Below are 72089 nucleotides of genomic sequence, written 5' to 3' on the forward strand. Positions count from 1 at the left end.
ATATTAAACCCTACAGATTAAGAATGGGATGTCATTAACCTTCATGTGCATGTGAAGACAGGTGACCCAAAACTGTTATAATATAGTGTATATCATGGAATGGCTGAAAAATATGGAGATATTATTTATAAGCCATTTTGCACAGCACTAACATTCACCAATAACAGGTTTTTTTTCATTATTTCATAGTACTTTTCATCACAATGTCTTTGTCAGTCAAAACAAACCCATGTGATTATCTGTTGGCTCAATCAGACTGAAGCAACAAGTTGTGTCTCAGTACTGAAGATCCTGCCAATGTAAAGCTGATTTGGGAGTTAAACAATTGCCCTTTTCAATTTGAGTCTACTGTGATAATCAACAGCTTTCCTTTAAATACTGTTAACATTTCTGAAATGTTTAAATTGAATCTCAACATTTATTTTTATTGAGCTGTTAATCTGTGTGAGATTAATGGTGCTGTTACTCAGAGTAAGCCATTCTGCTGCCCGAGGGTGGAGCCTTACCAACTTGCTTGGCCTCCACAGCAGCAGTGTACTGGCTGCTGAAGCTCAGCTCAGTGATGGACACATCATCAAGAATAATGTTGAAGTCTTTTGCTCTCTCAAACAGCTCCCTGCGCACCAGCAATGACACCTAGACAATCAAACAGACCAACAATATTCAACACGTGACAATATCACACAGATATGGACTGGAAAGTTTTGAGGCAGTGGTGTATAGTTTTCTATATTGGATTGCATTATATTCTGAGGTCTTTGGACACCTGACACAGTAAATAGTCTAAAAAGTGTTAAAAAAATATTAGTAACATTTGATTATTGCTAGACCTGTTCAAGTGAAAATGTATATATAAATACAGACTGGGATAAAACAAATATCACAGGCATACATTCCAGCAGAGTGTACAGAGATGTTAGACAGTAGTGACGACAGTACCTGTGCTCTCTGTGTGATGAGCTGCGAGGCGTTAAACTTTGCCACCACAGACTTGAGGACCTCGTTGACGATGGAGGGCAGGACTCTCTCATCGTAGTCCTTCCCCAAGTGTTGGTACATGACCGGCAGGTTTGAAGCTAGGGGCCTGGACAACACCCGCACTGCTATGTTCACCATCTGCAGATCTACACACACACACACACACACACACACACACACACACACACACACACACATGATACCTTGGTAAAATGAATACTGACCAGCCTCTGACTGCGGTTGGGATATCCTTCTGCTCTTTCTGAGTAGGAGTTTGTTTCTTTTACTGCACATCACAGAGTCATCTGTATCACATTAGTTTACATTCTACCAACTACCAGTTTGTCCATCTGAAGTCTGTTTCATCTTTACATATTAGTGCCCTTTTCTGGTGCAAATCATCTTTATATCCAAAACCTTCTCAACACTGAGAGAACACAGACACTCAAATAAAAGCCAAAATTTGTCAGTTAATACAAGAAGCTATTGAGAACAAAAACAGAAAGATGACAATGATAAAACTTACACACAGCCTACAAAGCCATGCTCACACTAACATTACAGCAGGGCTATTCAATTGCAAACTCAATTGGGCCAGATTTCAAAGATGAGCCAGACATTTTCTCACGAGCTGGGATGGTATCATTAGAATTTTATTGATATGCTCTTATTGATACTCCTTTTTCGTTCAGTTCTTTATCGATACTCTTATTCTTTTTCATTGCATAAAAAATGCCTTTTCAAAAATATATTATTTTCAAAAATAATTCAATATATTATTGTAACTAGATATTGTTTGTAGAGCAGCAACAGGATTTCCAACAGTCACTAATACATTGCTGGAAACAAATCTAACGTCAGTAAAATAAATCATATTCCTGACATCAAAATACTGAGTGAAGTTTTGAAAAAAAATTATGAACTCATCCCTATCAGTCCTTCCTCCTGTCCCCCCCCCCCCCCCGGTTTGTCTCAGACAGTACCTGAGTTTATATGTGCCATATTTTAAGCTATGTTGCAAACTAAACAGTTACTAAAGACAGACAGCTTTCACTTTAGCTTGTTTGTAACAATAACTTATTAGCCGAGCTAGTGCTGTGCTAAAACCAAAACACAGCTGTGGTGGATGAGAGACTGAGCAGATTAAAATATTATGTTATACTGTACATGTTTATGCTAAACAGGTGTATTGATAAAGTTGTCTTTTTCCTCGCAAAGATTTATTGCACTACATGTTGTGTTCACATACAACACCAAGCGAGCGTTTTGCGTGGCTTGATTACATAAAAAGTCAATACAAATTAATGTGAATTCCCGGGCAGTGCAGAAGATGCATTTGTTGTGACAGTTGGCTTGTTCGCTCGAGTTCCAATTTTTTTTTTACTTTAACTTGAGCGAGAAATTCACATGATGCTATGTTGCGAAAGCCTGTCAGCGGTGAGACTGTCCGGACGTCACCGACGGAGGAAAATAGAAAATAGAAGGCCAATTGTAACTGTGTGCAGACTTAATGTGGTATATTCTTCAATGGAATCCCGGAGTCTAATAGGAAATGGTCAAGAATTTAAAAGGTTTGTTGATGAATTTAAAGAAGCACCAGAATTGATATGTATCCAAGAGACTTGGTGAAAGCTCTAGATTTTGTAATCCCAGTAATTTGTAATCGGTTTATTGTACTAACAGACCTTCCAAGAAGCATGTGCCCCAGTTGGTAAGTGAAATCCTAGTACTTTTTTAATGCGTTGTTAGCAATAAGTAGCAGGTATCGGTACATTACATTCATGTCATTAGCTTAGCCATTTAACTAGCTAATTAGCCAGCTTCAAGCAAGACAAGCTATGCTAACGATGCTCAAAAAAAAAAAACAGTAGTGTAACATAATTGCCTCTTTGCTAAGCCCCGCCCCCTTAGCTACTATTACTGCACTCCCCGGAGAAATATTGTCAAATTTGTTGGAAAATCTCAGAAGCGATCTCAGAAAGAAGACAGTTTTGCAGTTGCATTGTGCATTTAAATGTTTTATTGAGGCTGTCAAACTGATGTGAAAAAAATGAAAGAAGAAGCTTAAATCTACCAATCACACAGTAAAAGTGAACCACCATATTACCTGACGATTGAGAAAGAGGACAACGATATTAAGGATCAACACTGTTCCTGTAAAGCTGGGTAGGCATCTATTCATTATTACAATCATTACAAAACAGTAGGGTTTTATTACGTTACATTCAGAAGGAAGTTAGCGAGCGTTAGCTAACCACTACAACTCCTCCTAGGGATTTAGTCTGATCAACTTCAAATTTTTGCTGTGCAGTCCAAACCCATTGGTTTGGTCGATTAAAAGTTATTCAAACAGTTCCTACAAGTCGACCAGTTTTCCCATGGTGTGTAATCAAAAATTGGTGATTTGCCATGAAACAGGAAGTTGTTATAACTTCAGTACACATGCTCACATCTGCACCAAATTTGAATAGTGTAACAATAGTCCAACCCTGAACAAATCCATATGCCAATATTCACTCAAGTCACAGCGCCACCTGCTGGCAACAGGAAATGACATGTTTTACACTGTAATTTACTACTCCTAGCAGGTTGAATACATAAACTTCAAAACTATCCCAGAAAACCCTTAACAAATCGATGAGGTCATGACGTAAAACCTGTGAGTTTTCGGTTTGGTGGCGTGGCTTCGAAGTCCCACACTTCGCCATGACACAGGAAGTTGTTGTAACCTGACTGTACAAGCTCAGATCTGTACCAGATTTTACACATTTAATAAGAGTCTTGCCCTGAACACATGTTCAAGACAACATTCACCCATAGTCATAGCGACCACCTACTGGCAACAGGAAGTGACTTTCAACGCAGCAGTGAGTTTTCGTGAATCGGTGTGCCCATGGCATGGCGTCCAAAGTCGATGATTCGTCATGAAAGAGGAAGTTGTTGTAACTTCAGTGTACATGCTCACATCTGCACCAAACTTTACGTGCTTGATAACAGTCCCATCATCTGCATGTTCAGTTATAGATGTAGTGCGAAGTGCTAAGTAGCGCCACAAAGGGGACACCGGAAGTTATGATTAACATCTTTGTGCAGCGTCCGAAGCCCTTGGCAAATTCACAGCCACACCGGCAGAGCTCCAGAATCTGCAACGCGGGTGCCTCACACCTCGATGCACTACATGTGCGAGGGCCCAACCAACACTGCTTGCAGCTTTAATTTAAAGTGATCTTATCAATACATTCACAGAGATTTAAAAAGGAAAATAATTATATTAAACATAAATAGCTAAATTACACAGAATCAACCAACAAAGCAAACTGCATTCCCTAGAAATAACCTGCTGCACAACAGCTGTTTCTAACCTGATTAACAGCAGATTAATTATATTTTTAAATATATACACTTTTACTTGAGTATGTTTGTCATTTTTCCTTTTACTTATTATGGGAGTAATTGTACTTTTCCTTGAGTAAAGATTTTGAGTAGCTACTCTACCCACTACTGGCCAGCGGTACCAGTACTGATATGGTGAATGTGAGACAGACAGAGATGAGGGCAATGGCAGAACAGAGTCAAAGCCACAGTCCAAATCATCAGTTAATTTTAAGTTTGATGATGATATGGATATTTATTTATTGTATTCAAGGGCTCAGCTGAGTTGATTTCTGTACTTTAGGAGAGTTAAAGAGGTGTTTCTAGTTTTGAAAATGTATTTTAAAGGTTCATTTAGTGATGTACTCGCATAAAATTCTCAAGAATGCAGGAATAAAGGTCTCTAAAGACCCAGAGCACCTGACAAATGCTTTGTCTGGAAAGTGGGCTGACCAGGGATTAACTCTTAGGCCATTTTTCTGCCTCTGTCCGTGACCATCTTTGACCTTAAAAACCTGTGTCCTGAGGTGTGTATGTGTCTCTGCTACATGTCCATGAACAATTTGAATGTAGTCAAAATGTTCACACAGAGATGAGCATCCTACAGTATTTTAAGAGGAAGAGGACAGCGGTCACAGGAGTAGGAGTAGGAGTAGAAAAAACTGTATGGGTAAAAAAAACTGTACATCCAAAGTATGGGATTATTTCAAGCTAAAAGAAAACAACAACTCTGTAATGTCGCAAATTTAGCATTTTACTGAAATCATGATTGATTGTTGAGTTGAAGGCTAGCCAAAGTAAGCCACAATCCTCAGCTGAAAATGTACACACGTGCGTTTGCCGCCACCACGCAAAAGTACTTCTTAAACGACATATCGATGAATCTATAGAAGCTTCAAGTACTGAAATCATCGTTAGCTGCAGCCCTAATTTATTGCGACCTCTGGGGAGGTCTTGTGTGGCTTACACGGTGTTGATGAACCTATTTACCACAGGGGCATTCGATCAGCTCTGAGACCTCAGAATTGCAAAGTCTCAAATTATGATCTAGTTGGATTCATAACTACTCGGTATGCAGGTCATTCTTCGTTTCAGCACTTACACATAGGTTGGTTTGGATGTGTGCTCGTTCTTTTATGTTTAAACTAGACAGAGTAGCAGACAAGGCACTCCTTTAACTTCAGGCTCTGGTACTGGGTATAAGGGTCCTTATTTTGTCTTTAAGTATAAGGTAGAAAGTGGAAATACTACTATACAAAGAAATACACATGGACTGTATACACTACACTTACCATCAGGGTTGGGGAGTAACGGATTACATGTAACAGCGTTACGTAATCAGGATACAAAAATAAAGTCATTGTATTCCGTTACAGTACAGCAAATAAAGACATAATCAGATTACAGGTACATTTTGTAAAAATGGGGATTACTCACAGGGATTCCTTTAAGCATAAAGTTTCCATGAAACAGAAAACGGAGTGCTATTTGCCATTTACATGTTTGTTTCCTGTAAAAACACAAAGCTAGGGAGGGATTTGTTGCAGATACTGACTGGCGTGTAGCCAGTAGTTGAATGTGGTTACAGCCCCACCCAGTCATGCAGACTGTGCGGACTGATTCCAGCTCCCAGTGAGTGAAAACGGCAGCCAAACCCAGGACCACACACGGCCTCCGAGACGGACAGAGGCCAGCCTGACCACTAGGAATGCAGTACGAAGGTGGTTTTCTTGCCAGTTTGTCCCGGGGCTGAGTCAACTAATGAGGCTGTGTTCGGGTCCTGTTCATGCCGTGTTCACTTTGAGGCTGCTGATCGCTGTTTCATTGCTTACTTGCCCGGTGCTGCTCCCCGCATTCACTCCAGTGCTTGAGTAAAGGTCTAAACCTAAACACACACTCTTGTGTTCTGAGCTCCCAGTACGGGCACAGTAAGCTAATTTGACAAGTAGTTGCAGGCTAACTGAGCTAATTAGATAATGGCAGCTATTTAGCAGCAGTTAGCTGACTTGCTACAGCAACAAGCAAAGCTGTGTGTCCATCAGGAAAAGATGAGGCAGAGCAGCCGGGGAACATCGGAGAAAAAAACAAATATATTTTCCATCAAATATGATCCAGTTTCAGTAAAATCAGTGAATAAAGTTGTGCTTTTGTACAGTGGTGCTCATCACTATTTTTCAGCAGTGTCATAAAAATTAAGAAAGTTTTTTATTGGACACTAAATTAATCCAGGCCCCCCAGTGCAGGATGATTCATCAACATTTTAAAATCATTTTCCAGGTGACACACACTAAATTGTCATTAAGAATACCTACAAAACAACATTTTAAGTCATTGATGGGCCAGATCCTGCCATATGACGTATAGGCCCAGTGCAAGGCATATCATATAAAAACATTTAAATATCGATTTTCATTTCATTGGAATGGGATATTTTATAATTATGTTTCTCTAAAAGTACACTGAGCAGACAACGCATCTTTGATGCTCTCTTGTCTTTATTTGCGTATTTGGTATTGAAGTAATACAAAAGTAACTAAAAGTAATCAGGTTACATTACTTTTATTTTCAGGTACTTGGATTATGTTACTGATTACATTTTTTAACAAGTAATTAGTAATTGTACCAGATTACATTTATAAAATCACCCTCCCAACCCTGCTTACCATGAGGCAGAAATGAGTGCAACAGACATGCTGTAAGTTACCATGTCAGCAGAACTGAAGGTTACTGATTTCTTTTGTACTTCCTCCTCCCTTCCCTTTCTATGTACTCACTAACCAAAGTATCTGTAGCTACTTTGCGGACTGTTCTGTATCCATGTTTCAGAGAAATATGGATATAATTTATCAGATAATTAAACATTTTCAGGTGCAGATTCAGTTTGAGATCATTTCATATTATTTATATTGTGATCTGTCAACACTATAATAAAGTTTGTGATATAAGAAAATTTCTTGTCTTGTTTACAGACAGCAGCACCAACCGGAGTGCCAGCGTTTGTATTTAAACTCAAACTTGGTATTTCTTGTTTGCTTGCTGGAATTCAGAAGATGTTTTAGTTAAGAAATGGACTCTGGAGATTTGAGATAATTACTTAATTATTGGTGGTTGAACTGTGGGTTTTGTAATGAGCACTGACTGTGATTTGAATTTCCATGAAAATGGAAATTGGATGATTGCATTTTCATTGTCATCTAAATAACACATACATATGTGGAAAATAATGTTATTGTTATGGGACTGTGTGGGATTACATTTTCATTTTCAAGTTTGCATGATATTTTGAAATTAGTCCACTATATGCTTCCATGTAGGAGAGTTGATATTATTTCTAATCTTGAGTGTTTGGCTGTGGAGGTTTGGATCAGTCAAAATTCTATAACTGTGCTAAATTATTATAACCCTTGTAAACCTTTGGTATTGTCAGATTTTGATGAGATAATGGAGACGGTAAATTGTCCTGTTATATGGATTGGAGATTTTAATACACATAATCCTTTATGGGGTATTGATCTTAAGGATAAAATGGTGTTATAGTAGAAAAATTTCTAGATAAGTATGAGTTGGTAGTGTTAAATGATGGAAGGCCAACTAGGTATCATATTGTCATAAATACCTGCAGTCATATAGATTTATCAATTGCTTCGTCAAATTTAGCTAGAGTTGGTGAATGGGATGTTATAAATATATCCATTGTGTAGTGATCATTATTTTATTTAAGGGCTGGGGCGATTCGTTGGTGTAATCGATTACATAAATACGTCGACTTGCATTACGTCCGTCGAAGCTCCAGCTACAAACCGCGCCTTCGATCGGATAAAGTTTGGGAGTATTTTAGATAGACACTCAACAACGTGCTGCTCCGTGAGCTCTGTGAACTGGAAATAGCTTCACTGCAGCACAACTGCTGTCCACGAAAAAGTGAAGCAGCACAAACACGTGTAGCGAAAGTATCCTGGAGCACTGACGGCAGCACCGCAAATCCTGTTTACTTTCTGTCTCCACACAAGCACGGCACATTAACAGCACGAGGACATGTAGTATTTCTTCATTGCCTTCATGTTAAAAGTAATGAGCTCGTATGAGCGAGAAAACAGCTGAAACTAACATTACAGACAATCTGTGTGAGTAAAGAAAAGTAGCCTAATTACTGTCTGTTATTGCTATTATCACAACACATCAGTGATGTGGAAATTGGATTCATTTTAAGATATGCTAATATTGTCATTATTCTAATTATATTAGTTTCTAGACATATTTTTATATTTATTTTGGATAAATTGGTATGTTAATCGAGTAATAGGCAACTTCTTTTTCCCTTTAGAATACACAAAATTAGTCGTTAGATTAACTGACATGAAAAATAATTGTTATGTCCAGCCCTATCCTATTTTATGCAGGTTTGGTAGGGATTTGAAGAGAGAAGTGGAAAAGAAAGCCCCTAGATATAGCTTTTCTCAGGCCGAATGGGATAAATTCCAGGAGAGGGCTCAAAGCTTAGTAGGAGAGATTAATAGTGAGGGTTCTGTAAATTAGTTCCATTAGGATACATGAGGCTGCTTGCTGTACCATTTCCGTGAAGCAGGAACCTAGGTCTTGTATGCTGGTTCCTTGGTGGAATAAGGGATGTGAGAAAGCTGAGAAAGGAGTAGAAATACAGCAAAAAGAAGACTGAAAAAGTTTCCAATGTTGGTTAATGCAATGGAGTTCAAGCGGTTAGACAGAAAGCATTTTTTGCAGTGAGAGGTGCCTTTTTAAAATTGTATTGGCAGTGAGAGTTCTGTGTGCCATTTATGCACCCTGGGCGCCTCGCGTTTTGGACGCCTGCTACGACTTGCGTTTTCAATGGAGCACTCGAGTGCACAGAGTAGAATTTTTTTTCAACTTGTACGAAACTGTTGTGGTGGCTGTCGCGGGTTAACCAGAGTTGTATGACTTTACAAACCGTAACTACCATAATATCAACAAGAAACAGCAGGTCTGGAGGAAAGTTAGTGAGGTAGTAGAGACGTTAACGTTAACAGCAGTAGAAAACAGTTTGTGGTGTCAGTTCTGCTTTTGTGCAGATTAACGGTTACTGTTGGCTATTCATTTATTAGCTAACATTATTTTTACCCTGTGTATGTATGTATGTAGGTAGGTATGTAGGTAGATCCGTTATTAATCCTTTGCAGGAAATTACAGTGTCACGGCAGCTTCAAGACAGACATAATACCAAACATTCACTCAGAACATATCCACAAGTTCATTTAAAATACCACAATCTAAAAAAAATGAGTTATTTTTGTGCATTATAGAGTCGTATAGCAGCTAGTATGAATGAATTCCTATACCGCTCCGTCTTGCACATTGGTGTCATCAGTCTTTGACTGAAGATGCTACTGTTTATCACCTTCTGGTGGTGGATTGGGTATGCAGGGTTGATCAATATTGATCTTAGTTTATTCAATGTTCTGGCCTGTGCCACTTGCTGAACCGTCTCTAGTTCAGCCCCAACCACCGAGCCGGCCTTCTTGATGAGCTTGTCCACTCTGCTTCCGTCTGCTGTGCGGACGCCGTCTCCCCAACAAGCCACAGCAAAAAACAGAGCACTGGCCACCACTGTTTGATAGACACTGCAGAGCAAGGGTTGACAGATATCGAACGACCTTAGCCTCCTTAAAAACATAAAGCTGGCTTTGCCCCTCGTGGTACACCGCCTCCATATGGCTCTTCCAGTCCAGCTTACTGTCAAGCTGCACACCAAGGTACTTAGTCACCAGCTCCACCTCAGTGCCCCCGATGGTAATAGGTGTTTGGTTGGATCCCCCCCCCTCCTCCTGAAAACCACAACCATCGTTTTGGTGGTATTCAAATAGAGATGATTGTTCACACTCCATTGCACAAATTTGTTGAGTGTTCCTCTGTACTCCTCCTCATCACCTCCTCTTATAAGGTCGACAACTGTGGTGTCATCTGAGAATTTCTGCAAGAAGCATCTGTTGGTGTTGTATTGAAAATCCGCTGTGTAGATGGTAAACAGGAACGGAGCCAGCACAGTTCCTTGTGGCACCCCTGTGCTGCTAAGAACAGTGCTTGAGACACTGTTCTGCAGACGTACATACTGTGGTCTGAGGGATAGTCCAAACACCACAGGACCAGTGATGGAGCTGCAATCTGTAATCATCATGGTGGATTGGGTGATTTTTCTTTGGAACAGGGACCAGGCAAGATGTTTTCCACAGCCTTGGGACCTTCTGTAAACGCAGACTCAGGTTGAACAAGTGTGTTAAAATACCACATAGCTCTGCAGAGCAGATCTTCAATAGCCTTGGACTGATATCATCAGGTCCCACTGCTTTCCTTGGCTTAAGTCCGCCCAGCATCCTTTTGACCTGAGCTGGATAAAGAATAATAGGCAGGGCTGCTAATGGGGTAGGAGGTGGAGAAAAGGAACTACAAGCGGGTGGGTTCATAGGTGTGTTTAAGAGAAGGGTAGGAGATGGAGCGGAAACAGTGGTAGTCAGCAGACCAGGTGGAGGAGGCTAGAGTGATGTAGGGCCGTCAAATCTGTTGAAGAATCTGTTCATATCATCAGCCAGACTCTGTTCGCCATCAGGCAGCATATCGCCCTTCTGCTTCATGCCTTTGATCTTCTGCATCCCAGGAGGGAGAGAGGTGTAGCATGTCATGATCTGAGTGCCCAAGAGGGGGCAGTGCAGTACATTTGTATGCATTTTTCACACTGGCATACAAGAGATCCAGCATTTTATCACCCCTGGTTGTGCACTCAACAAACTGTTTGAAAGTGGGCAAAGTCTTAGAGAGACTAACAGGATTGAAATCTCCCGAAATAAAAATTAACATGTCGAAAATGGAAATATTTTTGTGACAAATATTATAAAAAAAGGAGGGCAGAGAAAGAAAAAAGAAGTGGTTGAGAAGGAGGCAGTAAGAAGAGATTTATGGCCGTTATATCATTTCTTGAGCCTCACGTAAAGGAGAGACCAACGACTTCCAACTGTAACTTTGATAGGCCAATAGACTGTAGACCTACTGTTAAATCTCTCCTACTCCCTATGGTGACGCAAGTTGAGTTTGGGAGTCTAGGGTTGTGTGGTCAGAATAAATAAAGTGACATGTATAAATTACCAAGGGGCAGTGGTGTTTTTGAAAAAATTACGATAAAATGTACCCTTAGAAAAACCTGTGTAAAATATTTATTTTTCATGGTATTGGTATAAAGAGGCATTTGTTAAATTTTTTCAAGGGGAAACGAAAAATGTATTACTTTTAGTGTGTTTAAACTAATTAATCGGTTCCAGTAGCACTTACTGGTTCAAGAAATGAGGACTGTTCAGCTTGTGTTCAGCACCACTTTATTCTACCTGAATGAGGAGAAAACATTTTTGAACATGTAAATTGTCAGCATTTACCTACACAAATAGCCTACAACAGGCTATACACCGCTACCGAGCCCACCCTCCACCAGCTGCTGGCATCAGCGGCACAGTTGCACTGTCTTCATGAGAGGTCAACAGTCCAATGAGCGGGTGTGTCACGGTTCTGTCTCTTGGATCCGCCACACCAGATCGTGGACTTTTGTGTCTCTATTGTGGTATCTGTTTCAAAACCATTACAGCCCTACTACTAAGTAGTCTGCCTACTATTTTCAGTGAGGAAAAAATGTATACAGACTTTTGAATAAATTGTCTAGTGTGTTATCATAATGTTTTTTTTAATGTGCAAACCAAAGTTTTTCTGACAACCTCAAAACAGATAAAGCTTTGGGCACCCTCTGTGATCTCTGGTGCCTCCAAAAATGAGCCATTTTGCCAGTATGAGTATGTTTAGGCCCCCAAAATTGAGGTTACTTTGCAGAAAAAAATAAATAAATAAAAATCCCTTCAGTTTCAACAGGGACCTCGCACGGTTCGTGCTCGGGCCCTAAATAATCCCTTCAGTTTCAACAGGGACCTCGCACAGTTCGTGCTCTGGCCCTAAAAATAATAATCCCTTCAGTTTCAATAGGGACCTTGCACGGTTCATGCTTGGTGCCCTAATAAGCCCTTCAGTTTCAATAAAGCCAAGAGGCTTTTTTGTGTGTTGGGATGATATATATACCACAAAAGCTTTATGCATCTTGTTGAAAGGACACTTCCTGATTCCAGCAGGTGGCTCTATGAGGTTGAGTGAATTTTGACTTGTAGATGTGTTCAGGGCGTGACCCTTATCAAATGTGTGAAATTTGGTAGAGATATGAGAATGTACAGCGAAGTTACAACAACTTCCTGTTTCATGGCGAAGCATCGAACTTTCATGCGATGCCAAGGACACGCCGTTATCTCAAATCTCACAAGCTTCACAACATAGCATCATCAATGTCTTTAAGGCCCTTCTGAGACTGTTTTGAAGCCGGTGAGGCAAATATGTTGAGAGTAGTACATAACAGCGTGAAACTTGACACTTTGTTGCCAGCAGCAGAACTCACTATGGCAGTGAATGTTTGTTGGCATATGGATGTGTTCAGGGCGGGACTCTCATCCTACTTGTAAAGTTTGGTGCAGATCTGAGCATGTACACTGAAGTTATGTTTGTTTGCTTGTTGTTTTGCTGACAGACCTGACAAAGCATGACTTAATATGTTTAACAAATTGGCAACAAAATTTCAGCAAAATGTTTATTTTGGGTTCATACAGCTGTAGTAATGGCAGGTTGCATTGAATGGGTACACACCGTCACATTCGTGATAAACATGTTGAATATGAAAGTGGCATTAGCCTGTATTATTCCCCTTCAGACTGTCTGAGAGACACAGAACCGTTTGGGACCAGATGAGACAAGTGTGCTGCTCTTCATCGGAGGTGGAAAACCGAAACTGAAAATACTTCTGATCAGGCAGAAATCTCACCACAAACTTTAGTTTAGCACCTCTGATCAAGAGCAGCTCACAGCAGCTTCAGAGGGAAGCTTCCTGGAGACAGAGACAGTCCCAAACCGAGCAAAGGTGTCTCTGAGTGAGGGGACAGACACAGTAGGTGTGTGCTCTCACACCTTTCTTTCATACACATTAAGTACAGACTATTCTGTCTAGCACAACATCTTAAAGGGTAAACTGTACAGCACATTTCATAAGTCAAAAATATACATAATTCTAAACAACCTTAACTGTCAGTGGCCTCTGCTCCCCTTCTCTGGGATTACCTTTGCACTCGCCCCCTCCATTGCTAAAGAGGTAAACTGGAACAGTTTTCATCCCTACCTTAGAGTAGTTACTAGGTTAATATGGATATTTTCAATTCATGGGGGCTACAAGTTCAGTACGTTTTCACCATGACACATTCAGATGACTCCACCCACATATCAGCAGCACATTACTATTTCAAACAATTACATTTAGCCAATTATAAAATGTAAAAGCAACCCGCCAAGTTTGTTTGTGTGTGTGTGTGTGTGTGTGTGTGTGTGTGTGTGTGTGTGTGTGTGTGTGTGTGTGTGTGTGTGTGTGTGTGTGTGTGTGTGGAGTTACCTTTGCTGCCTGTCAAAGAGGAGATCTTCCTGGGTTTGGCTCTGATATCATAGATGATAGGGTACTGGAACCATGGGATCCTACAACACAGACGTCACGGCACAGGAGGTAACTGGTAAAATTATCTACTTTAGGTTTACCACTGAGCCTTATGGCTAACCTAACTACTAACAGGTCACAACATCGACAGAATGAAAAGGTAGGCCTTACCTGAACCCCGGTGAGCTCTACCCACTGTCCGCAGTGGCATCAGTCAGATGACTGTGTGGTGTGGTCATCCTCAAGAAACCTGTTCTCAACCCCAACATCATGTCCTGGCTCCGATCTTATCTCACCATCAGACAACAGTTCATCATCAATAACTGCACTCCCTCCACTGCTCATTTGTCACAAGGCGTCCCCCAAGGTTTGGTTCTTGGTCCTCTCCTGTTCATCATCTACATCCTGCCATTCGGAAATATCATACGTAGATACGGTCTCCACTTTACTGCTACGCCGACAACGTCCAGATCTACATTTCCACCACATCCATCACCACAGTTACCTCAGCAAACCTGACCAACTGCCTCACTGATATACAAACCTGAATGCAAACCAACTTCCTCAACTCAATCACAATAAATCTGACATGATCATCATCGGCCACAAATCACTCAAAATTATATCACCAACAACTTCAGCCTCTCCATCAACAATTTTCTGCCAAAGCCCTAAATAAACTTCAAGACATCCAAAACTCTGCTGCCCGCCTCCTCACCCACGAAGAGAAGAGGAGCAGATTCAAGTAGTAAATAAACACTAAAATAAGGTGGAACTGTCGATACAATACGATATACACTGTTACCGACCCCACCAACAGCCGCCGTCACAGTTACACTGTCTTAATGAGAGCTGGTTCAAAACCAGCAACAAGACAGGGGGAATATGAGCTGTGTCTGAGCTGGAGCTGCTGACTGTACAAGCACAGCATCCAGCACCATCGGCTCAGCCCACATCTGCCACCACATCACAGAGCCCCGAGGTAGAACAAACATCTACAAAGAAAGTGAAGAAAACACTGGCCAGCTTTTTGAAAACCTCAGGTACTGTAACTGCAGTTGCAACGACCACATATGCTTTCCCATCTTTATAAGAGGCAATAGGTAGGTAGGAAGGCCTACCTGTCCACACCAGATGCAGACAATGAGATGGATCCTCTGGAATGTCCATGAGGGACCCTTTCCAAGGATTAGCCAACAAGCTAGAAAGTATTTGCGCGATTCCAGCAACAAGTGCTCCCTCAGAAAGAGTCTTCAGCACTTATGGGAATATTGTCACATGCCAAAGGGCAACTCTGATGCCAGTTAAAGTCATAAACTGGTTTTCCTGGCTAAAAATCTGTGACTGTGATCTGTCATACTTCTTTTGGAAGGAGATATAAGTTGTAAGAAGATGTAAAAGATTTGTTCTAAAGCGGTTTTCAATAGTCCAGAGTCTGACATTTTAATGCACCTTTGGTTGATTGTTTTGACTCACACTGCACAAGAAATTTACTACAAGATTACAAGTGTTAGTTTAACATTTTTATTTAACCTTTTTTCAGCAAGCTATTTATAGTGTTGTTTTAGCTTTTGATAATAATGTTTATTTTGGAAGTAATGCTAAAATGTCTGACTGTGCTGAATGTCTAGACCTTGTTTAAATTATTGTTTAATGATAATACTTTGCAGTTTTTCATTAGATTATAAGAGTTTACATTTTTTTTAAGCTTTTTGTTTGAAACTGGCTTTTCATCAGTGATGTCTTGTTCTGTTTATTTTTATTCTACTTTTTATATTTATTAGAATGTTAAATACTGCTACCTCAAAAAAAGAGAACGTGAATAGACTGGTTTTGCAAAAGTCTCTTATTGTACTTGAATACAAGTCTAAACCAAGTCAAAATTCTTGCTCAATGTTCATATTTTGCAGAATTGCACACTTGATTAAAATCTATTCGAAAAGGTGCTTTAGCCTAAACGGTGTGTTGTTTTTTATTTGAGGTTTTGTTACCTTGATGGACTGTATTTTTTTCAGGGGAAAGTTTGGTTATTATTCAGCTTTTCAATAACTTGCAAAATAGTCTTAAAAACCAACATGAAAATGAATCGTGATAAGATTGTGAATCGTGATTCTTCCTGAAATAAATCCTGATATTTTTGCGTGATACCTTTCCTGTCCCAGCCTGAACCCGCAGTGTCTTCGTCGTTCCTGGAGCTGCTGTAAATCACTTCAGTACTGTATTCCCTGTCGTCAAACTGGCCTGTCGGTTTACAGGCTGTGTTTAGTCCCGGTCCGGCCAAGATCACTGAGAGACTGATGAGCCCTGTTTCACTGCCCGCTCACCCAGCTCCTGTTCTGGTGGCCATTCCTGCCCCTGGGCCTGAGTACCTCTTCTTTCCTGGTGGTCCAAGGCTGCTGTGCTAGAGGTGTTGACAAACACCAACACTCTGCAGTATGCCAAGCTCCCAGTCAGGGGAGTTATTTTTCTACAACTAACTGACCAATGAAAACTTTTGTTGAATAACACTCTCCTCTTTGACATCAGTCGACATTGGTTTAGTATAGTCAGTTAATAAATGTGCTGATCCTACCTGAAATGCAGCCCCTCAGCCAGAATAGTGTCCATCTGCATCCCTCCAATTCTGTTGAAGATGATGGCTCTTTGACCGCCCTCCACTGCTCTCACACACATAAAGAATACCACACATATCACAAAGAGTACCGTCTAGACATGTTCTATATGAAAAGCACAATGAGATAACTGTTGTGAATTGGCGCAATAAAAATAAAATAAAATAATTGAATAATATAATCAAGACTCTGATGTAAACATGACATATCCAAGAGACTTAAGAATAAAACTCCACAACCTAATATGTATAACCTGAGAACCACTAATATGCCATGAAAATGTCTATGCCTGAGATACAACAGATACAGGAACATCAGACACTCTTAAAGGCAATCTACACAGAAAGTTAGAAAAAAAAGTTTAAAGCGACATCCATCAGTATCGCTTCCATATATTTAGATTTATAAATCCACACCAACTCAGTCACCTTCTCATCAGTGCTGTGCAAACTTTCAAACATTCTTCTAGTCATCCTAATCTCCTGGTAGTTTTTGTGGAGTATCAGTGCCATCTGGGTACATGTGACAGATGCAGACAGGACACCTGCCTGCATCTGTCACAGAGAGCTTGGTTCCAGTGTGTGTTTACCTGTGTAGGTAGCTTCTTTAATGCCATATGCCAAAGCACCAGCTCCAAGCAGCAGCTTCAGTCCTAATCCTGCCCCTTTGCCACCAGACGAAGACATCCGACCTGCCAGATCCCTCAGGTGCTGGACGAAGCGCTACAGTTTGTGTGGGGATGAGACAGCAACAGAGACAATGAAAATAAGATTGTAAATTAAAAACTGCAGTAAGTTTTTCGTTACTACCGGTGCTCCTCCTCTGCCTTATTTATGTCAGAATTCAATCTGGTCCGCCATCCTGAAGGGCATCTCAATACCCTTACTTCTGGTCAAAGCGAGGAGGCTTCCCAGAGGAGACCTGCGCAAGGATACAGGAGACCAAGCAGGGCTTCACACTAACTTTTGACAATGGTGGAACTGCTGTGCCTAACTTTTTCATTGAGAAGCCCCAGAGCATAATTTAGGTGCAGCCAATAATACATTTTAAAAGTTACCTTTTTCAGTCTTTTTGTTGTCAGTTCCCATACATTATCTCTGTACCGCCATCTAAAGTATAAGCGATCACCCTGATGAAGTGATGCTATATTAGCAGTGTTTAATTTTATTAGCATTTCTGACTCTTCACTGCTTAATAGGGGTGAAACGATTCACAGTTCAGACCTAGATTTTTGAGCCACAGTTAGGTTCATACCTCATTTTTTGACATCATTATTATCATTATTATTATTATTATTATTATAATTGTTATTATCATTATTATTGTCATTATTATATTCCATCTTGGGTTAATTAAAGTATTTTAACTTGCAGGCATGATCACTTAATCATGACTGGACCACAATAGTCACGTGACACACAGTTAAAATAGGTCTAATATGTAATATTTATTTTGTGTTGCGATTTTGGCCTCAGTTTCAGCCCTACTGCTTCATTTTGCCACTAGTAGGATAAGCACTAAACTAAATAAACTTCAAGAGCTTGATGGACTGGTGACTATAGGTGCAGCTGTTGGTGTACAGCAGGGGTCGGCAATCTTTTCTGTGATGAGTGTCAATATACAAAGATGAAGACATCCAGTGTGCCAGCAGCGTTTGTTAATGCACGTTATATATTTTTAATTTATGCACTGATAGTCAGATTTTAATTGAATTTTGACAATGTAATAATAATGATAATAGACATATAATAAATAGGGCTGTCAAGCAATTAAAATAATTATCTAATTAATTAAGTTTTGTAACTTGTTTGTAGTTTTGTAATGAATTAATTGAATGAATCAAAATGAATCATATATATCGATATTTGCCATGATAAGCGTTTAAAATATTCAAATTCAAAGAGATTTTGGTAGATGAGTGCATTAACGATAATAAACTAACTTATTTAGCTAAACATATTTATTTCCGATACATTCATAACGTTTTTTTTCACTGTTCATATGCAATAACAATGCCACAATTGTTTTTACTAAAAATAATATGTTTTTGTGTTATTGAAGACCTTCAAGAAACTTAAGGATGACACCTGTCTCCTACTACCAGCATGTCGTGTACAGTCAGTCAGAAGGCTAAAATAGTTACAAATGCTTCTTATGCAAACATTTTTTCTTCTAAATTCAAATTTTCTATCTCTACTGCACTTGTCAAACAAATCGGATGGAAAGTAAACTCCTTTGATCGGCACCGCTGAGCCAATCAGATTACAGTAAAAATGAGGATCAGTCCAACTTGTGTCGTCACAGGGATGAAAGGGAAGCAGCTGGACTACAAACGAGCTGTTTTCAAGCAGTTCAGAGCAGAGTTTTCTGTGGGAGATGGGAACTCCCTTTGGGCTGGATTTTGGGCTTTTTCCACTTTGCAAACCTGTTACATGCACAAAAAAGGGATATAACTCAATAAAAGAGAGGGGAAAAGCCAAAAAGCAGAATACGACCTCTTTAAGGTTGTGATTTTTCTCTGTAACACGCAACAACTGTGGGAGAATGCAGAGAACTAGAGCTGTGCAATACATACATACATCGTTTGACGATAGAAAAAAACCCATCATTTACAATTATGCTCTATCGTTCATTTAATTGTGTCACAAATTCCACACTTTACAGTAATATTTTGATGAGGGAAATGCACTTTGCACCACGCTGAAGTTTGCTTTGTGTTGGATATTCGACATCTAGCGAACGTCCAATGTAAAACACATCAAGGCATCAAAATGTGCAACACACACAACACAAAACACCATTCATAAACTGAAATGTGGACTCACACACACATAGCTTGACATACAAGCTCAGGGCAAGGTCTGCTATCCTACTGTATGTGTAAAGTATGTACATTGAGCATTGCTGTTCAGTTCAGAAATTAAACATTTCATCTCGATTACGATTATTGAACGATAATTTTGTTTTTGAATGTTGTTTTTTGTTGTTGTCGCTCTCATATTTCACTGACCAGGTTTATTTATTCACAGATTTCATAAATCCATTATGTAAATGTTAATTAATAAGGTAATGTTGACATACATTACAGAGAAATGGTTCCCCTATATTCGGCGCTGCTTAATTATGACCGCTGCAACTAAACTTTCACTCAATTATTTAATATCAATGCGGAACAAAGGTTTTTCACCCCCCCCATCCAAGCGAATTGTATAGCTACGGTGCCTGAGACAGGATAAAAGATGTCCTCTGTGAGATAGCAGAGAGTTGCTAGTCAAGAAATCAGGTTTCTTTACATTGACATTTTAAGATAGATAGAAGATTATATTTACTTGATTATTCAGTAAAACCATATGTTATTGTGAATACTATTGTTACTTGTTCATTAAACAACAGCCACATCAAGAAATGAAATGTTACATGATGTCTCATTCTTAATACATTATTTTACCGTACTGTACTTTTTTTTACATCTTGGGAGGGTTGGCTCATCTGGACTAACACACCAAAGTAAATGAAGAACATCTCAAAAACTATCACATCTAGTTCATCAAGTATGACCACTGACAGATACCAGGACAATGTGAGCCTCACTGTTTCTGCACCATCTGCAGTCCATTATAAACCACATAATACATGAAGTTTACAAAGGCATTGGCTGGTGAGGATCAAGGCTCCTCTCACTTTGCTTAATTAATTAGATAAGCAATCTGCAAATCTTACCAAAATATCTTTTTAAATTTTTTAAAATGTAACAGAAACACAAAGTAGTACTGACAGCCATAATTTCAGCTTGTGGTAAAACGGTCCAAAGTTTTAAATGGGCATTTAGGAAAGTACAAATTACACATTTGTGTGCACAGTGGGAAGCAATATCAAAAAAATTTTATTTTTAATGCAAATTCAGAAAGTATTCATTATTGGTCACTTGATAGGCACTCGGTCGTGTTATGTGTCACTATTACCAGTAAAATAAATACATGTTTTCCACCAGGGCAGTATTCAATGGAAGTTTAGCTGTTGATCTGAGCTTCCATGCTGTTACCGTTTTATTGCCAATAATATTCATCAGCAGTTTCTCGCAGGAAAGTAAGGGCAAATTTCTGTCCAAGTTGCAAAGCCATAACAGAGCGCTGTAGAATAACTACATCAAATCACAATACAAAATATTTAATTTACCAGGGCAGTAAAGGTTTAGCTAGCTGATCTGAGCTTTCATGCTGGAAGCTACGTTTTATTGCCAATTAGTGATCAGCTGATTATCTCACAAAGGTAACCCACAAAGCCAAAACAGAGCACTGGAGAGAGAGAGAGTCACTACATGAAAACAATCCAACTACATGTTTTTTCTACCAGAGCAGTAATAGTTTAGCTGGCTGATGCTTCCATGCTGTAAGCTAACCTTACCGTTATACTGACAATTACTGATCAGCTGATTGTCTCGCTAATGTAACTGGAAAAACCAAACCACAGCGCTGGAGAATAACAAGGCTACATGAAATTAATCCATCTACATATTTTACACCACTGACAGGAGAAACACGCCACGTCTCAGCTTTAATCACTAAAGTCCGACTAACTTAATTACTTGTCCAGCAGAAAACAGACAACTTCAGCTCCGCTTTCTGTCCCACATCAAAGCCTTCAATCTGGGAAAGTCCACACCCATTATGTCTGTGATTTCTGCCGTCAGCTGTCTGCATCTGTCCTGACTGTCTGGCTTCATGGTATAAAGATCCACAGGCTGTCGGCTCTCATGCTAAATAACACGTGTGTGCTCGTTCGTTTGTCCAAATGTCACTTCTCTTCTTTCTTCTGATAAACCAGAGGACTACTCAGATACTGTTTATTAGGGGTCCAAGCCCGAGTGGCCTGCGGAGCTGGGAACCCTATTGTTTGTCCTCGGATTTTATTTATTGATTTTCTTCACAAGGTAGGTTCACACCCCCCCAGAGTACCTCAGGTGCAAAAATCGGCACACTTCTACCTCTAGGGAGCTGAAGCAATCTGAAGGCTGAGCAGGACTGGACACGGAAGAGTCACGTGACTACACAGGATTAAATAACCGGAGTAACCGATTTACATTTACATTTATTTCATTTAGCTGACGCTTTTATCCAAAGCGACTTAGAATTGCTATACATGTCAGAGGTCGCACACCTCTGGAGCAACTAGGGGTTAAGTGTTTTGTTCAGGGACAAAATGTTGGATGTTTCACAGTGGGAATCGAACCCAGGTCTCCCACACCAAGCATCTTATCTATGCGCCACCACCACCTGATTTGGGGAAATTACATCGTTAGAGGCTCTGAATTTTGGTTTAGCTTACTTTATATTTTTAAAATATAAGTGTATAGTCTTATCAGATTTACCTATTGTTACAATTTCTATTTCTGCTGGTCAATTGACCCTTCGCTAAGCCACGCCCCCCTTAGTTACTGTTGCTAAGTCTGTCGGAGCTGACTTTTATCAAGGCGCTGCCACTGTCTATTACTGCACTCCCCAATGATATATTGAGAAATTTGTTGGAAAAAGCGATCTCAGAAAGAAGCAGACAGTTTTGCTGTTGCATCGTGAATTTGAAGGTTGTATTCAGGCTGTCAGACTGACTCAAACAGATGAGAAAAATGAAAGATCTGCCAAAGCCTACCAATCACACAGCACATGGACGATTGAGACAAAAGACAACGGTATTAAGTATCAACACTGTTCCTGTAAAGCTGGGTAGGCCTCTATTCATTATTACAATCCTTAAAAAGCAGAACAGTAACGTTAGGGATTTATAACGTTACATTCAGTAGGAAGTTAAAATTACATTAGGAACAATCCACAGCCTCCATTTTTCTGGATTTATTTTAGGTTTTGGAAAGAGAATAAATCCTACTTCTCCTTTCATCCTCGCTGAGTAGCAACTGTAACTATTACATTGCCCCAGGAACAGCGTTTGACCATATCTTGGAAAAATACGGCAGAAGCAAGCTAGAAAACGACTCCTTTTGCATTAGAGTGAATGGAGCGCAGCCCTGAAAGTGTGGGACCACAGTTAGCGCGAGTCCTATACTGCGCTGTGATTGGCCAGCTGTGTATTCTGGGCGTGGCTTAGCGAAGGGTCAATTACGAACAATAGGCAGTTAAATAAAAAAAATTCAACTTCTAGTAAAAAACTGTGAGAATTGGGTGGGCCGAGGGGCTGCAAATATTTGAGATGCTCTTCCCCTAACCCGTACGATGTGTGTGAAGTCCTTTATATACAGTCTATGGTGTAATCTAGTGATTTGACTTCAGATGTGTTGACAGTCCAGCAGAACTGTTCTTCACTCAACAAAAGCCAGCAACAAATACTCCAGTTCAACTAACGTTACATACAGTCTTAAGTATCAGCCTCACACAACACCGTTCATAAAGGTGTCTCTGTCCCATCCATCAAGCACATTTTGGAACCCAGACACCCTCCTACACACGTCACAGGTAACGTGGATTAAAGTCCTTCGGGATCAGGGTTCAATGTCGCATTACTTCCTTGCATAAAGCATGGATAACTTTGCTAAGAGGCAAGTGTGAGGGAGACGAGGAGACAAATCGGCATCCTATGTGTCTGGAACATTTAACGTTACCAGACAGATGACTGAGCAAACTTACTTATGAACGAATCAAGCCTACTGAGCAGCTCCATTCCATCTCTGATTATACCAATACAGATTATGAGTCTGCTAATAACCATAAACAGTCAAGTCAGGTCACACAATGCTACCCTACTAACAGGCTGTAAAGTTCAGCGATTGACGAGCTAGCAGAACAGTTACAGACAGACATGCTAACTGACCTGACCTGGCTAACGTTACTTCTGTTTACCGGCTGCTTCACAGAGTTAACGGTAACTCAGCCTGTTCTACATCAGTGGTAGATAGACATGTCACTCAACACCGTAAAAACGTGTTCATTAAAATGATTTTGCCCTTAAAACACTTACATTGGGCTCCTTGCTCGCCATGCTGCTGTACGTCACACTCCAAGGTCGCGACAGCCCCTCCCCGGACCGCAAAGTCTACTGGGACATGTAGTTCGACAGCATGGGCGCTTCTCTTTCTGTGGATTAAACACTAATCCCACGTATTTTATTATTAGGGGTCCAAGCCCGAATGGGGCTGGGAACCCGCGAATACAAGGCATCGAGCTGGGAACCCTATTGTTTTCGCTCGGATTTTAATTTTTTATTTATTTATTGTTCCATGCATTTTCGCCTAATTCCACTACTGCAGGCTAGACGGTAAGTGCTAGGGACGCGAAACTCACAGGGTAGGTTCAGGCCCATGAGACGACGACATGCGAAAAAATTCGCTCACTTCGACCACTAGGGGGCGCTACAAGCAAGGTCAAAATTTTGGCACAAATCGCTGTAACTCCCGCATACAGTGGCGGATATTAAAAACCTTATATCCACGCGTTCGGGGGATCGAGCTGAATCTCCTGGTATAGGCCACGCCCATTTCCGCCTAAACATTTTTTTCGCTACATCTCGAAAACTGAAAAACCTGTTTTAATGAACTCCTCCGAAACGACAAGTCCGATCGGCACGAAACTTGGCACGGACCATCTCTGGACCAAGCCAAAGAAAGTTTGTAGAGGGAATTTTGATCCGACAAAAAATGTCCCAATTTCACGCTAACAGATATTTGCCAAAACGCTAAAAACAGCAAGTATGATATCTCAGGCATGGAAAGGTCCATCAACACAAAACTTGAGGACCTTATGTGGCATGCCCCCCTGAGGGGCTCTGCAAAATTTGGTACAGTTAGTCCCTAGTTGGCGCTGTTCAAAAAAATCCCATTGACTTACATGCATTTTAAATCTCCTTAACCGCAAGTCTGATTGACACAAAATTTGGCTCAATTCTTCTCCACGGCCTCTGATGACACCTGAAAATTTGATTCAATTCCCATTCCAGGTGGCGCTATAATCGAAGCTGAAAGGCCGGGGAAAATCTCATTGAAATGAATAGGATTTCTAACCATGGCACATTTTACTTACGTTTGGAATGGCAGATCAACACCAAACTTGGGGTCCTTATGCGGCATGACAGCACAGCGCCCAGGCCAACTCTTGCGCCCTCCGCGGGGTCATGGGGGGCGGCTTGTGCCGGGAGGCTTGGACCCCAATTACAACTGCTTGCAGTTCTAGTTATTATTATTATTATTATTATTATTATTATATAATAAAGGCAGTGATGGACACATCTTGGTAGGAGTTTTATTGAAACAATGACTGACATGCATTTACAATACATGACCAATTGTGAGAGACAGCAGATGGGGACTGCAATAAAATTGTGTTTAAATAACACATCTGTGTGTTGTTTTATATTTCACAATCGGAATTCTTTAGTGATCCCCTGAGGAGAAATTCTTTGTTACAGATACTTGCAAGACATAAAAGGAATAGAAATAATAGTAGAAATTAGTGAGTAGAGAATATAATAAAGTATAAAATCTAAGAAAATAATAAATGTTTATAAATATGGATATTTACAGTATTATACAGTAGCTTTTAAAAGAGGTGTAATGATAAATAGTGGGAATGTCCTAGTGTAATAACAATGAATAATAATGAGTAATTGTGGTGATGGGGTGGAATGGATTAAAAATCCTTAACTGAGTAATGTTGAAGTGGTTTCAAGAATGATAAAAAATTAGTGGAAACAAAAGTGGAACAAAGTCTCACATTTGTTATAGGCCTATGTCAAGAATTTTATTCAGAAATATTCTGCTGTCTTGGGGCCGAGTTGTTTTTTTTTCCATATATGACAGCCTTGGAAAAAATGTGTTCACATGGAACACTTGTTGCTGGCACACATAAGATTTTTTTTTGCCATCATGTAGGCTACAGGTGCGGATACACAGCACGTTGCTCCTGACAATAAATCAAAGGATTGTGTGTCCTTGTAACAAAAGCATCCATCAAATATATTTAACCTCTACAGTGACATCAGCAGTTGCACTGTGAATGATATGCATTCCCACACCAGAGATCGGGATCTCGGAATTCTCCGTCTTAATCTACACTCTCTATTATCTATTTATATACACACCTAGTCTGCCTGGTTTGTATATGCTTACAGTTTCAATATCTCTTTGTGATAACAATTGAATCAACATTGGTATATGCTGTCGCTGATCGCTGGCCATTGGATTGAGCATTTTTGCATTTAATATTGGACATTTGGACGTTTGGGCATTTAGGCATTTAGAATTGGGTGATTGGGCATTTAAGATTGGGCATTTCTGAATTTAGGATTGGGCATTTGAGATTTAGGATTGAGGAGTGTATGCAAATAAGCGGACCAGGCCATATAGTGAAGGCTGGGTTTGAAACGGCTGATGAGGCACCTTGTGATCAGCAGGGGGAGCTCTGAGTGCTAAAGAGTACACTGCAATAAAACCAAACAGAGCGAGTGAGCAGGGCTGGTGCGAGGACTATACTTTATAATGTGATAACACCAATGTGATGGCTACTTGACAGTTGACAGCTGATATTACAATGTATGTCTTCAAAGGACAACACAAAAACAATTGTTATTGGCTGTCATCTATATTTTGAGGTGCTCCCTTGTTCCATTTTCTCTCACATATTTGACATATTACTACTGTTACTCAAGCTGAGGCATCGTTTATAGTTAACTTTATATTTTACATCACCTGCAACATTTATTACTCTTTATTTTCCTTCTATAGTCACAGTGGATGTGGATCAGATGTCCAACCTGGTGCCAGAGAGCTGCAGAGACATGGAAACCATCCTCATTGTGCTGGACATTTATCTGTTGGACTGTGGTGGAATAGCTCTTCTTTAGTTTTAATTTATGCACACTTAAAAAATATATAAATTATGGTTCACATTGCAAATAATTCTCAAATTTTGTCTTTACTACTGACTGAAAATGTTCGATTTCACATTCTCTGTCAATTCAATTGACAAGTTAATCATATAACACAGATAAAACATCAAACATTAAAACTGAACTCTTGCTAAGAGAGATGAGTCTAGTTGAAGTTTAAAAGTGAAAATGCTCCCAAAAATGTTTCAAGTTTCACATGAAATGTTGAAAAGTAATTATACAGTGTACATCTGTGTGTGTTGGAGTATTTTCACTTTCTACCTGAGTAGAGTAACTGAGTCTTACACTCAGTACCAGAGCCTGAATATTTTTTGAAGAGTGCCTTGTTTGCTGCTCTAATTTAAATGAACTTTAAACACAGAAGAATGTGGGCACATCCAAACCAACCAGTAATTATGAATCCAACTAGGTGGAATCATTAATTGTGATGGTGCAAACACTGAGGTCTCAGAGCTGATCAAATGCACCAGTTGTTGAACTATTCAGTGTGCAGATAATTCTTTGGTTTCCACAACTTCTTAGTTAATGTCACATTAATCTCTTAAAGAAAGGTCCAAATAAAACAAATATATAACATCAGCTTTTCATTTTTTACTTTTTACTCACATGCAAAATGTTGACCTATAATACTGTCTTAATATTTTCATTTACAGCTGTTAACGATCCTATTTTTTAAAGTTTAGATCACACTGAGTGAAGAGTGATTTTAAGTATATCTATTCTGATCCATTTTATATACCAAAAATTATTCCTACTACAAAAGCAACAGTTTAACAAATTAAAATCATATCTTGCATTTATGAAAACATCAGTATTAAAATGTTACCAATGTAAAAGTAGTTTTGTCTGATTTGAAATAATGTGTTGTAGCAGTAATTATAATAACAGAACCTGTGGATAGGAACCCAGTGTCATAATTTGAAATCAGTAGAGTTCAGGTGTTGTGGAGTAAAAGTAAAAACAAAAGGCTGAGCAAAGCAGTAGGGTGCAGGATCTGGCAGGGTCATGCTGGAAGCTGGGACATCTGTAGAACCAGACTCTGGTGCTTCACATCTGGAATGATGCTGCCATCAGCTCATCGGGCTCCTATCAACATAACAATGGTATAAAGTTACAGACAGCCTCTTCCCAACTGCTATAAACCTACTCAACTCTGAGATCTCCTCAACATGATAATCTCTCTGGTATTTAACATTAATTATGGCAATGTGCAATACACTGTTTAATTATATGTGCAATATTATTCTTACTACTGGACACCACTTGAACAGTCAAGTTAGCTCTTATTGTATATTTATCATTTTGCTCTTATATTTACTGTTACTGTCGTGGTTTTGGTATTATGTCCTGATTGTGTTCTCATTCTATGTTCCAGCTTATGTTTTGTTTGGTTATTCATTCTTTACATGTTTTCTGGTATACAGGTGAAACTCGAAAAATTAGCATATCGTGCAAAAGTTAATTTATTTCAGTAATTCAACTTAAAGGGTTAAACTAATATATTATATAGACTCATTACATGCAAAGTAAGATATTTCAAGCCTTTATTTGATATAATTTCGATGATTATTGCGTACAGCTTATGAAAACCCCAAATTCAAAATCCCCGAAAATTACATGAAATCAATAAAAAAAAGGATTTTAAATACAGAAATGTCAGCCCTCTGAAAAGTATAATCATGCACTCATGAATCATGTACTCAGTACTTGGTTTGGGCCCCTTTTGCATGAATTACTGCCTCAATGCGGCGTGGCATGGATGCTATCAGCCTGTGGCACTGCTGAGGTGTTGTGGAAGACCAGGATGCTTCAATCGCGGCCTTCAGCTCTTCTCCATTGTTCGGTCTCACGTCGTTATCTTTCTCTTGGCAATGCCACTCAGATCAGGCGAGTCTGATGGCCAATCAAGCACAGTAATCCCATGGTCACTGAACCAGGTTTTGGTACTTTTGGCGGTGTGGGCAGGTGCCAAGTCCTGCTGGAAAATGAAGTCAGCATCTCCATAAAGCTTGTCTGCTGAAGGAAGCATAAAGTGCTCTAAAATGTCCTGGTAGACGGCTGCGCTGACTCTGGACTTAATAAAGCACAGTGGACCAACACCGGCAGATGACATGGCTCCCCAAACCAACAGACTGTGGAAGCTTCACACTGGATTCAAACATCTTGGATTGTGTGCCTCTCCATTCTTCCTCCAGACTCTGGGACCTTGGTTTCCAAATGAGATGCAAAATTTGCTCTCATCAGAAAAGAGGACTTTGGACCACTGACAAAGAGACCAGTTCTTTTTTTCTTCTGACGTTGTTTGTTGTTCAGGAGCAGCTTGACAAGAGGAATATGACATTTGAAGCCCATGTCCAGGACCCGTCTGTGTGTGCTGGCTCTTGATGCAGTAACTCCAGCTTCAGTCCACTCCTTGTGAAGCTCCCCCACACATTTGAATGACCTTTTCCTGACAATCCTCTCCAGGCTATGGTCATCCCTGCTTCTTGTGCACCTTTTTCTTCCACACTTTTCCTTTCCACTTAACTTTCTATTAATGTGCCTTGATACAGCACTTTGAGAACATCCAACTTCTTTTGCAATTAATTAATTAATTAAAAAATTAATTAATTTTGAGGCTTTCCCTCCTTGTGGAGGGTGTCAGTGATGATTTTCTGCACAACTGTCAGGTCAGCAGTCTTCCCCGTGATTGTGAATCCCACTGAACCAGACTGAGAGACCAATTAAAGGCTCAGGAACCCTTTGCAGGTGTTTTGGATTAATTAGCTGGTTAGAGTGTGACACTTTGAGCCTACAATACTGAACCTTTTCACGATATTCTAATTTTCTGAGATGTTTGGGGTTTTCATAAGCTGTAAGCCATAATCATCGAAATTATACCAAATAAAGGCTTGAAATATCTCACTTTGCATGTAATGAGCCTATATAATATATTAGTTTCACATTTTAAGTTGAATTACTGAAATAAATGAACTTTTGCACGATATGCTAATTTTTCGAGTTTCACCCGTACTTTATTAAATATACCCTCCTGTGTTTTCCCATGCGTTGCTTCCTGTGTTAGTGATCAGTTTCATGTGTCTTTGTCTAGCTTTGTTACTGTTGTGTCTGATTAGTTCCTTGTATCTTTCACCTGTTCACTCCCTCCCTGCTTGTTTGCTTTGTCTGTACAGGTGCTGGTCATATAATTAGAATATCATCAAAAAGTTGATTTATTTCAGTAATTCCATTCAAAAGTGAAACTTGTATAATGTATACATTCATTCCACACAGACTGATATATTTCAAGTGTTCATTCCTTTTAATTTTGATGATTATAACTGACAACTAATGAAAACCCAAAATCAGTATCTCAGAAAATTAGAATATTGTGAAAAGGTTCAATATTGAAGACACCTGGTGCCACACTCTAATCAGCTAATTAACTATAATACTCTAATACATTTTGACTCCTGTGCATGATTGTGTAAAAACTACAGTTAGCGCACTCATGTTATTTTAGCATTGTTACCAAAACTTGAAGTTTGCTAATTAGCTAGTTAGGTAGCTAAGCTAACAAGCAAAAGTTATATACCCATACCTGCTAATTATTGTAACACATAAATAAAATACTAGAATTTCACTCACCAACAGGAGCACCGGCTTCCTGGATGGTCTCTCTCTGCAATAAACTGCACAGCCTGCCATTATTCTTCTGGTATCACCATGAAGAAGAGCTACAGAGCTCCTTAACTAGCTGAGTGAGGTGGCAGATGGCAGGAGGATTGCTAGCAGTGTCAGCAGCCTCGGCTCAATCAAAGCGGCCACGCCCCTAATAATGCAGAATTTTAAGGCCATATTATCTGCCATGGGAAATTCCACATGCCATCGTCGTGGCTGTTTACATTCTGCCCTCTGCCAACTCGACGTTGGCGTGTAACATCACCCACACCGCCATTGCTGAACTCCAGACTCAACACCCGAGTGATCTCGGGTGACTTCAACCATGTCATCATGACCACCACACTAACCAACTTCACCCAGTATGTGAGCTGCCATACTAGAGAGGAGAGGAACCTAGACCTACTGTATGCTAACGTTAAGGATGCATACAGCTCTTCCCCCCTCCCCCCACTGGGCAGGTCAGACCACAGCCTGGTTCATATCAATCCCTGCTATGTGCCTCTGGTGAAAAGGCAGCCTGCGACCACAAGGACGGTGAAGAGATGGTCGGAGGAGGCTGTTTTGAGGTGACAGACTGGGATGCACTCTGTGAGCCACATGGAGAGGACATAGATTGGCTTACTGAGTGCATCTCAGACTACATCAACTTCTGTGTGGACTGCACTGTCCCAGCAAAGACTGTCCATTGTTACCCAAACAACAAACCGTGGGTAACAAAGGATCATCAAGGACATCCTGAATGCTAAGAGGAGGGCTTTCAGAGACGGGAATAGGGAGGAGGTGAGGGCCATTCAGGGGGACCTGAAGGTGAAGATCAGGGAGGCTAAGGAGAAGTACAGGAGGAAGCTGGAGCGTAAACTCCAGCAGAACAACATGAGGGAGGTCTGGAGTGGCATGAGGAACATCACTGGCTTCAGATCGACTGGCAGCGGAGGAGTTGAAGGCAGCTTGGACAGGGCCAATGAACTTAATCTGTTCTATAACAGATTTGATACTATGGCTCCTGCCCAACACCCCACTAACTCAGCTGCTGTCTGCCCTCAAACACCTTAAACACCTCCAACTCCACTACTCCCCCTCCTCCTCCTCACTGTCCCCCACCCTCCTGAGAGACCCCAACCCCCCCCCTCCTCCGGCTCTCAGGTTAACAGCTTTCTCCAGCCTGACGACTCCTCCTCTCCGCCTACCCCAACTGTGACCTCTGTGTGCCTCACTGCTGACCAGGTGAGAAGACAACTGAGAAGACTCCACTCCAACAAGGCTGCAGGCCCTGATGGTGTCCGTCCCAGGGTGCTCAAAGCCTGTGCCCCCCAGCTATGTGGAGTCCTTCACCATGTCTTCAAACTGAGCCTGAGTCTCCAAAGGGTCCCTGTGCTGTTGAAGACATCTTGCCTCGTTCCTGTGCCAAAGACGTCACGTCCTAATAGCTCCAAGGACTACAGACCTGTGGCACTGACCTCCCACATTATGAAGACCCTGGAGAGACTGGTTCTAGATCAGCTGCAGCCCATGGTCAGCAATCTTCTGGACCCCCTCCAGTTCACCTACCAGCCCCGACTGGGAGTTGAGGACGCCATCATCTTCCTGCTCAACCGCACCTACGCCCACCTGGACAAGCCGGCAAGCACTGTGAGGGTCATGTTTTTTGACTTCTCCAGTGCTTTCAACACCACTGCTGGGTGACAAGCTGACAGGTGGATGCCCCCCTCGTGTCCTGGATTGTTGCCCCTGCAGCACTGTGTGTCAGACAGCGTGGTCAGCAACACCAGGGCCACGCAGGGGACGGTGCTCTCTCCCTTCCTCTTCACCATCTACACCACAGACTTCAGCTACCACACAGAGTCCTGTCATCTTCAGAAGTTTTCTGACGACTCTGCTGTGGTTGGATGTGTCAGCAAGGGTGACAAGGCGCCACAGGAAGTCATTCCTGCTTGTGGCCATCAAACTTTAACTTTAACTCCTCCCTCTAAGTGTCTGACACACGGATACTAAGTTTTTAAAATGGATTGTATTATCTTTTTTTGTGCAATATTATCTGTTTAATTATTAATGTGCAATATTCTCTGTTGCTATTTATTCACTAGTCCTTTTTGGTTCACCATAATAACTCTTAATAATGGAAATATTGTACATACCCACAATCCTTTGTCTTTATATTTTATATTTATTATACTCTTATATACTCTTTATCTATCTACCTTTGACAAGTATGCAATTGTGACAAAAGAATTTCCCCTCGGGGATCAATAAAGTATTTCTGATTTCTGATTAATATAATTTTAACAGGTGAGTTAAAAAGTAAAAAATGTCACCCCCCTCACAGTTGTCATGAAGGGCAAAATTAGCAATATACACAAAAACCATCTTTTGTAACAGGTTTTAAATATGATTTTTATTGCATTTTAACATTGGGGTCTATGGAGATAGACTCCTTTCTGGAGCCAGGCTCAAGTGGCCACTCGATGAATTGCAGTTTTAGGGACTACCGGGTTGGCTTCACCCAGGAGAACAGATGGTTGCCACTTGGTAGCAACCAAGCAATGATCGTTAGCTTACCGTGTTTACAAGTTGGTGACAAATACTGTGCAAGGCGAACTTGTAAAACTTTATATCTACACTCACTGGCCACTTTATTAGGTACAACTTGATAGAACAGGGTTGGACCTCCTTTTGCCTTCAGACCTGCCTTAATTCTTCAAAAGGTGTTGGAAACATTCCTCAGAGACTTTGGTCCATATTGACATGATAGCACCCCGCAGTTGCTGCAGATTTGTCAGCTGCACATCCATGATGAGAATCTCCCATTCCACCACATCCCAAAAGTGCTCTATTGGATTGAGATCTGGTGGCTGTGGAGGCCATTGGAGTACAGTGAACTAATTGACATGTGAAGAAACCAATTTGAGATGATTTGAGCTTTGTGACATGGTGCATTATGCTGCTGGAAGTAGCCATCAGAAGATGGGTACACTGTGGTCATAAAGGGATGGACGTGGTCAGCAACAATACTCAGGTAGGCTGTCGTGTTTAAATGATGCTCAGTTGGTACAATGGGGCCCAAAGTGAGCCAAGAAAATATCCTGCACACCATTACACTACCACCACCAGCCTGAACCATTGATACAAGGCAGCATGGATCCATGCTTTCATGTTGTTTTCTGTGCAGATTGATCTCTTTCATTGTTATTTTTTAGGATTTTATTATTACTGGTGCACTGGCCTAAGTAGCAACTAATTTTAACTACTTTATATAGTTTGTTATATGTTTTTTATGTAAAATCTTAATCTGTAAAGTAATCGGTAACTGTATCTGTCAGATTAATGTAGAAGTAGTAAGAAGTACAACGTTGCCCTCTGAGGAATAAAGCAGCAGAAAATGGAAACTCTCAAGTGAAGTACAAGTACCTCAAAATTGTCCTTCACGTCACTGATTACAATAATAGACTGCTAATAATTTCAGTTTCTTCATCAAAATGACTAACAGCCAACATACATGTTAAAACCCATTTTTACACTTTACACTTGTTAAAGCACTTTGTAACTTGTTTTTGAAAAGTGCTCTACAAATAAGGATTATTATTATTATTATTATTTTTGGGGAAGCCTGACCAGTGACTAGGAAGGTGATAGAAGAGAGACTCAGAGACAACGTCAAAGACTAAAAAAGTGATTTATTTACACCATGCAACCATGAGACACATGTAACTCCACAAGTTGCAAAGAAAACAACAACCACCTTAATAGTTAACTTGGCTGAAGTGAGGAATATGGAACACAAATCAAACTTAATACAACATCATATGCACACATCTTCCCTCTTTACTGACAAACAAAAACTCCCTTAAATATGTTCTACTATCTACAAAATAACCTGTCTCAACTAAACCACAGGGGTGGTTCCTTGTATCAATTAACATCAGTACAAGTAAGCCTTCAAGAATTAGCTGAACCTAAATAGATGTAGTCACACTGTGTTTATAATTCAAAAATAACCAAATATGATTTGACCGAACAGTCCCCTTGTGTTTCCAAAATCTCAGGTTTTCAGAATATAGCTGTTTTTGCAAGATGACAATGCATTTTTGTCACTATGTTAAAGGGTTTTGAGGGGTCAAACATGATCAGCTCACACACGTGCATGTAACATTGGATGACTTTAATTCACAGATCCTGTCATATTAAAACACAAATCTATTTTACACAGCTCAGTTAGCAGCTAAGAAAAAATAAACATGACATGAATGTAGTGTAGTGGAGGGAAATTCAAAGTTAAAAATCTAGTCAGGACGTACAGAGCAGAGCTGCGTTAAAAACTTTAAGCGGCTGTTTAACATCTGGGTCTAGTTGGGATAAATTTGTAAAAAAGAAATAATCATTTATGCATGTCTCGGTCTACACCTAATGATGATTTAGTTGAATATTTTAAATAAAGTATACCTCTGAAAGTCAAGTACTAGCACATAAATGAATGTAACAAACCCCCCCACTACCACCACCTTTGCCGATGAATGTTCCTCAGACACAGCGCTTTTCAAATATGTCATCATGACAACAGTGTGCAGGTTTTCATTCCAAACAACAGACAAGAAGCAATCCTGTTAAACCAGCTGCTCTTGTGGTGGACTAGAATAAAAACAGGCGCTTAGTCGTCCCTCACACTACACTAAAAACTACTGTTCTAAACTAGTTCAGAGTCAGAATACAGGAAAGGGTTAGAAGCTGTGCCCCGCTGCAGAGGCTGCCTGCAAAGGTGTTTCCTTCAGAGGACTAAAACTACATGAGCAGTACTTGGCCTCACAGAGACCACCTTTCAGTGTTGAGTTGTTGGCAGACAAAGTAAATGTGTTCAAATAAATCTGTATAATTTCCATTTCTCTGATAATAAATAGAAACACAAAACTGAACCGTGGATCTTGAGGTTCTACAAATGTAAACAGGGGACAGCCTTATTTACCTATGATGATAAACTGACAGGAGGTAGCCTCTGGAATGGGACACAGCTAAAGGAAATGTTTTATGATGAAGAACTTTTGAACGTAGCTAAAAAGAGACACTTAGCTACATCTTCCCATGACACTGACATGTTGCTTGTGTTTAAACGGCTGACACACAGAGAGCAGTGTTTCCATGTTCAGACAGAAAGGAGAAGATCAGACAGGTTACAGGTCTGGTATGCTTGTACGGTTTCTGTATGTTCCTGAGTAAATGCAACCTTGGAGTGAGAGAGGGCAGAATTTAAAAAAAACATAATTCGTGTCATTTGAATTGAATTTGAGGATGCAACATAGAGCTTTCTCCTCCTCTTTCCTCTCCTCTCAAGGTCTAGAAGACGTTTTCAGGTCAACACAAAACAAGAGAACAACCATACACAAAGCTCACTTCTTTCACTGTGGGACCACAGCTGTGTTTCACCCAAATGTGCTGATCCCAAGTCGGCAATGAGCTGTTTACTGCTGCAAATTGTAGCTAACCTTGGTAATTTATAGACCTTGGCAGGACATCAGCATTTTGGAAGGTAGAGTCAGGTGTAAGGGGTCAAAGGTCAGACGTAGAAAAGTCGTACCCTGGAGGTACTGACATGGAGGTCATCATCGTAGAACTTGGTCTCTATGATCACATTACCACTGCAATACAAAGACACGTGTCAGCTTTAACTGAGCTACCAAATCTCTCAGACAATTTCACTACTATCACTGCCGTAAAAAAGTATGTACAGTATATAACATTACAATGAATCTATGAATTTTTACTGATTGTTGATTTCAAGAATCAACAAAGTTAAAGGAAGAGTTCAGTTGATTACAACTTGGCTCTTAATTCTTTTCATTCCTGTCAATTTTAAAACACATTATCTAATCAACTTCATTTCAATGTCAAACTTAAACTGAGGGCACCTATAACCTTTAACTAACATGTAATCTTGTTTGTCTCACTGTATGTTGGTTAGTTATAACTGGGTTTGATTAAAATTGAATCACAGCTATATACGATAAAATTGTAGAGATGAGACATTAGATATAGGCTATTGTATGTGTCAGAAGTACAGGAACATAAAACAGAGAAATGAAGATCATTTGTGGAGACTCACGTTAAAACATTGGCTGGCATCATCTGGGATTCTGGAGCTGCTTCTATTAGAGACTGCCATGTGTTGGTGGAGTTGGGGATAACAAAACCAAACTCAAAGAACCATTCTGCACAGAGAAACACAGACAGACAAAGAGCACAGCGCTGCCTTAATAACACAAAACATCATTATTATGTGGCTTAATATAGTGTGTGAGTGTACCACAATGGTCCAAATACTGTTCCAGATAGTTTTTCCCTCTCTGGTGGAAACCAGCAACATAAACATGTTGTGTTGGATTCAATTGTGTGCTGCCTCTTGGGGCTCTCTGTAACCTCGCCTCTGTACAGCAGGGACAGCACTCCAAACACACAGTAACGAAGAAGTGACAACACTGACAACTACAAAAGATCACAACTATGTGAGCTGTCTGTTGGCTATTGGAGCCAATAGTCCTGTACTTTTCTAACCCTCCCATAATAACTTGGCGCCAGTGTGCTTTAAAACATTACCAGTAAGGTGGGGCAGAGGTTTGAAGATCTAAGGGTAATAACGCAACTGCTCTATCTTATGACACATTTTAGGGAACCAAGCACTCTATCACTAACATCATTTTGACCCAACATCACTGTGAATGGAACTCTCTTTCCACACAAGTTTGGCTTACGGGATACAATCATTTCCTAGGTTCATCTTGTACGGTTTCTGTCTGTACTAAATAAATCAAATTTGATTATTTTCCTCTCTTTTCTTTTACCTGCCTGACTGTTGTCAGTGTTTGTTTATTCACTGTGATTTTCATGGCTGATGTCATCTGACTGCAATTTCCAATGAAGATTGATTAAAGGTTCAGTGTGTAGGTTTTAGTGGCATCTGGTGGTAAGGGTTGTGAATCTACTTTATTAAAGGTGTCCTGATGAGTTTTCTCTTAAAACAAACAATAGTCATGTTTCCATTCAGTGTTTCTCATCAAAACACACTGTGTGGATCCTTGAGGTCTATCAAATATGTTAAATGGATAAACCACATGCCTTTGGTGTGAGAGCACCGGGTTCAATCTACTATTGTGTCCCTGAGCAAGACACTTAACCCCTACTTGCTCCAGAGGCGTGCGACCTCTGACATATACAACAATTGTTAGTCGCTTTGGATAAAAAGCGTCAGGCTAAATGAATAAATGTAAATTTAAAGCCGGGGTTTCGACAATTTTCAAACATAGTATTTACCTCCTTGTTAACCTGCTAGTCTTTTTCTTCCCTACCTTTTGTTCTTGCATTGCTGTGTTTCTTGTCATGTTACTGTTACTACTATATCGGTGGAATGGTGTGAAACCATTAGCAGGAATGTACATCACATCACATCACCTGTGGTCATGAGAGCAAACAAAACGGGGAGCCACTCGTTAAAACAGTATTCCAAAATTCCAAAGGTTACCTGACTGACCTTCGGGATCTTGTTCCTGTTCAGTGTTTTGGTTGATTACCTTCTAGACACTGCCCTTTGAAGAAAACTTTCTGCTCCAGTCTGAACTTCTCCAGTTTCTCTGAGGAGGAAAAGTTCAGTTCTCTGGACACTGCCTTACACTTCAGGATCTTCTTTGGGACACGAGCTGGAGAGACAGTGATAAACTATAAACAATTCTGTCGAGAACAAGACCAAATTAGTTTTTAATGCGTACAATGGAGGTTCGCTGGCAGAGCTATGGATTCAAGGCTTGCAACTTTGTTCAGAGTTTTCAAAAGCAACCCATTTTGTTTGTAGGTTAGCTTTTCCCCTTTAAGCTTTGCATGTTTCCATTGAACTGAAAGTGTCTGACACTTGTTGACTACCACATGCTGAAAGAGGCCTTTGATTATATACACGCACATTACAAATGCTAGCCCTATTTAAACATTGAAACTTTTTCAAGGCATTCTCTAACCAAATGCTTAAAATCTGTAGAAATTATCATTACCTTCATTATTAAAAGACAGCCACCTCACATCCTAAAAACCCGTCACTGTATTTTTGAACACAATTTTCTCTCAGAGAGCCTGTTAATTGACTTCTCATTGCCAACTAGGGACCACTGCATTGTTCTGTACATTATGATTTGTTTATTAATTTATAATCATGAAGTGAAAATGCTGACATCCAGCAACCCCAGTGATGTCTGCACAGATGTTTAGAGAACTTTTTGTTAACAATATGTAAAATGATTTGTCTAATTAAACTAACTATATTGAGAATTTGTATTCTCCTTTAAACCTGCTATATAAACCTTTTTTATGTACATAAATAGTTTAATGTTAATAATTAAAGTCATTATTCCAAGCAGTTAAAAGATAAAAGCAACAGCAACACCTTCTAGGTGAGATATGGCATGGTTCATTTCACAGATTTAATGCTAAAACAGGGTTTCTGCAGGTTTCACCTAGTCAAATTTAAGACTTTTTAAAACCTTTTTAAGACGACTATGAATGAAATTTAACACCAATATCACAACATCCAAAAAAAGAAAAGGAAATGCACAAAATGTCACAAAATTATGTATTCAAATTAGGGTTGAGTGATGTCTACAAAATTGGCATTGGATGATTTCAACAATAAAACACCAGGATGGACAATGACATTGACAGGCGGAGAAAGTGTTTTTGCAGTGAGACCAGAGGTAAAGGTGTGAGTGTGTGCAGAGAGAAGTTGAGGCAGGTGCAAAGCAGGTACATGTACAAATAATAATAAAAATAATGTCCATGGGGGTTAAAACATGATTTCACAGGGTGGTATAATGTAAAAAAAATAAGATTGTATTTTGGAAGATGGATTATGTTTTCCAATAAAGAAATATGTAACTCCACATAATTTTGGAACATTGTTATTATCTGTCTGTATATCTGTGAATAATAAGTTTGAAAATCTAGAGCAGATTTTGAATTAACTACACCCCAAAAGCTAAACTTGCAAAAGAAGTCTACTAGGTTTGAATTATAACCGTTAGATCTGGGAAAATTCATGTGATTAATTTTGATTCTCTCCACAATGATTTTACACTAATGGCGCAGCACTAAGCAGTTTTGATGTAAAAATTAACATAAAAGGCAACATGAGAACTACCTCCTTTCTGTATAATTACAAGCATTTCATTTGTACATTAAATCCAAAAGAATTACCTCATTAGCTTGGAAGGCTAATGAGATAATTCGGCATCCATATGGGACAGGCCTTTAATTCCTTTCCCAGAAAACTGAAATAGGCTACTATGAAACAGTTTATTTATTTGAAACAGTATGAATATTACTTGTTTAAAAATTATCAAATAATATCAAAGATGCATCATTCATTTGATCTAGCTCTAACCGATCTAACGACGTGTAGCATGTGCATACTGACATATTGATCATACGTTTAAACATTTATATTTGTATTAACAATCTAAGCAGCTTAGAAGCAGCTAAAGTGTGAGACCCAGCGGGGTTTAAGAGGTTTTATACATCCAAAGAACTTCTATAAAAACCAGACCAGGCGTCTAATCGAGACCTGCGTTTATTTGTCAAAACAGAGTAGGCGGCTATTTGGGACTCAGCTATCAATTGAAGTTTTACAGTACTTCCCTTCATAATCGGAAGATGTCCAGAAGTGCCATCAGCTCAGAACCGCAGACAACAGTCTGTCTGGAGAAGTCTGATCAGAAGTGGCAAAAAGCTTCCGACATGGAAATGAGGCCAAGCGACTCAACTATGCATAAAACCACCGGAACTGGCAGCAGAAAATGGCAGCAGGTGCTATGGACTGATGGATCAGAATGTGCAATATTTGTCTGCAGCAGAAGGCAGTATGTTCACTGAAGGGCTGGAGAGCAGTACAAGAAGGAGTCCTGGAAATTATGGTATGGCCCCCACAGAGCCCTGATCTCAAAATCTTTCATTCTGGGATTCTGGTTGAAGTAAAAAAATTATGAATGATAAGAAGCATCTTTGTTTTCACTTCTAAATAATTGTGGTAAATTGGTCCATATAAAACCTGTATGATGGCTTGTATGGTTGCCCACATCCACAGATCTCAGCAATGTACAGTGCCTTGCGAAAGTATTCGGACCCCTTGAACTTTTCGACCTTTTGCCACATTGCAGGCTTCAAACATAAAGATATAAAACTGTAATTTTTTGTGAAGAACCAACAACAAGTGGGACACAATCATGAAGTGGAATGAAATTTATTGGATATTTCAAACTTTAACAAATAAAAAACTGAAATTGGGCGTGCAAAATTATTCAGCCCCCTTAAGTTAATACTTTGTAGCGCCACCTTTTGTTGCGATTACAGCTGTAAGTCGCTTGGGGTACGTCTCTATCAGTTTTGCACATCGAGAGACTGAAATTTTTGCCCATTCCTCCTTGCAAAACAGCTCGAGCTCAGTGAGGTTGGATGGAGAGCGTTTGTGAACAGCAGTTTTCAGTTCTTTCCACAGATTCTCGATTGGATTCAGGTCTGGACTTTGACTTGGCCATTCTAACACCTGGATATGTTTATTTGTGAACCATTCCAGTGTAGATTTTGCTTTATGTTTTGGATCATTGTCTTGTTGGAAGACAAATCTCCGTCCCAGTCTCAGGTCTTTTGCAGACTCCATCAGGTTTTCTTCCAGAATGGACCTGTATTTGGCTCCATCCATCTTCCCATCAATTTTAACCATCTTCCCTGTCCCTGCTGAAGAAAAGCAGGCCCAAACCATGATGCTGCCACCACCATGTTTGACAGTGGGGATGGTGTGTTCAGGGTGATGAGCTGTGTTGCCTTTACGCCAAACATAACGTTTTGCATTGTTGCCAAAAAGTTCGATTTTGGTTTCATCTGACCAGAGCACCTTCTTCCACATGTTTGGTGTGTCTCCCAGGTGGGAGACACACCAAACTTTGTGGCAAACTTTAAACGAGACTTTTTATGGATATCTTTAAGGAATGGCTTTCTTCTTGCCACTCTTCCATAAAGGCCAGATTTGTGCAGTATACGACTGATTGTTGTCCTATGGACAGAGTCTCCCACCTCAGCTGTAGATCTCTGCAGTTCATCCAGAGTGATCATGGGCCTCTTGGCTGCATCTCTGATTAGTCTTCTCCTTGTATGAGCTGAAAGTTTAGAGGGACGGCTGGGTCTTCGTAGATTTGCAGTGGTCTGATCCTCCTTCCATTTCAATATTATCGCTTGCTCAGTGCTCCTTGGGATGTTTAAAGCTTGGGAAATCTTTTTGTATCCAAATTCGGCTTTAAACGTCTCCACAACAGTATCTCGGACCTGCCTGGTGTGTTCCTTGTTCTTCATGATGCTCTCTGCACTTTAAACGGACCTCTGAGACTATCACAGAGCAGGTGCATTTATACGGAGACTTGATTTGACACAGGTGGATTCTATTTATCATCATTAGTCATTTAGGTCAACATTGGATCATTCAGAGATCCTCACTGAACTTCTGGAGAGAGTTTGCTGCACTGAAAGTAAAGGGGCTGAATAATTTTGCACGCCCAATTTTTCAGTTTTTTATTTGTTAAAAAGGTTTGAAATATCCAATAAATTTCGTTCCACTTCATAATTGTGTCCCACTTGTTGTTGATTCTTCACAAAAAATTACAGTTTTATATCTTTATGTTTGAAGCCTGAAATCTGGCAAAAGGTCGAAAAGTTCAAGGGGGCCGAATACTTTTGCAAGGCACTGTAGCTGATGGGAAAATGTTATCTGATGGCCAAAACTCAAAAAAACATTCAAGCTGGAAAAAATGGTCAACAAAGTGAAAGATTTTAACAGAATGTTCTGCTATGATACATGTGGGTCTAATTATGTCTGGTGTGTGAATGTACCTTCATGTTCTACTCCCGGTACAGAGAGGTCCTCAGTTCCTTGCCACAGCACCTTGCCCGTCTCTGCATCTCGAAGATTCATCCAGTTTCTAACAGGAAAAGGTTAAGGTACAACAACCAAACTAGAGAATATCCAAAATGAACTGAATTGAAATAGCCATGGAATAATTTAAACACTAAAGGAATACCAGCCTGATCTGCCTTAAACACAGTTGTAACAATCTTTGAACAACATCTACTACCACTCATGTGTTATCAACCTGAAGAATCCATCAGTTAACATTAAACCGTCTCATTTCACCATATCCACTGTGGAAAGTTGATTTATTATTATTTCTATGAAATGTTCTATTCAGCTATCAACCCTTGAGCAAAACAATAGGATATGTAGTGAAAACGCATTCCAAACAACTCTTTACTGCACTTTTCACATTTTATAAACAACTAAGATAGAACAGTAACAAAATTAAAACATTTTACATTTAAAAAACTAAAAACAATTTTAAAAAATTATTGTAGACTGGGAGCCAGAGCGTTCAGCTATCAAGCTCCTCTCCTGTGGAACCAGGTTCCAGTTTGGGTTCAGGAGGCAGACACCATCTCCACATTTAAGAGTAGGCTTAAGACTTTCCTCTTTGATAAAGCTTATAGTTAGGGCTGGCTCAGGTAGTCCTGAACCATCCCTTAGTTATGCTGCTATAGGCCTAGACTGCCGGGGGATTTCCTATGATGCACTGAGCTCCTCTCTCCTCTACTTTCTCTCCCTCTGTATGCAACCTCATCCCATTATTGCATGTTACTAACACAACTTCTCCCCTTTCTGGTAGTCTTGTGCTTTCTCGTCCCTCTCCTCTCTCCTCCTATCACTTCCTGCAGGTTTTCTGGCTCTGGAGCTGTGGAGTCTGGATCTGTGGCTGCGGGTCACCTGCTGCCCCCGTGTTCCTGCTCGACACCCTCTGCTACAACGACTATTGCTACTAGTCCTTTCGTTATTATTGTTAATTATTACCATCATCATCATTACTATGACGATTATAATCATAAACATTACTGTATATATCTGGACCATTTTTCATTTAGTCTATAGCAACATTATGTTTACTGTCTGTACCTCTGTGTGTATATTGTGTAGTCCCCCACCTTCCCCCTTCCCCCCTTCTCCCCCTTCCCCCCCTTCTCCCCCTTCTCCCCCTTCTCCTGAATGCCTAAAGGTCTGCAAACAAGGCTAACCAGGCACTAGTATTTGCCTTAGACACCCATAAGCACAACATTGTTCGGAAGGTCAGCAAATATCAAGCTTTAGAAACACATAATAGTCAAAATGCATCCGAGAATGAATGAAAAGAAATACTGCTAGCTTATAGGTAACCTAAAGACAACAGTGTCTAAGTGAGAAGCTTTTGTGTAGGTGATGCTCGCCGCTAGCTGTCCCGTCAGTCTGTCAGTTGGTCAGCTGTTCCTGACCTACGCACACATTAAACACAATAAAGCTGTCAATCACAGAGCCTGTAAGGACTTAAGGCTCGTGCAGACTACAGGACTTTCAGCATCGGCCGACGGCCGTGCCGTTCACACTACACTACTTTCCGTCTTGTGATGGGAGTCTTGAAGTCGTTGTGGCACACTACGTGACTGATCGGTGGGTCAGGGGGTCACACACACACACTACATGAGCTGACAGCGACTCTGTCACCCAACACTGGTCTCCAAACCACGTTTTTTTAAGAAAACACGTGAAATGTGAAACGGGAAATGACACGAACCTAGAGACACAACAGCTGTTGTTTGTTATTATAAAGATAGCAATTACAAAGACTGCCTGCTCTCATTAGCTGGATGTGGATGTCGAGTGGGCCTACTCCTCCAGATAGTTGACATGCTAGATATCTGGCAGACGTTGGTGGTGTCAGAAATGTGTCAGGGAGCCGTTGTGATGCATTGTTGAGTAGTTTACACGTAACGACCGCCGATCAACCACTGATTTACTCCCGACCACAGCATGACGGTCGCCGAGCTCGCCGAGGCTAAAAATCGTGTAGTGTGAACTAGGCTTTAGTCAGTGAATCTACTGTACATTACATCTTCCCTGTGTCTTGACAATCATTAACAACACACCTTCGGTCATAGTTCCTAAAAGTGTGTGGGGGCACCAATGCATTGGAAGGCAAACAATTCTTTAACTGTGGAGCCCAGGAAAGGAAACTGGCCAAAATACACTGTGTAGAATTTAAGGAATGACTCTGTTAAGGCAAATAAGAAAGATGATGACTTCAACTGACCACTTAACATGATTTACCCTGGTGTGTAATGTACTTCACTCCACGGAGAGTTGGAGGCTGCAGGGAAGAAGGAGTCATTATTATATGACAACCTGAGAATACTGGATAAGTATTCTCAGGTTTTTATCCTGTGCGATGCCAGATCAATTCATTTTTCAGTCTTTTAGGCTAATATTCATTTTCATAACATAGTCATTACATTTTCTCCAAACTAAATATCCTATGTTATTGTTTTGAAGTTTGGACCCACTTATAATTCAAAAATTGGCTAGGGATAAAATGTCATGCCTGTTTGGCACTACTTTCATCCTTTGTTTTTAAAGATTCTCCACTCAGCATCCTGTCACACTCAGGTACTACTTAGTGTCACACACACACACTTGACTCTACACCATCTGTGAGGTCCTTTATCCCACCTCAAATCCACCATCAACTGCCTAAAACACACAGCTTCTAAAGCTCCAGGATTCTGACCTACCATGTTATATGAATGAGGAGAATTACTATCACACACACAGTAAACTGAAAGGACACAATTTCTTTTGCGCATCAGCTTTCATCTTTGCAACAGAAGATCATATTGTTGAATTTTGCATAAATCATAAATCCAGCTGGTCAGGATGTTGAATAGAATAGAAAATAATAGAAAACTTGTACAACGAAAATGTCAAAGTGCTGACCAGCCAGTGCACTGCACAACTATTTTGGATTTTTTCAAGACTAAAAGTAAAAGATATGCAAGATACTGGCATAAAAAGTAAACAGAAAAATTATTCCAACAAACTTCTTCCAAGATTTCCAGCATATGTGGCTTGTTGTGAATAGAAAAGAGTAAATATTGACTGACATTAGAATCCCAGCCCAGCTCTGCTCATCAGCATTTTGATTTGTTTTACATTTTTGTTTTTTCGAAGTCTAGTCTTACCTTAATACATGTCTCGAAAAAAAATTGTATTTAATGTTTTGTTGCAAACACTTAAGACCATTAATTGAATGATTTCTTTCTAATAAATTACATTTCTTAAAATGTTTGCATGAAAGCCTGCAGAGGAAGAGATAAAAGTACCAATAATCACCAATAACTATAGAGTTCGTGAAAAAACAAGGATGAAGTGATCATATTTGGACTAAACATTTTTCTCAATAAGATAAAATATATGATTCTAATCCAATTCAAAATACTCTTATAGTTCCATTATTTCAATTACAATTTCACCCTCCCAATGATCTTAACATTTAATGTCATCAAATATTAAATTCTACTTCTACAGTTGAGATTCATGAAGCAGCAAAAACTAAAATACTTTTGTGAGATTTCATGTGGAGTGCTGCCTTTTCAAAGCATATCATTTAAAATTAAATTCAAGGGAATGAAAATGATCAAATTATATCATTATTAAACACTCATCTGACATCACCTATTGGGAGCTTTAGTCCATGTCTATTAGTGCTGTACTGGCCATCAGTAACCCTTGGGTAAGATCCAACGACAGCAGAGCTCTACCCGCATAGATTTCCTAATGACAGTTACACCAACTAAAGAAGTGGGCAACTATCATCCATCATCAAAAACCATTCCCTGTGCACACCTGGTATTGTGTTTCCTTTTTGTTGATTCTCTCAAATCACTTCCTCACAAACTAAACAAAAGAAAATCTTGTACAGCAATTAAAGGAGACCCATTATACTGCATTTGCAGTAATGTAATCTTTAAACTAATCTTTTAACACCAACAACATCATGCAAGGTTGTACCACAGCCTCCTCAGGGCCTGCTGAAGGTTGTGTGTGTAAACCACTAGGGTGCCTGCACAAGTCGGTCAGAACATATACACACAGAAGTTAATGAGCCCACAGGGAAAAGCTGCTGTCACTGGTAAGTCTATTGTAGTAATGTTTGTAATGTGTAGCAACATTAACGATTTTGTAATGAACTTTGCCTTTTGCATTAAAAAGAAGGCATGCCAACTACAGAGCAAACTGAGCCCAGTCCTGCAGGAGTAAAGGGGAGTAACACAAAACATCTAATCATCACACAGTTCCACATTTCCATTTCTATATATGTATATGTTAGCAAATCAAATGGAAAGCAGTGTTGTCTGCTCAAGGAGAGTAATCATTTTTCAACAGGGGTGGAAATTAACTTATTGGCTCACTTGCTAAGGTGGCTGGTAAATGAAAAAATCCACCGGCCACACATATTTTTACCAGCCAAGATAATGAATTGCCTTTTGTGTCACATATACATTTGTTTCCTTACACTTAATTGAGATAATAAGGTATTATGTCAAATACAAACTTAAGAAGAGGCCAGAGTGAAATCTGAAGCAAAATTATATAATTGCTATTAAATGTACTTAAAACATAACAGTAACGTGTATTCTCAACTTACAAGATGCTTCTTAATCATTCAACTTAAATATCATCACTGCTCACTCTTAATCATGTTTTATCATTCAACTTAAACCTCCTCATCAGACTGCTCATTTTCTACAATCACCCTCTTCTGGCCTGGTTCTGACAGAGTCCTGGTGCCACAGCATGACAGGTTTTGTGAGATCAACATTTTTTATACAGCCTATGGATCATTCTCCTTGATCTCTGGGGAGGACAGCAGGGCCATTAAAAGATCTGACAGTGTGTCAGACACTGACTGGACCGCCAACTACCCAGCTAAAAGCTAAAAACACAAGTAACGTTACTACTTTTGTCATTAGCTCCTAAGACTAGCAGCTTTCACACTGCCTTATTTCACAGGGGTATTGCGCAAATCTGCCAGCTCACTGTACTCTATGAAAGGTACAGAACCGATTTGATCCACCTCTGAGCAGGGAAAGTTGGTGACGCATGAGACAGAAAGACGGAACAATTTCTGTGTTGAAAGCCACAGCCGACCTGCATGGTGCTTGTTCTTGTAAAGTCAGACCGCTATGTGAAAGCATACATGATTGAGAGATAAAAGCCTTTTCACACAACTACTACAAACTTTTGTTCAGTATGAAGAAGTGAATGCGTCATAGATGCGGATATTCTTTCCGCACTGATCTCCGTATGAAAGCGACTACACTCTCACTCTCCCCTCCCAACTCCTGTCGCCTGTCCCCTAACACCCACCCCTTAAAAATCTACACCAATCAAACACAAGTAACATGAAAAGAACATAAACAACAACCAATGAATGCCCCTAATCCGTGTGTTACACAATTTTAGATCCCTTGGTACACCGGGACCAATTTAAGTGCGACACACAACCAACAAGAACTGCGGCTAATTACTGTTACATAGAAATTATATGCCTAATATACAGTGGGTACGGAAAGTATTCAGACCCCTTTAAATTTTTCACTCTTTGTTTCATTGCAGCCATTTTCCAAAAATCAAAAAAGTTCATTTTATTTCTCAGTAATGTACACTCAGCACCCCATCTTGACAGAAAAAAACAGAAATGTAGAAATATTTGCAAATTTATTAAAAAAGAAAAACTGAAATATCACATGGTCATAAGTATTCAGACCCTTTGCCGTGACACTCATATTTAACTCAGGTGCTGTCTATTTCTTCTGATCATCCTTGAGATGGTTCTACACCTTCATTTGAGTCCAGCTGTGTTTGATTATACTGATTGGACTTGATTAGGAAAGCCACACACCTGTCTATATAAGACCTTACAGCTCACAGTGCATGTCAGAGCAAATGACAATCATGAGGTCAAAGGAACTGCCTGAAGAGCTCAGAGACAGAATTGTGGCAAGGCACAGATCTGGCCAAGGTTACAAAAAAATTTCTGCTGCACTTAAGGTTCCTAAGAGCACAGTGGCCTCCATAATCCTCAAATGGAAGACGTTTGGGACGACCAGAACCCTTCCTAGAGCTGGCCGTCCAGCCAAACTGAGCTATCGGGGGAGAAGAGCCTTGGTGAGAGAGGTAAAGAAGAACCCAAAGGTCACTGTGGCTGAGCTCCAGAGATGCAGTCGGGAGATGGGAGAAAGTTGTAGTAAGTCAACCATCACTGCAGCAATCCACCAGTCGGGCTTTATGGCAGAGTGGCCCGACGGAAGCCTCTCCTCAGTTCAAGACACATGAAAGCCCGCATGGAGTTTGCTAAAAAACACCTGAAGGACTCCAAGATGGTGATAAATAAGATCCACTGGTCTGATGAGACCAAGATAGAACTTTTTGGCCTTAATTCTAAGCGGTATGTGTGGAGAAAACCAGGCACTGCTCATCACCTGTCCAATACAGTCTCAACAGTGAAGCATGGTGGTGGCAGCATCATGCTGTGGGGGTGTTTTTCAGCTGCAGGGACAGGACGACGTTTGCAATCGAGGGAAAGATGAATGTGGCCAAGTACAGGGATATCCTGGACGAAAACCTTTTCCAGAGTGCTCTGGACCTCAGACTGGGCCGAAGGTTTACCTTCCAACAAGACAATGACCCTAAGCACACCGCTAAAATAACGAAGGAGTGGCTTCACAACAACTCCGTGGCTGTTCTTGAATGGCCCAGCCAGAGCCCTGACTTAAACCCAATTGAGCATCTCTGGAGAGACCTGAAAATGGCTGTCCACCAACGTTTACCATCCAACCTGACAGAACTGGAGAGGATCTGCAAGGAGGAATGGCAGAGGATACCCATATCCAGATGTGGAGAACTTGTTGCATCTTTCCCAAAACGACTCATGGCTGTATTAGATCAAAAGGGTGCTTCTACTAAATACTGAGCAAAGGGTCTGAATACTTATGACCATGTGATATTTCAGTTTTTCTTTTTTAATAAATTTGCAAAAATTTCTACATTTCTGTTTTTTTCTGTCAAGATGGGGTGCTGAGTGTACATTACTGAGAAATAAAATGAACTTTTTTGATTTTTGGAAAATGGCTGCAATGAAACAAAGAGTGAAAAATTTAAAGGGGTCTGAATACTTTCTGTACCCACTGTATTTACCCGCCAATGTAGCAAGTAGCCTTCCAACATTTGGGCGCTAAACGGAAAATCGCGGGTGTAATTTCCATTCCTGTTTTACAACGATATGAAATTTTGGGGGTTTTCACTTGAAAAACAAAATAACTGCCATTCATTATTTTTCTGTCAATTGGTTAATTAACTAGATAATTAACTAATCTTTATGCCATAATGTCATATATCAGAAGGTCAAACAAACATTAGGTATCCTAAGACTCAATACAGATTTAGTTATTTATATTTTGCCACAACCAGATCAGGCCTGTTTCAACCAGACGTTTTACAGAGTTAGCTGCAACATAGTGAATCTGCTTCTTGGAGCAGACTGCAGGAAAAGTCTATGATTCATCTGCTATCAATAACTCAGACTTACTCAATGGATATGGCACACCGATAAGCATCCTGTGGTTAGACTATTGCATTCAGATCCTTTTTCTCCATTGTTATTTTGTATAAGTAACAATAATGACAAATGGCCATCTTACGCAAGAAACTATATGCTACTAAGGGAAAACTTGGACAAAAATTTAACTGTGCATAAGGCACACAATTATCCTTTTGATTTGTATACAAATACTGGTGTGTGCACTGCATTTTCCACTGATGCAACAATGAATTAAAAAAATGTTGTGGGGGCAAAAGAACAGTGAGCAGATTCTGTCGTTTATAGACAGGGTATTTCTTCAACTGTGTCAGAATGACAATAAATTCAGCCAGACTGTCTCAGTGAGACTACAGTAGTGCTGCTGCTTATGTGACCACCTTAGAGAAGCTTTCTATGGTCTTTTTATTAGAAACATAGACCAACACTGTGAGAACAAGTCACAAACACCACCTAAATAATGCATGTATGCTTCGTGCTTTGATTATTTGGTTTCAAAACCAAATCAGAAAAAATGGAAAAACAGATATACAGAAAAATAAAAATACAGACATTGGTTTTTGTTTCTGTTTTAAAACCAAAACGGGAAAATATTGATTTAGATATTAATTAGTCCAATTTGTGTAGCTTTGTGTGTTACACTTGCTAAACCTGCAGCAGATACACTTGGGTGATGGCGGTGCCTGATTAAATGTAATTAAGATGAGCTTGAACATCAACAAAAGTGGGTTTTTAGTTTGAAAAACAGGACATCATACAGCTGCAGTACCAGAGGCTACAGCTATATAATATTGGCTCTACATTCAGTTTGTAACTCACTAGCAATTGGAACAGGAACGCTTTCCTGAGAATCCTCCGGTTTTAAGATTTCTTCAGTGATAGTTGTCAGTACATCCAATGGTACACAGTAAACATGAACTGTTATTAGTTAATTCAGCTAGCTGTATATTAATGAATCATACTGATTAAAAGGTTTAGGTAATTTTCGTTCAGTCTCTCTAGCCTACACCGTTTTGACCTGACCTTTACTTACTAAGTTGCGCGGCGCTTTAGAAAGCCTCCAGCTGCAGGAACACACGGATAAGGAGCGTTAGCCAGCCAGAGGGAACGACCACTGACTGTCCAGTGCGTCGGTTCCACTGGCAACACAACTCATATTAGATCTACCAGTTAGGGAGCCGGGTGCTGGAGTATAGCCTACAGGGCGAGGGAGAGGAGGATGTGGGAGCGACCTGGTGCGCTGCGGACGGTCGGTGATGATTCTCTCAGGTTGGATGAAGCCTGACACAGACCACAGCTGTTGCAAATAACAGGCGCACGTGTAGGTTGTGCCCCGCTCTCCCCTACAGCAGCCAGTTAGTCTCTATTCATTCAACTTACACTGTAAATTTCCAGCTAAACTGAGGCTTTTTGAAAATCCTTTTCTCTCTCTCGCCTGTCATTCACCTGTCTTGTACAGAGTTTTACGTGCATTACTGCTGTCCTCAACTACATGCACGTCGCGGTTCCCCGCAGGTTTATTTCAAGTAGCCGGCTATTTAAAAACAATAAAATATTCTTTATGTGGTTCATCAGTGGTGATAAATTATCCGAAGGTCTCGCGAGGTGCGAACAACTCGGCACAACACCGTGAAGCTGGGGCTCGATCTCTTCAGCAAGCGTTCCTCCACTGCCACTGCACACATAACTTACTGGGAGAAAATTGGTAGTTCTATGTAAAATCAGACGTTAAGCACCCCCATATTGCCAAAATGGCATGATCCTTGTTTCCGCTCCGATGCTTCCACTGTGAGACTGAAAGTCGAATCAGACTCCGCCCATTGAAGCATCGAATCTTCACTATTTGGGGTCATCCCTAGTAGGGATACAACACCGGTCAAAGATAGAACAAAACCAGCTCCTTTGTTTTCAGTTATGGGTTTAAAAAAGAAAAACAAAACAATTGTCTGTTTTTTTGTTTACCGTTTTTCCATTTTTCTGTTTTGATTTTAAAACGGAAAAACTAAAAAACGACTTGGTTTTGAAACAAAAAAAATTAACGAACCATACACTTATTTAAATGATCTGCTATCTTATCTGTAGTTAAATGCTAACATACACATTTCCATTTTAAAATGGGCTAGTTTTATATTCCTATTCATATTCTTCATAAAGCTGTTGGATAACATATGGTGGCAATATTACCTTTACTATCTAGAAAAGAGGAAAAAAAAAAATTAGATGCTGTTTAGCCTCTGTGTTGGCTTTAATAATGCTGTATGACCAGACGGCAGTAAATCTCTGTTCCATTAATCATGGATTTAGGCATTACCACACTACAGCAAGAGGCCTGACCTTACTGAGAAACATACACTAACATCTCACTCACATCTTCATCTTGTATAGATTGAGATGAGTAAGGAGGGCAAGTTTGATACTTAAATGACTAAACTAAATGATTAGTGCTAGCTAAACCTAAGTTATATGGTCATGTTTTCACTGGCGGGGCTCCAAGTGTAGCATGCTGCAGTGCTCTGCTGCTTATTCTAGAAGGTATTACTGCTGCTAATTCAGTTCTACACGGTCACATGAAGACAAAGTCCAGGTAGTGACATGGACAGCATGCATTTCCCAGGTGGCTCTTTAATGTATTTCAACATTATACTTTTTAGGACAGTAAAAATTGTCTTTGGGCCAGTAAGTTTCCTTCCCTCCAAAAGTTATTTATCAGTGTTTCAACAAAACCAAGACTTATAAGTTATGTTAATCGTTCATTAAATACATCCTGGATATTAAATAACTAAACTAAAATGTAATCTGTTAAAATTATAAAAATAAAAAGGTTAACAAAACAATTTACTTTTAACACAAAACATACTAACAGACTCAAACATGACGTGCTCTCTCTCCTGCTGACAGCCATCCAATAAAAAAAAAAAATGTACACAGAGCAGCAGATACAAGTCGCCTTAATCTTGATTGACAGGTCGTCATGGTAGCGACATGTCAATCACAAGGTAGTCCTGTCCTTAAGCATGCGCTGCTTTCTGGTTTATTTCCCGCCTAATTAGGACCAAAATTTACTCAGTGAACATCATGTTGAGTTGAAGAAGACTTGAAGCTAGCAACTGAGACCATAAACTCATTGAGAAAGTGTTTACTGAGGTAATAAATCAGATGAGAAGTAGGGTCATTTTACCATTATTTCTAATGGAACCGGACTTCTTTCTGCAACCAGCGGACCCGCCCCGAGGTGGCCGTTAGAGAGATGGTTTAAGTTCCGTCTGCATGGTTTCACTTTCATACCCAGAGGTTGCCGCTTAATTTTAGAGAAATAACATTTGACAACCAATTGTCACGTCACTAGAACTCTGGATTGATGTTTTTGCACTGGCCACTGTGAGTGATGAGCATACTTTAAATCATAATGTAGTTATACTTGTTTCTGTTTGTAAACAGTAAACACGTGTACACAGGGGCGAAGTGTGCCCTCCCGCCCAGCCCACTAGCACAGTGCATTCAATTTGACCAATCAGAATCAAGGTTTTCAAACCAACGACCCAATCACACAGTGTGAAAGTCCGCTTCACTAAAGTTAACGTGTTGAAAGTTAACGTGTTGACTGTCATTGAGAGGGAAGCTATTTTTTGACCAGAAATCATTTTTGTTTTTCAGGTTTCCTTTGTTTTCCTTTACTGACTCGGACTTGGGGAAGGTGGACATCACAGTCATAATAAGAAAAGAACACAGAAGAGAAGAATATCCGGTCAGCTCCCTGCAGAAGTTAAATGTGAAAAGAGCTAAAGAGGCGTGCCTGGCAAGTACAAGTAGGAAAGGACAGACGCAGAGACTGCCAGCAAAAATCCTCTTTCTTGTTAAGTTTATTATTGTTAGCAAGACAACGCAATTGTGTAAGTTAACTAAAGTTGAGCTCACTCTGGGTTTGAAAATATTTTCCTTGGTGGATAACGCTGGTGTGCATTAGGTAATGCTAGCACATGGATTAATATAGCCAATATATTAGCTAACGTTATTTAGCATTTTAATAGCTTCATAATCGAGACAGCGACTTTTTTCTGCCTTATAAACAGTGTTGGGAGTAACGCATTACAAAAGTAACGCAATTAACGTTACAGTAATGTATTGCTTTTTGCTGTAAGGCAGTTTTTAATGTTACTAAAATTTAAGTAATATACAATAACAGTAATAGTTTTATCAGCTGCATGCAGCTCTAATCCATGCTCGTTACATGATAACGTTTCATTTACTGAATTTAGCCGACATGCTACATCGTTAGCTCACCTGCTGCTTTCAGTAACTGTCTTTACTATCTGTGAATCTGTCTCCGGAGGCTCAGCAATGTCAGCACAGCTACATGTACTGGATGATAATGAAACGGTTAGTGAGCTGGACTAAATATTGTAAAGAGATTGTGTCCCTCTTTATAACAGTTAGACCGCAGTCAGGAACTTTACTGTAACTAGAGATAGTGGATGCTCTTCCTTCCTCTGGTTTGTTGTCACCGTTTTGTTGCAGTGTTTTATGTTATGTGGGTCACGTTAGTTACAGCGACTGAGGTGTAGAAGCTGTGTACCTGAGTAACATTATTGGTAAAACCCAACTGTATATTAAAGCTGCAAGCAGCGTTGGGCGGGCCCTCGCACTTATAAGCGCGTTCGCGTGTGAGCCGGCCGAGTTGCATATTCTGGAGCTCTGCCGGTGCGGCTGTGAATTTGCTACGCGGTTATGACGCCGCATGAAGGTGTTATATGTCACTTCCTGTGTCCCCTGTGTGGAGCTACATAGCACTTGCCGCTATGAATATAAATCGGTATTGACGTGTAGATGTCTGCGTGGTGGGAGAGTTATCAAGCACGTAAAGTTTGTTTCAGATGTGAGCATGTACACTGAACAATAATGTACCCAAACAATAAATAAATTCCTTTTATATTTCCCTGCCTTGTTGTTTATGTGTACATACAGAGGAAGAATGTGAGAACAGCACACATTTCATCGTTACTGTGTGTTAGAGCATGTGAGAACAGTGGATACTTTAATACAGCCCACACCCCTAATACTGTGTAACTATAACAAGTAGAGAACAGAAGAAAAAGATGTTCTTTCTTTACAACTGTCTGCATAGCTTATTCATATTGTGTAATGAATGAAAATAAATAGGCCTACTAGGCTCCTCTCTACTTTGACATTTAAGATTAGCTGGTTTGATCCACCTTCATACACATGTGACATTACTGTACAACTTGAGAAAGGTGAGTTGTTTTCTGCTCCAGCCTGCCTAAAAGAAAAGCGTTTTTGGGATTAAATGGACTTTAATAGCTGCTGCAGTGCAGGATGAACTCAGAACAGACCCATTTCTCACCTTATTATTCTAAATCATGCAACGAAGAAGAAGAAATGCATAATAAATCCTGGGACAAAATCTGTCCACAGCATGTAGTCTGATGAACAAGACTTGTGTTATAGCTGACTTGGGCAGTGAAATGTTTAATTTTTTTAATTCATGTGGTCATAGTTGTCCACAACTCAAATCAGAATATAAGAAGAAATGTTTTATACCACCTCAAGAAGGCTTCCTATCAGAAAGTTAGGAAGGTATTTCAAATGTACAACTGCAGTACTTAATCTAAGTAAAGTAATTTCCCTGACATTACTGTGTTACGCATGTAACAGGTTTTATACTTCCTGTGAGTATAATCCAATCAATCTTATTTTCATACTGTATATCCGTTGTGTAATTTGATAAATTGTGTTGTATGTGGTGCTCGCATCGGGTACAACTGACACTCATTGCCCTCTTCAGAGAAGACTCTGACTGCAACATGCGTCTTTGTAAAGAGAGAAACGGACAGAAAAAGTCTCTAACTCTGCCTGTCAGCTCGCTCTGCTCCGTTAAAACTGAATTTACCATACAGAATTGAATACGAGTGCACTCCAGATTTAGCTGCAGCTAGCTGACCGTGTGCTTCTCCCTATACCGCAGTTCTGTGTCCATGCATGCAGCAAACTGAAAGCACTGTCTGTCGGAGCGTCTACGTGAAAAGAGAAGGAAGACATTGCTGGTAGTATTGTCTTCAGAGTTGTTAAACACCTCAGCGCACTGAAGGAAGCCATCTGACTGTGTGAGGGGCAAGATCGTTGATGTCTGCAGGCAGAGTAGGAGCTCTCCTGTCTGACTGGTCCACCAATAGCAGAGAAGATGACCCCTTGAGACACAGCCCCTCCTCATTTGCATAATGAGGCAGAAATGCATACAAAATTTAAAAAAGACAGGCAGAAATAAATACCATGGGTGAAAATAAATAAGGTAAATAAATACAAAGGAAGAATAAAACAGACAAAAATATTAAAACACACATAAATAAATACATTAAAAAAATTAGTAATAAATAAGTTGAATAAACAAATAAGGTAATTATAACAAAGGTGAATAGTAAAGGCACTAATTAAAATATACATTTATGTCTCCTTGTATAATTTAATTACTACCTACATTTATTTATTTACTTTATTTTTTTGTGTATTTAATTGGATGCTTATTTATTTATTGAGCATTTATTTATTTCTGTATTTATTTCTGACTGTGTCAGGATCGGTCCTCCATACGGGGTGGGAGAGTTATCAAGCACGTAAAGTTTGGTTCAGATGTGAGCATGTACACTGAAGTTACAACAACTTCCTGTGTCATGGCGAAGACTTGATCTCTGACGCCACGCCACGGACACACCCATTGACGAAAACTCGCAAATAGCACAACTTTTCATCTTCAATGCCTTTAGAAGGCACAGCACAAATTTGAAGTCGGTCGGACTAAATCCCTAGGAGGAGTTCGTTAAAGTACGAAGTGTGTAAATCATCCAAAATTTGACGTAAAATTCAAAATGGCCGACTTCCTGTTGATTTTAGGGCATCGCTCCAAGAGGCTTTTTTGTGCGTCTGGACAAGATACACGTACCACAGAAAATTCGTGCACGTAGGTAAACGTGCGGCGGGGGCTGCTTCGTTAAAAGTCACTTCCTGTTGCCAGCAGGTGGCGCTATGACTGTCTGTGAATGTCAGCATGTACATGTGTTCAGGGCGGGACTCTCATCCTACATGTACAGTTTGGTCCAGATGTGAGCATGTACACTGAAGTTACGACAACTTCCGTGTCATGGCGAAGAGTTGATCTTTGACGCCACGCCACGGACACGCCCATTGACGAAAACTTGCAAATAGCACAACTTTTCATCTTCAATGCCTTTAGAAGGCACAGCACAAATTTGAGGTCGGTCGGACTAAATCCCTAGGAGGAGTTCGTTAAAGTACGAAGTGTGTAAATCATCCAAAATTTGACGTAAAATTCAAAATGGCCGACTTCCTGTTGGGTTTAGGCTATGGCTCCAAGAGCTTTTTTGTGCGTCTGGACAAGATACACGTACCACAGAAAATTCGTGCACGTAGGTGAAACGTGCGGCGGGGCTGCTTCGTTAAAGGTCACTTTCTGTTGCCAGCAGGTGGCGCTATGACTGTGGGTGAATGTCGGCATGTACATGTGTTCAGGGCGGGACTCTCATCCTACATGTACAGTTTGGTCCGATGTGAGCATGTACACTGAAGTTACAACAACTTCCTGTTTCATTGCGAATCATCGACGCCACGGACACGCCCATTGACGAAAACGCAAATAGCACAACTTTTCATCGTCAATGCCTTTAGAAGGCACAGCAGAAATTTGAGTCGTCGACTAAATCCCTAGGAGGAGTTCGTTAAAGTACGAAGTGTGTAAATCATCCAAAAATGGCCATAAAATTCAAAATGGCCGACTTCCTGTTGACTTTAGGCTATGGGTTCTTGAGGCTTTTTGTGCGTCTTGATACGATACATGTCCCCAGAAAATTTCGTACATGTAGGTTGAACGTGAACGAGGGGCTAATCATTTCCAATTTTCTCTGTGCGAACTTTAGAATACGAAATTTTTCACCGGTTCTGACATGTTTGCAAATTTTGGTGAGTTTTCGAGTATGTTTAGGCCATGTCATTTGGGCCTACTTTGCAGAAAAAAAAAAAAAAAAAAAAATAAATTAAAGCTGCAGCAGCGTTGGGCGGGCCCTCGCACTTGTAGCGCGTCCGCGTGTGAGCCGGCCGAGTTGCATATTCTGGAGCTCTGCCGGTGCGGCTGTGAATTTCCTACGCGGTTCCGACGCCGCATGAAGGTGTATATGTCACTTCCTGTGTCCCCTATGTGGAGCTACATAGCACTTGCCGCTATGAATATAAATCGGTATTGGTGTGTAGATGTCTGCGGGGTGGGAGTTATCAAGCACGTAAAGTTTGTTTCAGATGTGAGCATGTACACTGAACAATAATGTACCCAAACAATAAAATAAATTCCTTTTATATTTCCCTGCCTTGTTGTTTATGTGTACATACAGAGGAAGAATGTGAGAACAGCACACATTTCATCGTTACTGTGTGTTAGAGCATGGGAGAACAGTGGATACTTTTAATACAGCCCACACCCCTAATACTGTGTAACTATAACAAGTGAGAACAGAAGAAAAATGTTCTTTCTTTACAACTGTCTGCATAGCTTATTCATATTGTGTAATGAATGAAAATAAATAGGCCTACTAGGCTCCTCTCTACTTTGACATTTAAGATTAGCTTGTTTGATCCACCTTCATACACATGTGACATTACTGTACAACTTGAGAAAGGTGAGTTGTTTTCTGCTCCAGCCTGCCTAAAAGAAAGCGTTTTGGGATTAAATGGACTTTATTAGCTGCTGCAGTGCAGGATGAACTCAGAATAGACCCATTTCTCACCTTATTATTCTAAATCATGCAACGAAGAAGAAGAAATGCATAAGAATCCTGGGACAAAATCTGTCCACAATCATGTAGTCTGATGAACAAGACTTGTGTTATAGCTGACTTGGGCAGTGAAATGTTTAATTTTTTTAATTCATGTGGTCATAGTTGTCCACAACTCAAATCAGAATATAAGAAGAAATGTTTTATACCACCTCAAGAAGGCTTCCTATCAGAAGGTAGGAAGGTATTTCAAATGTACAACTGCAGTACTTAATCTAAGTAAAGTAATTTCCCTGACATTTGTGTTACGCATGTAACAGGTTTTATACTTCCTGTGAGTATAATCCAATCATCTTATTTTCATACTGTATATCCGTTGTGTAATTTGATAAATTGTGTTGTATGTGGTGCGCATCGGTACTCACTTCATTGCCTCAAGAAGACTCTGACTGCAACATGCGTCTTTGTAAAGAGAGAACGGACAGAAAAAGTCTCTAACTCTGCCTGTCAGCTCGCTCTGCTCCGTTAAAACTGAATTTACCATACAGAATTGAATACGAGTGCACTCCAGATTTAGCTGCAGCCAGCTGACCGTGTGCTTCTCCCTATACCGCAGTTCTGTGTCCATGCATGCAGCAAACTGAAAGCACTGTCTGTCGGAGCGTCTACGTGAAAAGAGAAGGAAGACATTGCTGGTAGTATTGTCTTCAGAGTTGTTAAACACCTCAGCGCACTGAAGGAAGCCATCTGACTGTGTGAGGGGCAAGATCGTTGATGTCTGCAGGCAGAGTAGGAGCTCTCCTGTCTGACTGGTCCACCAATAGCAAGAAGATGACCCCTTGAGACACAGCCCCTCCTCATTTGCATAATGAGGCAGAAATGCATACAAAAATTTAAAAAGACAGGCAGAAATAAATACCATGGGTGAAAATAAATAAGGTAAATAAATACAAAGGAAGAATAAAACAGACAAAAATATTAAAACACACACATAAATAAATACATTAAAAAATTAGTAATAAATAAAGTTGAATAAACAAATAAGGTAATTATAACAAAGGTGAATAAGTAAAGGCACTAATTAAAATATATACATTTATGTCTCCTTGTATAATTTAATTACTACCTACATTTATTTATTTACTTATTTTTTGTGTATTTAATTGGATGCTTATTTATTTATTGAGCATTTATTTATTTCTGTATTTATTTCTGACTGTGTCAGGATCGGTCCTCCATAGCGGGGTGGGAGAGTTATCAAGCACGTAAAGTTTGGTTCAGATGTGAGCATGTACACTGAAGTTACAACAACTTCCTGTGTCATGGCGAAGACTTGATCTCTGACGCCACGCCACGGACACACCCATTGACGAAAACTCGCAAATAGCACAACTTTTCATCTTCAATGCCTTTAGAAGGCACAGCACAAATTTGAAGTCGGTCGGACTAAATCCCTAGGAGGAGTTCGTTAAAGTACGAAGTGTGTAAATCATCCAAAATTTGACGTAAAATTCAAAATGGCCGACTTCCTGTTGATTTTAGGGCATCGCTCCAAGAGGCTTTTTTGTGCGTCTGGACAAGATACACGTACCACAGAAAATTCGTGCACGTAGGTAAACGTGCGGCGGGGGCTGCTTCGTTAAAAGTCACTTCCTGTTGCCAGCAGGTGGCGCTATGACTGTCTGGAATGTCAGCATGTACATGTGTTCAGGGCGGGACTCTCATCCTACATGTACAGTTTGGTCCAGATGTGAGCATGTACACTGAAGTTACGACAACTTCCGTGTCATGGCGAAGAGCTGATCTTTGACGCCACGCCACGGACACGCCCATTGACGAAAACTTGCAAATAGCACAACTTTTCATCTTCAATGCCTTTAGAAGGCACAGCACAAATTTGAGGTCGGTCGGACTAAATCCCTAGGAGGAGTTCGTTAAAGTACGAAGTGTGTAAATCATCCAAAATTTGACGTAAAATTCAAAATGGCCGACTTCCTGTTGATTTTAGGCTATGGCTCCAAGAGGCTTTTTTGTGCGTCTGGACAAGATACACGTACCACAGAAATTCGTGCACGTAGGTAAACGTGCGGCGGGGGCTGCTTCGTTAAAAGTCACTTCCTGTTGCCAGCAGGTGGCGCTATGACTGTTGAATGTCAGCATGTACATGTGTTCAGGGCGGGACTCTCATCCTACATGTACAGTTTGGTCCAGATGTGAGCATGTACACTGAAGTTACGACAACTTCCGTGTCATGGCGAAGAGCTGATCTTTGACGCCACGCCACGGACACGCCCATTGACGAAAACTTGCAAATAGCACAACTTTTCATCTTCAATGCCTTTAGAAGGCACAGCACAAATTTGAGGTCGGTCGGACTAAATCCCTAGGAGGAGTTCGTTAAAGTACGAAGTGTGTAAATCATCCAAAATTTGACGTAAAATTCAAAATGGCCGACTTCCTGTTGATTTTAGGCTATGGCTCCAAGAGCTTTTTTGTGCGTCTGGACAAGATACACGTACCACAGAAAATTCGTGCACGTAGGTGAAACGTGCGGCGGGGGCTGCTTCGTTAAAGTCACTTTCTGTTGCCAGCAGGTGGCGCTATGACTGTGGGTGAATGTCGGCATGTACATGTGTTCAGGGCGGGACTCTCATCCTACATGTACAGTTTGGTCCAGATGTGAGCATGTACACTGAAGTTACACAACTTCCTGTTTCATCGAATCATCGACGCCACGGACACGCCCATTGACGAAAACTCGCAAATAGCACAACTTTTCATCTCAATGCCTTTAGAAGGCACAGCAGAAATTTGAGTCGATCGACTAAATCCCTAGGAGGAGTTCGTTAAAGTACGAAGTGTGTAAATCATCCAAAATTTGACGTAAAATTCAAAATGGCCGACTTCCTGTTGATTTTAGGCTATGCTCCAAGAGCTTTTTTGTGCGTCTGGACAAGATACACGTACCACAGAAAATTCGTGCACGTAGGTAAACGTGCGGCGGGGGCTGCTTCGTTAAAAGTCACTTCCTGTTGCCAGCAGGTGGCGCTATGACTGTGGAATGTCAGCATGTACATGTGTTCAGGGCGGGACTCTCATCCTACATGTACAGTTTGGTCCAGATGTGAGCATGTACACTGAAGTTACGACAACTTCCGTGTCATGGCGAAGAGCTGATCTTTGACGCCACGCCACGGACACGCCCATTGACGAAAACTTGCAAATAGCACAACTTTTCATCTTCAATGCCTTTAGAAGGCACAGCACAAATTTGAGGTCGGTCGGACTAAATCCCTAGGAGGAGTTCGTTAAAGTACGAAGTGTGTAAATCATCCAAAATTTGACGTAAAATTCAAAATGGCCGACTTCCTGTTGGTTTTAGGCTATGGCTCCAAGAGCTTTTTTGTGCGTCTGGACAAGATACACGTACCACAGAAAATTCGTGCACGTAGGTGAAACGTGCGGCGGGGGCTGCTTCGTTAAAGGTCACTTTCTGTTGCCAGCAGGTGGCGCTATGACTGTGGGTGAATGTCGGCATGTACATGTGTTCAGGGCGGGACTCTCATCCTACATGTACAGTTTGGTCCAGATGTGAGCATGTACACTGAAGTTACAACAACTTCCTGTTTCATTGCGAATCATCGACGCCACGGACACGCCCATTGACGAAAACGCGCAAATAGCACAACTTTTCATCGTCAATGCCTTTAGAAGGCACAGCAGAAATTTGACGTCGATCCGACTAAATCCCTAGGAGGAGTTCGTTAAAGTACGAAGTGTGTAAATCATCCAAAAATGGCCAAAATTCAAAATGGCCGACTTCCTGTTGACTTTAGGCTATGGGTTCTTGAGGCTTTTTTGTGCGTCTTGATACGATACATGTCCCCAGAAAATTTCGTACATGTAGGTTGAACGTGAACGAGGGGCTAATCATTTCCAATTTTCTAGGTGGCGCTAGCGAGTCATTTTGCCACGCCCATGTGCGAAACTTGTAGAATACGAAATTTTTCACCGGTTCTGACATGTTTGCAAATTTTGGTGAGTTTTCGAGTATGTTTAGGCCATGTCATTTGGGCCTACTTTGCAGAAAAAAAAAAAAAAAAAAAAAGCTGCAAGCAGCGTTGGGCGGCCCTCGCACTTGTAGCGCGTCCGCGTGAGCCGGCCGAGTTGCATATTCTGGAGCTCTGCCGGTGCGCTGTGAATTTCCTACGCGGTTCCGACGCCGCATGAAGTGCTATATGTCACTTCCTGTGTCCCCTATGTGGAGCTACATAGCACTTGCCGCTATGAATATAAATCGGTATTGACGTGTAGATGTCTGCGGGTGGGAGAGTTATCAAGCACGTAAAGTTTGTTTCAGATGTGACATGTACACTGAACAATAATGTACCCAAACAATAAATAAATTCCTTTTATATTTCCCTGCCTTGTTGTTTATGTGTACATACAGAGGAAGAATGTGAGAACAGCACACATTTCATCGTTACTGTGTGTTAGAGCATGGGAGAACAGTGGATACTTTTAATACAGCCCACACCCCTAATACTGTGTAACTATAACAAGTAGAGAACAGAAGAAAAAGATGTTCTTTCTTTACAACTGTCTGCATAGCTTATTCATATTGTGTAATGAATGAAAAAATAGGCCTACTAGGCTCCTCTCTACTTTGACATTTAAGATTAGCTTGTTTGATCCACCTTCATACACATGTGACATTACTGTACAACTTGAGAAAGGTGAGTTGTTTTCTGCTCCAGCCTGCCTAAAAGAAAAGCGTTTTTGGGATTAAATGGACTTTATTAGCTGCTGCAGTGCAGGATGAACTCAGAACAGACCCATTTCTCACCTTATTATTCTAAATCATGCAACGAAGAAGAAGAAATGCATATAAATCCTGGGACAAAATCTGTCCACAGCATGTAGTCTGATGAACAAGACTTGTGTTATAGCTGACTTGGGCAGTGAAATGTTTAATTTTTTTAATTCATGTGGTCATAGTTGTCCACAACTCAAATCAGAATATAAGAAGAAATGTTTTATACCACCTCAAGAAGGCTTCCTATCAGAAATAGGAAGGTATTTCAAATGTACAACTGCAGTACTTAAATCTAAGTAAAGTAATTTCCCTGACATTTTTGTGTTACGATGTCAGGTTTTATACTTCCTGTGAGTATAATCCAATCAATCTTATTTTCATACTGTATATCCGTTGTGTAATTTGATAAATTGTGTTGTATGTGTGCTCGCTCGACATGACTCAGTCTAGAAGACTCTGACTGCAACATGCGTCTTTGTAAAGAGAGAAACGGACAGAAAAAGTCTCTAACTCTGCCTGTCAGCTCGCTCTGCTCCGTTAAAACTGAATTTACCATACAGAATTGAATACGAGTGCACTCCAGATTTAGCTGCAGCCAGCTGACCGTGTGCTTCTCCCTATACCGCAGTTCTGTGTCCATGCATGCAGCAAACTGAAAGCACTGTCTGTCGGAGCGTCTACGTGAAAAGAGAAGGAAGACATTGCTGGTAGTATTGTCTTCAGAGTTGTTAAACACCTCAGCGCACTGAAGGAAGCCATCTGACTGTGTGAGGGGCAAGATCGTTGATGTCTGCAGGCAGAGTAGGAGCTCTCCTGTCTGACTGGTCCACCAATAGCAGAGAAGATGACCCCTTGAGACACAGCCCCTCCTCATTTGCATAATGAGGCAGAAATGCATACAAAAATTTAAAAAAGACAGGCAGAAATAAATACCATGGGTGAAAATAAATAAGGTAAATAAATACAAAGGAAGAATAAAACAGACAAAAATATTAAAACACACACATAAATAAATACATTAAAAAAATTAGTAATAAATAAAGTTGAATAACAATAAGGTAATTATAACAAAGGTGAATAAGTAAAGGCACTAATTAAAATATAACATTTATGTCTCCTTGTATAATTTAATTACTACCTACATTTATTTATTTACTTTATTTTTTTGTGTATTTAATTGGATGCTTATTTATTTATTGAGCATTTATTTATTTCTGTATTTATTTCTGACTGTGTCAGGATCGGTCCTCCATAACGGGGTGGGAGAGTTATCAAGCACGTAAAGTTTGGTTCAGTGAGCATGTACACTGAAGTTACAACAACTTCCTGTGTCATGGCGAAGACTTGATCTCTGACGCCACGCCACGGACACACCCATTGACGAAAACTCGCAAATAGCACAACTTTTCATCTTCAATGCCTTTAGAAGGCACAGCACAAATTTGAAGTCGGTCGGACTAAATCCCTAGGAGGAGTTCGTTAAAGTACGAAGTGTGTAAATCATCCAAAATTTGACGTAAAATTCAAAATGGCCGACTTCCTGTTGATTTTAGGGCATCGCTCCAAGAGGCTTTTTTGTGCGTCTGGACAAGATACACGTACCACAGAAAATTCGTGCACGTAGGTAAAACGTGCGGCGGGGGCTGCTTCGTTAAAAGTCACTTCCTGTTGCCAGCAGGTGGCGCTATGACTGTCTGTGAATGTCAGCATGTACATGTTTCAGGGCGGGACTCTCATCCTACATGTACAGTTTGGTCCAGATGTGAGCATGTACACTGAAGTTACGACAACTTCCGTGTCATGGCGAAGAGTGATCTTTGACGCCACGCCACGCACGGACACGCCCATTGACGAAAACTTGCAAATAGCACAACTTTTCATCTTCAATGCCTTTAGAAGGCACAGCAAATTTGAGTCGGTCGACTAAATCCCTAGGAGGAGTTCGTTAAAGTACGAAGTGTGTAAATCATCCAAATTTGACGTAAATTCAAATGGCCGACTTCCTGTTGGGTTTAGGCTATGGCTCCAAGAGACTTTTTTGTGCGTCTGGACAAGATACACGTACCACAGAAAATTCGTGCACGTAGGTGAAACGTGCGGCGGGGTGCTTCGTTAAAAGTCACTTCCTGTTGCCAGCAGGTGGCGCTATGACTGTGTGAATGTCAGCATGTACATGTGTTCAGGGCGGGACTCTCATCCTAGATGTACAGTTTGGTCCGATGTGAGCATGTACACTGAAGTTACACAACTTCCTGTTTCATAAGCGATCTTTGACGCCACGCCACGCCCATTGACGAAAACTCAAATAGCACAACTTTTCATCGTCAATGCCTTTAGAAGGCACAGCACAAATTTGACGTCGATCCGACTAAATCCCTAGGAGGAGTTCGTTAAAGTACGAAGTGTGTAAATCATCCAAAAATGGCCGTAAAATTCAAAATGGCCGACTTCCTGTTGACTTTAGGCTATGGGTTCTTGAGGCTTTTTTGTGCGTCTTGATACGATACATGTCCCCAGAAAATTTCGTACATGTAGGTTGAACGTGAACGAGGGGCTAATTTTCCAATTTTCTAGGTGGCGCTAGCGAGTCATTTTGCACGCCCATGTGCGAAACTTGTAGAATACGAATTTTTCACCGGTTCTGACATGTTTGCAAATTTTGGTGAGTTTTCGAGATTTTAGGCCATGTCATTGGCCTACTTTGCAGAAAAAAAAAAAAAAAAAAAAAAAAAAAATTAAGCTGCAAGCAGCGTTGGGCGGGCCTCGCACTTATAAGCGTCCGCGTGTGAGCCGGCCGAGTTGCATATTCTGGAGCTCTGCCGGTGCGGCTGTGAATTTGCTACGGTTATGACGCCGCATGAAGGTGTTATATGTCACTCTTCCTGTGTCCCCTATGTGGAGCTACATAGCACTTGCCGCTATGATATAAATCGGTGTTGGCGTGTAGATGTCTGCGGGTGGGAGAGTTATCAGCACGTAAAGTTTGTTTCAGATGAGCATGTACACTGAACAATAATGTACCCAAACAATAAAATAAATTCCTTTTATATTTCCCTGCCTTGTTGTTTATGTGTACATACAGAGGAAGAATGTGAGAACAGCACACATTTCATCGTTACTGTGTGCTGTACCGCAGTTCTGTCCATGCATGCAGCAAACTGAAAGCACCGTCTGTCGAGCGTCTACGTGAAAAGAGAAGGAAGACATTGCTGGTATATTGTCTTCAGAGTTGTTAAACACCTCATCGCACTGAAGGAAGCCATCTGACTGTGTGAGGGCAAGATCGTTGATGTCTGCAGGCAGAGTAGGAGCTCTCCTTCTGACTGGTCCACCATAGCAGAGATGACCCTTGAGACACAGCCCCTCCTCATTTGCATAATGAGGCAGAAATGCATACAAAATTTAAAAAGACAGGCAGAAATAAATACCATGGGTGAAATAAATAAGGTAAATAAATACAAAGGAAGAATAAAACAGACAAAAATATTAAAACACACACATAAAAATACATTAAAAAAATTTAATAAATAAAGTTGAATAAACAAATAAGGTAATTATACAAAGGTGAATAGTAAAGGCACTAATTAAATATATACATTTATGTCTCCTTGTATAATTTAATTACTACCTACATTTATTTATTTACTTTATTTTTGTGTATTTAATTGGATGCTTATTTATTTATTGAGCATTTATTTATTTCTGTATTTATTCTGACTGTGTCAGGATCGGTCCTCCATACGGGGTGGGAGTTATCAGCACGTAAGTTTGGTTCAGATGTGAGCATGTACACTGAAGTTACAACAACTTCCTGTGTCATGGCGAAGACTTGATCTCTGACGCCACGCCACGGACACACCCATTGACGAAAACTCGCAAATAGCACAACTTTTCATCTTCAATGCCTTTAGAAGGCACAGCACAAATTTGAAGTCGGTCGGACTAAATCCCTAGGAGGAGTTCGTTAAAGTACGAAGTGTGTAAATCATCCAAAATTTGACGTAAAATTCAAAATGGCCGACTTCCTGTTGATTTAGGCTATGCTCCAAGAGACTTTTTGTGCGTCTGGACAAGATACACGTACCACAGAAAATTCGTGCACGTAGGTAAAACGTGCGGCGGGGGCTGCTTCGTTAAAATTCACTTCCTGTTGCCAGCAGGTGGCGCTATGACTGTGGGTGAATGTCAGCATGTACATGTGTTCAGGGCGGACTCTCATCCTACATGTACAGTTTGGTCCAGATGTGAGCATGTACACTGAAGTTACGACAACTTCCGTGTCATGGCGAAGAGCTGATCTTTGACGCCACGCCACGGACACGCCCATTGACGAAAACTTGCAATAGCACAACTTTTCATCTTCAATGCCTTTAGAAGGCACAGCACAAATTTGAGGTCGGTCGGACTAAATCCCTAGGAGGAGTTCGTTAAAGTACGAAGTGTGTAAATCATCCAAAATTTGACGTAAAATTCAAAATGGCCGACTTCCTGTTGGGTTTAGGCTATGGCTCCAAGAGACTTTTTTGTGCGTCTGGACAAGATACACGTACCACAGAAAATTCGTGCACGTAGGTGAAACGTGCGGCGGGGCTGCTTCGTTAAAGGTCACTTTCTGTTGCCAGCAGGTGGCGCTATGACTGTGGGTGAATGTCGGCATGTACATGTGTTCAGGGCGGGACTCTCATCCTACATGTACAGTTTGGTCCGATGTGAGCATGTACACTGAAGTTACAACAACTTCCTGTTTCATTGCGAATCATCGACGCCACGGACACGCCCATTGACGAAAACGCGCAAATAGCACAACTTTTCATCGTCAATGCCTTTAGAAGGCACAGCAGAAATTTGAGGTCGATCCGACTAAATCCCTAGAGGAGTTCGTTAAAGTACGAAGTGTAAATCATCCAAAAATGGCCATAAAATTCAAAATGGCCGACTTCCTGTTGACTTTAGGCTATGGGTTCTTGAGGCTTTTTTGTGCGTCTTGATACGATACATGTCCCCAGAAAATTTCGTACATGTAGGTTGAACGTGAACGAGGGGCTAATCATTTCCAATTTTCTAGGTGGCGCTAGCGAGTCATTTTGCCACGCCCATGTGCGAAACTTGTAGAATACGAAATTTTTCACCGGTTCTGACATGTTTGCAAATTTTGGTGAGTTTTCGAGTATGTTTAGGCCATGTCATTTGGGCCTACTTTGCAGAAAAAAAAAAAAAAAAAAAAAAAAAAAAAAAATAATAATCCGAGCAATTCAATAGGGACCTCGCACGGTCGTGCTCGGCCCTAATTAAAGCTGCAAGCGTTGGGCGGGCCCTCGCACTTATAAGCGCGTCCGCGTGTGAGCCGGCCGAGTTGCATATTCTGGAGCTCTGCCGGTGCGGCTGTGAATTTGCTACGCGGTTATGACGCCGCATGAAGGTGTTATGTCACTTCCTGTGTCCCCTATGTGGAGCTACATAGCACTTGCCGCTATGAATATAAATCGTGTTGGCGTGTAGATGTCTGCGGGGTGGGAGAGTTATCAAGCACGTAAAGTTTGTTTCAGATGTGAGCATGTACACTGAACAATAATGTACCCAAACAATAAAATAAATTCCTTTTATATTTCCCTGCCTTGTTGTTTATGTGTACATACAGAGGAAGAATGTGAGAACAGCACACATTTCATCGTTACTGTGTGCTGTACCGCAGTTCTGTGTCCATGCATGCAGCAAACTGAAAGCACCGTCTGTCGGAGCGTCTACGTGAAAAGAGAAGGAAGACATTGCTGGTAGTATTGTCTTCAGAGTTGTTAAACACCTCAGCGCACTGAAGGAAGCCATCTGACTGTGTGAGGGGCAAGATCGTTGATGTCTGCAGGCAGAGTAGGAGCTCTCCTGTCTGACTGGTCCACCAATAGCAGAGAAGATGACCCCTTGAGACACAGCCCCTCCTCATTTGCATAATGAGGCAGAAATGCATACAAAATTTAAAAAGACAGGCAGAAATAAATACCATGGGTGAAAATAAATAAGGTAAATAAATACAAAGGAAGAATAAAACAGACAAAAATATTAAAACACACACATAAATAAATACATTAAAAAAATTTGTAATAAATAAAGTTGAATAAACAAATAAGGTAATTATAACAAAGGTGAATAGTAAAGGCACTAATTAAAATATACATTTATGTCTCCTTGTATAATTTAATTACTACCTACATTTATTTATTTACTTATTTTTTTGTGTATTTAATTGGATGCTTATTTATTTATTGAGCATTTATTTATTTCTGTATTTATTTCTGACTGTGTCAGGATCGGTCCTCCATAACGGGGTGGGAGAGTTATCAAGCACGTAAAGTTTGGTTCAGATGTGAGCATGTACACTGAAGTTACAACAACTTCCTGTGTCATGGCGAAGACTTGATCTCTGACGCCACGCCACGGACACACCCATTGACGAAAACTCGCAAATAGCACAACTTTTCATCTTCAATGCCTTTAGAAGGCACAGCACAAATTTGAAGTCGGTCGGACTAAATCCCTAGGAGGAGTTCGTTAAAGTACGAAGTGTGTAAATCATCCAAAATTTGACGTAAAATTCAAAATGGCCGACTTCCTGTTGATTTTAGGGCATCGCTCCAAGAGGCTTTTTTGTGCGTCTGGACAAGATACACGTACCACAGAAAATTCGTGCACGTAGGTAAACGTGCGGCGGGGGCTGCTTCGTTAAAAGTCACTTCCTGTTGCCAGCAGGTGGCGCTATGACTGTCTGTGAATGTCAGCATGTACATGTGTTCAGGGCGGGACTCTCATCCTACATGTACAGTTTGGTCCAGATGTGAGCATGTACACTGAAGTTACGACAACTTCCGTGTCATGGCGAAGAGTTGATCTTTGACGCCACGCCACGGACACGCCCATTGACGAAAACTTGCAAATAGCACAACTTTTCATCTTCAATGCCTTTAGAAGGCACAGCACAAATTTGAGGTCGGTCGGACTAAATCCCTAGGAGGAGTTCGTTAAAGTACGAAGTGTGTAAATCATCCAAAATTTGACGTAAAATTCAAAATGGCCGACTTCCTGTTGGGTTTAGGCTATGGCTCCAAGAGACTTTTTTGTGCGTCTGGACAAGATACACGTACCACAGAAAATTCGTGCACGTAGGTGAAACGTGCGGCGGGGGCTGCTTCGTTAAAGGTCACTTTCTGTTGCCAGCAGGTGGCGCTATGACTGTGGGTGAATGTCGGCATGTACATGTGTTCAGGGCGGGACTCTCATCCTACATGTACAGTTTGGTCCGATGTGAGCATGTACACTGAAGTTACAACAACTTCCTGTTTCATTGCGAATCATCGACGCCACGGACACGCCCATTGACGAAAACGCGCAAATAGCACAACTTTTCATCGTCAATGCCTTTAGAAGGCACAGCAGAAATTTGACGTCGATCCGACTAAATCCCTAGGAGGAGTTCGTTAAAGTACGAAGTGTGTAAATCATCCAAAAATGGCCATAAAATTCAAAATGGCCGACTTCCTGTTGACTTTAGGCTATGGGTTCTTGAGGCTTTTTTGTGCGTCTTGATACGATACATGTCCCCAGAAAATTTCGTACATGTAGGTTGAACGTGAACGAGGGGCTAATCATTTCCAATTTTCTAGGTGGCGCTAGCGAGTCATTTTGCCACGCCCATGTGCGAAACTTGTAGAATACGAAATTTTTCACCGGTTCTGACATGTTTGCAAATTTTGGTGAGTTTTCGAGTATGTTTAGGCCATGTCATTTGGGCCTACTTTGCAGAAAAAAAAAAAAAAAAAAAAAAAAAAAAAAATAATCCGAGCAATTCAATAGGGACCTCGCACGGTCGTGCTCGGCCCTAATTAAAGCTGCAAGCAGCGTTGGGCGGGCCCTCGCACTTATAAGCGCGTCCGCGTGTGAGCCGGCCGAGTTGCATATTCTGGAGCTCTGCCGGTGCGGCTGTGAATTTGCTACGCGGTTATGACGCCGCATGAAGGTGTTATATGTCACTTCCTGTGTCCCCTATGTGGAGCTACATAGCACTTGCCGCTATGAATATAAATCGGTTTGGCGTGTAGATGTCTGCGGGGTGGGAGAGTTATCAAGCACGTAAAGTTTGTTTCAGATGTGAGCATGTACACTGAACAATAATGTACCCAAACAATAAAATAAATTCCTTTTATATTTCCCTGCCTTGTTGTTTATGTGTACATACAGAGGAAGAATGTGAGAACAGCACACATTTCATCGTTACTGTGTGCTGTACCGCAGTTCTGTGTCCATGCATGCAGCAAACTGAAAGCACCGTCTGTCGGAGCGTCTACGTGAAAAGAGAAGGAAGACATTGCTGGTAGTATTGTCTTCAGAGTTGTTAAACACCTCAGCGCACTGAAGGAAGCCATCTGACTGTGTGAGGGGCAAGATCGTTGATGTCTGCAGGCAGAGTAGGAGCTCTCCTGTCTGACTGGTCCACCAATAGCAGAGAAGATGACCCCTTGAGACACAGCCCCTCCTCATTTGCATAATGAGGCAGAAATGCATACAAAAATTTAAAAAAGACAGGCAGAAATAAATACCATGGGTGAAAATAAATAAGGTAAATAAATACAAAGGAAGAATAAAACAGACAAAAATATTAAAACACACACATAAATAAATACATTAAAAAAATTGTAATAAATAAAGTTGAATAAACAAATAAGGTAATTATAACAAAGGTGAATAGTAAAGGCACTAATTAAAATATATACATTTATGTCTCCTTGTATAATTTAATTACTACCTACATTTATTTATTTACTTTATTTTTTGTGTATTTAATTGGATGCTTATTTATTTATTGAGCATTTATTTATTTCTGTATTTATTTCTGACTGTGTCAGGATCGGTCCT

The 72089-nt window shown here is 40.5% G+C and overlaps 2 protein-coding genes and 1 long non-coding RNA gene across 3 annotated transcripts; all 3 read right to left on the reverse strand.

Moving 5' to 3' along the window:
* Positions 1-939: 939 nt before the first annotated feature.
* Positions 940-23572, reverse strand: LOC119894732 (prohibitin-2-like; the record flags this gene model as incomplete). Its single annotated transcript, XM_038707389.1, is given in 5 exon segments — positions 940-1124; positions 13859-13938; positions 16470-16554; positions 17099-17231; positions 23476-23572. Coding segments are annotated over 5 exon segments (504 nt in total), but the record flags the coding sequence as incomplete, so codon positions are not given.
* Positions 23573-26968: 3396 nt separating this feature from the next.
* On the reverse strand, positions 26969-30391 carry LOC119894731. The gene is made up of 2 exons (XR_005442972.1): positions 30025-30391; positions 26969-27483 (listed from the first exon to the last, which is right to left on the reverse strand). It is a non-coding gene; the product is annotated as an uncharacterized LOC119894731 (long non-coding RNA).
* A 3320-nt stretch (positions 30392-33711) lies between these two features.
* LOC119894730 (retinal rod rhodopsin-sensitive cGMP 3',5'-cyclic phosphodiesterase subunit delta) lies at positions 33712-42110 on the reverse strand. Its single transcript, XM_038707388.1, has 4 exons — positions 41959-42110; positions 37611-37736; positions 36149-36254; positions 33712-35684 (listed from the first exon to the last, which is right to left on the reverse strand). The coding sequence occupies exons 1-4, from the start codon at positions 42038-42040 to the stop codon at positions 35603-35605; spliced, it is 396 nt and encodes a 131-aa protein (XP_038563316.1). The 5' UTR covers positions 42041-42110; the 3' UTR covers positions 33712-35602.
* Positions 42111-72089: the final 29979 nt, after the last annotated feature.

Source organism: Micropterus salmoides, unplaced genomic scaffold, assembly GCF_014851395.1.
Source record: "Micropterus salmoides isolate LMB-PRFRI ecotype aquatic unplaced genomic scaffold, ASM1485139v1 Ms_hic_scaffold_888, whole genome shotgun sequence".
In the NCBI taxonomy this organism is placed as follows: Eukaryota; Metazoa; Chordata; class Actinopteri; order Centrarchiformes; family Centrarchidae; genus Micropterus; species Micropterus salmoides.

Bases quoted from the DNA above. Each gene is read 5' to 3' on its own strand.
- LOC119894730 (XM_038707388.1), bottom strand. From the start codon at position 42,040: ATGAATCTTCGAGATGCAGAGACGGGCAAGGTGCTGTGGCAAGGAACT. The intron at 36,255-37,610 runs GTAATCAACCAA...TTCTCTGTGCAG, and splicing joins CAAAGGGCAGTGTCTAGAAG to AATGGTTCTTTGAGTTTGGT. The intron at 35,685-36,148 runs GTGAGTCTCCAC...TTTGTATTGCAG, and splicing joins ATGCCAGCCAATGTTTTAAC to TGGTAATGTGATCATAGAGA.